Genomic DNA, 72,089 nt, shown 5'->3' with positions numbered 1-72,089 from the left:
CTTGTGCTTTTCAATGAGAACAAGGTGTAAAAGGAACATCAAACACAGCAAGATTTGTCGACTTTGACTTTGTGTTTGTTTGCTTGTTTGTTTTTGTGCTGTCTGTACACATGCAAGTTGGTGTGTTTGTAGACAGATACTGATATATTTTTGCTCTTTAAATCAGAATGATTTAAATAAAATATTTCTTCCAGAATTACAGGATGATAAAAAAGAAAATTCCAAGCTCCACAATTGAAAATGATATTTGCATATAGAGTTTTGTTTGTGCATAAATGCATCAATCCTTCTACATAAAATATTATGAATAAAACATTCTATTGTTCTAAAAAGGACAGACTAATAAGGTGAGTTATTTCAAATCCCTACAAAAATACATTTTTATTTCTTCTTTTTCTTCTGTAACGAATACCAAGCTAGTGCTTTAAGAGGGATTAAGTATTACTTTTCACTGTAGTTATAGTATACTCAAATATGCTTAATATTATAAAATACGGTCATAAAGGTATATAAATGAATACTACAGTCACGGTAATTGTCAGAACAAATGACTTTCTTTTTAGTAGATGAACTTCCCCTCTGCAATATTGTTATTTCAGTCAACTGAATTCCAATTAGCACAGCAGCGGGACAAATTAGCTGAAGGGTCTTTTTGTAGCAGAAGCTTCCACTAGATCTAAAGTGAGCTGTAGCTGTAGACTCCTTCATTTTGTAGGTAGAAGCTGGGTTAATTGCTTTTAATTAGCTTGCCTGATTACCCTAAGTAGAACCAATATTTGTCTACATCATTCTTGTACCAGGGACCTGAAAGATCTTAAAGTAAAAATTGTTTCACATTTTTCCCCTGTGCAATACATTTTTTCTCATATCTGGCTGTCAGTCACTATTGCCATCTATTTATTGGCCAAAAATAAGTGAGATACACCATTTTCTTTCTCTCAGGACATTTTTGTTGTTCAAGTAAGTGCCTCAGCCTCAGGGAAGTTATTTCCCATGACATAATTTCCTTGTTATCCTTTCTCAGAGAAGTTTCAAACCCACAATTTAATATTAACATAAAATTACCAATTTTTTCTCACTATAAATTGAATTAAATTTATATTAAATTTAATATTAAACATTAAATGAGTGTTTTCTTACCACTTTCATTATTTTACACCATGAATTTATGAATGTTATAAAAGAACTCTCATGACAGAGGAACAACACTAATGGAATGGAGCTCCAAGTTCCCCTTGTCAGGTTGTGAGCTATACTGAGGCAGATTCAAAAGATAAAAATGCTTATAGTTGTGAATCAATGCATTTATTACTGAAGTAGAAAATCATATATTTTTATTCATAAAGCTAGCATAGTTTTTGTATAAGTTTAACATCAACACAACATGATTACACTGTAAAAAATAAATAATACAAAAATCAAGTTAAATATAAGGTAGAATGTCTCTCCTATGGCATGTATACCACCTGATCATTCTTGACTCATGGCAGGCATTTAAATAAAAAAGCAAGGAAAAACGTTTACAAACAGCATAATGACAAATAAAATAAAAACCATGGGCAAGCTTTTTGAAATATGTTTTAAGATATGCAAAGTAAGTTTGTGCTCTAACCTGTTAGAGGAAAACATTTCTTTTAGTCTCAAATTAAATGACTGAAAAAGTAAATCTTCGCTAAAATTTATGAATCAATAAGTTTGTTCAAATATATATATAAGTATATTTTCTAAACATATTATATTATTCTAAAAGTACCTGTTTTTTATTTAGATTGATTTTAACGGGGCATTGTTGCTTAAAATGGGATGGCAATAATATTAACAATATATTCATATTATTCTAATGAATTGAATGTCAGATGTGATTTGCTTTTGCTTCATTGTGGTTAATATCTGAATTTAAAAAGTGGCTTACTAAGTAGTAAAACATAAATATGCTAGGTATTTGTTTTAGAACATATATCTCTGTTAATAATGGCATCATCCAAATTGCATTTTATTTTTGATTACATGTATTCATGTACATATGTGTACACAGGACTAAGAGACTACATTCAATGACAATTTTAGGTTCACATCAAATTGAATAAAAAGCAGAGGCTATTCACAGAGACTATTCACCCCCTATACATTCACAGTGTCCCTGTTAACAATATCTTCACCAAAATTTTACTTTTTATGGCCAATGAAACTACATTGACATATTAGTATCACCAATAGTCCATAAGTGTATGTATATGTATTTCAGATATTTTACTTTCTGTAGATAAAGCTAATGTATAATGTATCCACACTCTAGTATCACAAAGTGCAGTTTTTCTACTTTCATCTTTTTCCTTCCTAAGAGTTTAACCTCTATAGAATTTTTGTAGTTTTTTTTTCTTTTTTTCTGTTTTCATAAATTTTGCTAGATTCTATTTGTTAGAATCTTACTGTGTTCTCTTTAGGCCAGTATATTACTATGGTCAAATACCTGAGAAACATCTTAAAGAAAAAAGAGCTTTCATCTATATCATAGTTCTTGTCATTTGTTAGCCATGTGGTTCGGTACCTTATTCGGCAAGGCAGTCACATCTTGCTTCTTCTGTGGCTGGATCAGGACTGCAGAAAAAGCTTCCCTCTTCCCAGAATTCTCCTGTTCTCATTGACCCACCTCTACTTCCTGTCTGGTTGTCCCACTTACACTTCCTGCCTGTCTACTAGCCAATCAGCATTAATTTAAAATATAATTGACAGAATACAGGCCATTGTCCCACAACAGTGTTACCCTCTAAAACTTTGGATTTTGGTGTTGAACAATAGATTTATGCTCTAATTTTAGTAAAATGTTCTGTGACTCCTTCTAGTTTCATTTTATTTCCTCTCTTATGTGAATGTGTGGTATAACTTATTATTAAGGGTTAAAAAATTGTACTTGTTCCATTTCCTGGATCTTGCTTCTTTTTCAAATCTAAATTTACTCTGTTTCTGTTTTACTTTTCTGAGCCTTCTTTCTATTCTAGGCCATTATGCTACTTATTTTGCCAATGTCACTCTGTCTTAACATTGTATTTATATTAAATTTTGAAATCATGACTAGACTTTAACTTTGTTTTTCTCCTTCAATATTTCATTGATAATTCTATGTCTATTTTCTCAATAAACTTTGTATTATATTTGCTCACTTATGGCAAGTAATGTATAGGATTGTTTATGGGTATTATATTGAATCAATATTTCAAAATGATCATCTGCTTTACCAGCAGCCTTCCTCTCCTTTAGTATAGACTATTTCTATAATCATTAGTTTCTTGATTTCTTTCATCTGAGTTTCATATCTTTGCTCACAAAAACATGTGTATTTTATTCTGTTCATACAAAAATACTTCATTTGTGATGACTGTTATTATTTTAATCAGGTTTCTCATCTTAACATTATTTTATAAGAGTTGAAGTAATTAATTAATATCAAATAATTCCTATATTTATGATACCTGTGAAGCATTGACAAAAGATGACAAGATGTTGTTTTTTACTCTTTTATTCAGTCATTCATTCATTTTGCTTCTGGAGGGTCTGATACTCAACTGATAAATAAATACATCAAGACTCATTCTTACTTATAAATTCCCAGCTTTAGCTTGGCTTGTTACTAGCCACCTTTCATTAACTTAAATTATTTATTCCATTTATCTCTTGCCTTTGGGTTTTTAACTTTCTCTATTTCTGCATATTTTTCTTTGTGCTCCGTCACTTTCTGTGTAACTGGGTGGATGGTCCCAGATATCTTCTTCTCCTTTTCTTATTCTTTGATCACTCTTCTCCCAGTTTTCTCTTTCTCTTTTATTCTTGTTGCCTACCATCCCCACTTAACCTTTCTCTCACCTTGAAATTTACCATTCAGCTATTTATTAGACCATCAGGTATTTTGGGCAAGCAAAAAATCATAAATTCAGAAAGTTGAACAAATGCAACATAAAAGAATACACCATGCACCACCACACCCAACTACTCTACTTATTCTTTTAAGGACTTTCTCTGTCCTTTTTTTTTCTCCCAAGCCTACACATATTTTTTTTAAAAACACTGTAAACCATTTAGAAACTCTTTTTCTGAATCTGTCTTTACTGTATCTTTTTCTTTTTTTCCGAGCACACGAGTCTTTAATCTGCTAAACAGCATGGCTAGGACTAAAACTGTGGCTTTAGCAGCTGCATTGGCCCAATTCTTTATCCTTTTGAGGGTCTAGTTTCTTGGCAGAGGTACTGGCAGGAAACATATTCATTACCACACCTATGTGGAATTTCTGTATCCCAGACACCACTGAGAATTCTGATGCCAGCTGCTCATGAACACCATGTAAGTGTCTGGTGGCAAGGCCTCTTAAAAGAACTATGAGGATTTTGCCCCTAACGCTAATTCAAGAAGCCTCTCTTAAAGGAGCAGCTTACTCTTCTTGCTGCCAGGAAACACAGTCTACCTGAGAAAAGATGGTTACCAAGAAATTTCAATTGACTCTGTTGTGTCTGTCTATTAAGAATAGATTTATTTTAAAGCTTTCTCAGGCTTTATATTGAAATCATTGCCCCATGTTAGGGCACCATTTGTAGCTAAAAGTTTCTCTCTTGCCTGGTCCAGCAGTCATTCAGTCCCAATGAAACACAAGGAGGCTTATATTAATTAAAAACTGTTTGGCCTTTTAGTTCAAACTTATGTATGTTAAAACTTAAATTAACACATAATTTTTGTTTATATTTAGCCACATTGTTTGCTACCTTTTTTCAGTACAGCATTCTTATCTTGCTTCTTCTGCTTCTGGCTGGTGACTGACTCTCTTTTCTTCTTCCTATACTTCCTGCCTGACCAATGAGCATTTTTATTAAACCAATATGAGTGACAAATCCTTGAAGTGCACAAAAGCATTATCCCATAACCTTCCCCCTTTTCAAAACAAGACCCTAAATCTAATCTCCTTTGTGTATCTTTTTTCCTGACCATTGTCCATAACAACTGGTAACCAACACACTAAAAAAGGACAAATATCCATAACATTCATAATACATTTTTGGGGAATGTGAACATAGATTTCTAGGCTACTTCCTCTTGGTTGAGGGCACTGATAATCTTATGAGGACCCATAGAAAACTTAAGATTATGGTCAAGTCCTGACTAGAGTATTCTGTGAGGCTTGATCATTTCACCCATCAAAGGAGGTTCTGCTTTTGTTTCCACAGAAGATGAGAACCTATGATTCATTATAAGCTAATGTAGTTTGATGAAACAATACTCACTGAAAGGTTTTCATGAACCCTAAAAAAGCTTCATCCAACAAATAGCATGAAGTAGTTTGTTAGCATGAAGTAGTTTGTTGAAAGCTACACCCAAATTCCAAAAGTATTGTTTATAAATGTTTATTTTCATTTTAGAAATTTGATTATAAATTACTAATAGTCACAATCAAGTTCTAAAAGAAAATAAGGGGGGTATGACATAAAGATGAATATTTTGTATTGGTATGAATCTTAGTCTATTGATACAAATATAAGTTCAATTTTGTTGCACTGTGATATATATTTCTGTTCTTGTTTAAGGTATTGTATTTGTGTATTTTATTTAAATATGTAATGTATAGTTAAAAATACAGATCAATATGTAGTCATCATTAATAATCAAACTTTTAATTATGTAGTTAGGATTTTTAGATATACAGAGATATATTTCAGTTAAATAGATAATCTTCAATATTACAAAGACAAATAGAATATGGCCTTTAAAATTTTTTAAGAACTTAGACTTTTCTCAACAGTGAAATATGTCTGCTTCCAAAAGCACCAATTACTTCCAAGAAATGAATGGGCATTGAAGAAACTTATTCTGGAATTAGTCTTCAGTGTGACAAGGCTAGCTATTTGAGCAAGAAACTGGATTTTATGGAGTGTTTGATGGTATGCTGTTTAAACTGGACATGTAGGAGACTCAGAAAAATGACTGAACTTGCCTAAAGAAGGGGAGACAATCCTTCAGGGTTCCTTTTTGATAACAGAGTCTTCCAGATATTCTGGAGGATACAGAAGAAAGTGACTGACAAATTTCAAATATAGGTGAAACAGTCTTTCAAATTTTCTGCTTCATGGAAAAATCTGCTGGTTACTATGGGCTTGTAGGCTGAAGATGAATATCCCAACATTATGGAAGAACTTTGGGTGACTATCCAGGCAACAAGTTGTCTCTGTCAATTTTAGAGTTTTAGAAGTTGCTTACAATGTACTTTCTGTTTAATTAGATAATATTATATCCTTCTGGGTTCTTTGATGGAATTGAAGACAGATAATTATAATTATTTTTTCATTAGTTATGATAAAAGATAAATTAGATATTAAGCTTTTGATTCACAAAGAAATGATATAACTGTAATTCTTTCTTGATACCTGTTTTCTTATATGTAATTTTAATATGTTAAAGTTAAAATATTCTTTTTTATTTAGATAGGAAAAGGGAGATGATATGGGATTCTGCTCTGTATGTTGTGAATATGTTCTATTGCCTAGTTAATAAAGAAGCTGCTTTGGCCTATGGCAGGGCAGAATATAACAAGTGGGAATTCCAAGCAAAGACAGTAGACAAAAGAAAACAAAATCAGGGAGACACCATGTAGCAGCCAAAGAAGAAAGACACTGGAACTGTACCAGTAAGCCACAGCCTCACGGCAATACATAAATTAATAGAAATGTTTTTATTTAAAATGTAAGAGCTAGGTAGGAATATGCTTGAACCATTGGTCAAATAGTATTATAATTAATATAGTCTCTGTAGTTATTCTGGTCTGGGTGGCTAGAAATAAGCACGTAGTCTCCATTTACAGTAACACCATACACTTTGTTCAGAATGAAAAAAACTCTGTAAATTAGTGACAGACAAAACAGCACACGACATGAGGATATTACACTAGACTTTCCATGACAAATGTATGACAAGGACAAAGATAAATGGACAAATGAGCAAGAATTGGCTATTAGGTAATCTTTCTACTAAGGTAAACAACAGAATGAAGAGTATAGTACAAAACAGAAATCCTGTCTTATTGAAAACAATTGGATTTCACAAACAAATTAAAAACATCCTTTTCAAAAGTGTAATTAAAAGATAAGCAATTGGTTGTCATACACAGAAAACCACAAGTAATAAAACATGCAAAGTAGGAATTATGTATGGAACTAGGACAAATAAAGAAAAATTTCAAGTGTTTAAAGAATCTTTTTAAAAATTTTGAAATCCTTTATGGAGTTGGAGATTGTTAAAAATTAAGGGATGTCAGAACTCTCAAAGTTATTCATGAAATCTCTAAAGACCAATTATTATAAAATAATTGTTCAAGTTGTCAGATACTAAGTACCTAATAAAGATAATGTCCAGAAAATTACAGTTTATCTAATTTTAAATGAATAAAACATGTAAAGCCTATTCAAACTTTTCCAGATAATTTAAAAAAGTTCAGGCATATTTTTAGAAACCAGAACTATATTGGTTTTATTACACAGAAAACTCAGTATTTTGATAAAGGAGAATAATTTTTAAGAATTATAGAACCTTTGATCTTTAATGAAGTTCAGCAGATCTTTTATAAATCTAGTCAAAGATACTTCATTCATTCAGTAGATATAGAATACAAATACAATTGATGCAGGCCAAATACAAGTGAATGATTCAGAGCATTACCATAGCAAAAGAGCTTGCATAGTAGGTGTGCAGGTAGCTGTACTGAAATGTGTGAATAAATATGTGAGTCCATAACAAAGTAATATATGTAACAATTATATAAGTATGAGAAGATTTGTGGCAGTAGAGAAAAAAATAGCTCAAAAACATTTTAAAGACTAAAATTGCATCAGTAACAAAGGTAACTATATATACTTCTATAATATAATATAATAAAAATTAAAGAAAATCACTGCAACTCAAAATATGAGGATACAGTTTTCAAATATAGGTCTAAGAGTTGTTATATCCAAATGAAGATAAATAATGTAATGAAAATATGTTGTAAACTTTAGAGCACTGTGGAAGTGGTAACTGAGTGATTTCTAAGAGGAATTTAATCTCTAATTATATTTTACAATGTGCTTTCTTTCTCCACATGTTCCCTTCACAAACATTCATTGTTCTACACACTTAGGTTCACCCATACAGATGTTCAGCAGGAGAAAGTCATTCTGAATGTGCACACTCAGCAAATCAAAAATTTATGTTCAGGTGTTACAAGATTTTAAGCAAGTTCACAATCTTCTTCCCTTACTTGCTCCAACAATGTATGTATAACACTTAACTAATATCTGTGGGAATAAATATATTACAGGTTTTTCCATCTATGGAAAATTTCCATATATATAGTGAGATATCCTGGAATAAGACACATGCCTGCATATGCAATTATTTTGCTTATATACTTCACTTAGTCTGAAAATAAATTTATAGAACAAAGTTCTATTCATTGGAATACATATTTTGGTGTGAAATTTTCTGTGTAGTGATATCAGGAACAAAAATATTTACATTGTAGAATTTTCGACATTACATTTGGTCATTAAGGGTAATAATAAATAGCTGAACTACCAGTCCATTGATGGGTGCACTTTTATACTTTTTACTATTTTCTGTCTTAGAAATGCCTATAAGTCCATTAAAATGAACTCTGTTATTAAAACAAGAGAATTACAGACTTAGACACATCATTTACTCATTCTGAGACATATTTTTCTAACTCATTTGTGCCTCAGTTTCTTTATATATAAAGTGGGGAAAATTGGAAATCTGTGAGGAACAGATATAAACCAAAAACAGAAAGTAAAGCAAAGGATGTTACAGGAAAAATTTACATTGGATGTAGATTTGAGACTTCCAGGCCCATAATTGAGGGAGGTGAGTAGCAAGACCAGGGGGGAGAAAGAGCTCCCATCCTCATGAATAGGCAGGTTGGTAAACTTAGGTCTTCTTATCTGGATTCTGACCTAAAAGAGGAAGATCCAAGTTGACGTCCTTGAAACTTGAAACTTACATGATTTTTTTTTTAATTGAAGTTTTGGATATATTAACACACTATAGTCCTTATTGAAGAAAAGGCAGTAGACTCAGATTTTTTTTTTTTTTTTTGGTTTTTCGAGACAGGGTTTCTCTGTGGTTTTGGAGCCTGTCCTGGAACTAGCTCTTGTAGACCAGGCTGGTCTCGAACTCACAGAGATCCGCCTGCCTCTGCCTCCCAAGTGCTGCGATTAAAGGCGTGCACCACCACCGCCCGGCTAGACTCAGATTTTTGAGTCATGGTAAAGGCTTGGGAACCCATTGAATCTGAGTTAAAAGACATTAACATTTTTTCCAAAGGGCTGGATATACAGAGTGAACAAAACAGTATTTAGCACAATTGAGTAGTATTGTTGTCTATACCTAGAAGACAACCAAAGGAAATTCAAACTGTTGAGCTTATGACTGTGGTAATAGCAGCAGTGCCTTACCAAGGCTGGGTTAATGGCTTACCAGAGTCCATCAATTAATGTTTAAACTAAACCTTTGAAGTTTTTTAGTGCAACAGTAACATAAAGAAGGCAAGTAGTCTGAAACATTTCAAATCCTGCCTTATGAGTGCATTTCTTTCAGAATGAAGTCTGTCAGCATAGTAAACTATGTCTGCCTTTATTAGCAAGAGACCTACTAGCCCTAGAAAAGTGAGGACCAATTTTAATATGAAATGAACAGAACAGGCAGCTTCCATCTTGGCAGGAGGAATGCTTTTGCTTGTTGTTTTTAACATGAAGCTGAAGTTAGTTATCAATATCATCAAAGAACAAAGAAGAATAAATTACAGCAAGAAGTATAATCCAAGTATAATTGACATGTGTATCAATTCAAATGACAGACTTTATTCTACCCAGGCGGTTTCTCTAGGCTCTTGACATTTTGATGGCTTTACTGGGGGTGGGGGGGCAGAAGTCCCCAGGCAGGGTCAGTTGTCAGCTGCCAGGTCCAAAGGATCTGAGAGACTTCCATGTGGAGGAAGAACTTGGGGGATAGTCCTACCTTGTGTGCTCAAAATGGAGCAATCATCTCTCCGGAGTCCTGATTGACCACAATTTGTGCAGGGTCCTGAACTTGAACAAACTTGGGGCAATTTTTCCCACTGATTAGCATCACCACAATACAGGTAGAGTTGCTGATGCCTTATCTGTCTCCTTTGGAGTCCTTAGAGTTGTCATTGGAATCTGGCATTTCTGTCTCTCTGTATACCATGTGAAGAAGTATTTTCATTAAGTATTTTAAATGCCATATTCAACAGATCTTTGTAGAGTTTAAGGATAATTATATTTTATGTATACCTGATATAAACAAACCTTACTATGTATTAGTTACTTGCTTTAGGCTTAATCTTAAAAGTACATACAGGAGACAAAGCAAAGCTTGTCATTATAATAAATAAATTATATTTGAAAGTAGCTAAAGTCATAGTTCTGAGAATATTAAAGAATTAGATTTTCTTTGAGGTGAATGATCATTAGCTTGTTTGTCTTAACAGTTTACAAGTTACCAGTTCTTATAAAATTAGCATTTTACAGCTTCATCCCTGCCAAGTTTAAGCCTTAAATATTTGAGTTGAAGATACAATTGAAGATATTTAAGCATCAAAATAAAATCTTAAACTATAAATACAGTCCATTGATAAACTGGGAACATTATCACATAGTAAATACAGTTTACAGAGAGTTTGGGAACCTTACTTTCCCGATTCTCTTATAGTACACAGTTACAGAATATCAAAATGTCTTGTATGTCTCAGTTTATCCAAGTAGCTAAAGTTTAACAAAGTGAACAAAGACAAAGAGTTTAAAATATATATATATATATATATATATATATATATATATATATATATTACTGTGAACCTAGGTAGATCTTAGGAATCTATAAACTTCCTTGTAAATATAATAAATATTAGAGAGGTCACGAGGACACAGAGAATTTGCAGAACTTCTAGGAGGGAGCTGACAGTCAGGAAGGACAAGATCACTAGAGCCCAGATGGGCTAAATAAAGGATGCTGCAGGATTTAGCGGGCAGGTCCCGGTGGGTGGAGGTGAGGAAAGAATTATAAAGGGGTGGGGGCACAGAAAAGCTGCAGGGGCTGCATGCAGCTCCTAGGAGAGGCAAGAAATTCACAACCTACAAGTTCAGGAAGGTACTGGACAGATAAAGCAGGTAGCTCGGAGGTGGAAGAAGCAAGTAAAGGGCCAGAGGCTGAGGGTATGGAGAAGCTGTGAATATTCAGCAGGCAGCTCCTTAGCAAAGGTGAGGAATTTCCAGGAAGGAGCTGAAAGAGGCAACTAGAGAGCAGAGGGCGTATATGCCACAGTGACAACAATTTCAATCCGTGTAGATTGAGAGATGTTTCAGAGAGAAATGTTCCGAATCTCAGAGATACATCTTAAGTGATCAGAGCAGGTGGAGGTAAATACAGTGGAGGTAGACTGGGTGAAGCTGTGGGGAAAAGGAGAGCTCCAATAGAGAAGAGTGTCTCAGTAAGTAGAGTTGCCCCAAAGCTGTAGCAGGGAGATTCTCATGTGGCATGTGCCCTAGGGAGATAGCCACATGGTTGATACTGTGAAGGGTATAGCCACATATTGATTGCCATGAAGGGAACAGCAGGCTTCAAGAGTCAGAGAAAGTATACTTACTGAGTAGGTGTGAGAGACAGTTAGGTTAGTGCCTATGGAAACAAAGACGGCTGAAGAAGCAACTTCTAGTATTTTGACTCAAATATGGTGGGTAGCAGAAATCAAAAGAAATAAATGATCTGTATATACATTAAAAAGAGTCAAATAAGCGGCTGGCTTTGGAGACACGGAAAGAGGGGCGTTCATTTATACCAGTCCTATAATTTTGGTAACAGACGCATTATATAGCAAAATAAAATAGAAGGAGGAGGACTTGACTACTCCTGAAGTATGAAGAAGATTTTTATTATAGATATAAGGGAGAAAACAAGGAGAAAAAGAGTTCAGACTGAACATGGACGAGAGACGGAAGTGGATCATGAGAGGAGAGACAGGGAAGGATCGGAAGAGAGGAGCAGCATACCAAGAAAAGTGGCCTGAGTTGAGATTGGAAAAGAGAGCAATGTATTCAAAATGGTTGCGGTCCATAGTGATTCCCTTGGGAGAAGGATAGAAGAAACCCACCCCCTGGGAGGGAGAGGTTTGGGATGGGGGCACAAGGAGAAGTGTTGCAAGGAGCCTCAGGTACAGAGTTAGGCTGGGTAGAGCAGGCTGCATCTACTCTATGTTAATAGGCACCTCTGTCAGCCACTTGTCCTGGGTTTCTGAGACCTAACAATAAAATGCTTTATTTTTAATGCACTTACACATGTGGTAATTAGAAAAATAAATTATGAGATTTACCACCGACTTTTTTGAATGCAAGATGGGACTAATCGCAAAGGATATTCCTTTCAGTATTGTATTTCTCATGACTTTTCATTCAGAGTGAAAACTTTATTTAGTTCAGAGTTCAAAAGAAAAGCAATAATTAGATTTTCTAAAATAAATTTGCACCTCCCATGATGGTCATTTCAAGTTACTTCAAACTGAAAGGACACTCTTATAATTGAAGCAAATTAATAAATTTAAAAAGGTATGTGAACAAAACCTTGATAATTTCAAAATGCATTTTTTGTGAGTCAGTCAATCTGTTGATCTGTAACACTTTTTATTTAGTTAATTTTTGGATTTTTTCAAAAACTACTCTGTGATAGTCTGTGTGACTCCTTTGGTGAAAGAACAATAAAATAAATGTTTATATAATATGTGACATGCCACCAAATTGATCAGGATGACATCACTCCCTGAAGATTATTAGAAATTTAAGCTAAAAATTTAATATCTTAGTAAGTAGAGTTATGTTTGGAGCATTGTCTTATAAATATTTAAAGGTGACTAGTTCATGTTTTCTTTCCTGCTATTTCCTTTATAGCCATTCATATGCAATTTGTCTATTATCATTTGTTTTCAAGGAATTTTAATTAAAATTATTTTACTGAATACTTAATTTGTATTATATTATCATGATAAAAGGAAATATTTTAAAAATGCAATTATAAGAGTAGTATGTAAAAAATCTCTAGCATCTTGTTACTTCAACTGACGGTTTGAGGGGCAATTTAAATTGAAGCTTAATCCTAATTGAAAAGATAGAACATTGAGAATCAGTCTTTAATCAACCAACCCAAAACTGGTTTACGCCATTTTTTTCAAACTATTGTTCATCAGATCAAAGAGACTTGGTATATCTTTGATTAAAGAGAGATAACTAGTTTACCTTTTGAAGATCTTTTTTTAAAACTTGCATGTGAATAATTAAAGAAATCTCGATGACAAGTGTCAGTTCTTCATAAATAAAACCTCAAAATCAGCGCACATTAAAACTATGTAAGTATAGGAACATGGTGCTAAACTTTCTTAAATCCAACATTTCATACTTATTTTCATACTAAAATAAAATAAATTATTAAATTAGTTTGGCTTAAGAAGGTGTCAATTTCAGTAGATAAGCAAAAAATTATTTCCTTTTTACACATTTTTTCTTCTAATATTTGTTAGTTATTTTCTTTACCTTAACATATTACATCTCCAATCTTTAGAGAACTAGTGTAAAGAGCACAAGCTTTCACTTACGATCATACGCTGCTAGAGGGAAATATGTGCTCAACTCATAAGTTTAAGTACATGCAACATTACTACTGCATTTATTCAATTTCTTCTTTCCATACTGGTCTCTATGTTATCTGTGAATTAAAGAGTTTTTACGAGGTAGCAAATTGCTTGCCAAAAATAACAAACCTTCTGCTTATAGTTTACAAAATACCTCCTTTGACACATTCCTGCTTTGTTCTAGCTAGCATGCCAATGTGATTATTAATTAGTTATGTACTCTAGCTCTTGTTGATTAACTGTTGCAAATATATATCATTTGTGCTTAAAAACTGATTGCATTATTCTGCAACTTACTGCATCAATTTTAGAGTAGCATCTTTTTTTGTACAGGAAGCACACCATTTTATTTTACCCATGATAGTTCCTAGAACTGTTTCCTTTAAATTTGCAGTCTTTAAAACAATAGTCAATTCAAGCAAAGAGCACTTTAGTACATCTGTTTTTTGTCATCTATATTTTTTCATGAAAGCAACTTATAAGAGTTGTATTAATGAGATGATGGCCTAATTCTGAGATGATTCTACTTCCTCTAGTTTTAATTTCATCTATATTAAAATGTATTTCTTCCTTCAATTTTATCCCAAGACTTTGAATTTAAGGAATAAAAAACTGGAAAACTTGCAGAACATAAGAAGCTGGGTGTTATTCTGTTCAGCCTCATGAGGTTCGGGCATAAGGTCCAGTGTAACTTCCCAAGTCTAACTTGCGTTTGGAGAAAATGACTCAGCACAGCTCAACCTAGGCTGGCCTCTGCCCAGCCACCACTGATGTAGCAGGATATTATTGGCCTTTATTCCTTACTCCACCTCAGCCCATCCCAAGACTCCTACCCCCTATCTCAGCCCTATATAAGTTCCTGCCTGATGCAATAGAGATCCTGCTTCAACACTCCTGACTCAGTATGTGTGTGTGTGTGTTTTTTCCTGGTGACTGGGGTTGGGAATGGGATAAGTTCCTGCCTGACGCAATAAAAAGAGATTCTGCTTCAACAGACTCCTGACTCAGTGTATGCCGGGTGGGGTGGGGGGCATGTAGGTCATCAACACTCACCATCCTGCTCAGCCCCAGGGAGAGACCAGTAGAACCAGCTCTTCCTCAGCCTTATTTGCTGGAGAACCCAGCATTATTCAGCCATAAATGGACAACCTACATCACACAGTTCTCCCTCCAAGGCTCTGGTTCTCTGTGGAACAGGAAGTACAAAGACTGGAAAAGTCAGAAGTTCTGAGTGACCACAAGGAAACAGTATTTTCTGAGGACAAGAGGAGAATCTGCTAATATGAACTCAGAGATCGCGACAGTGTGTGCATGGTATACACAAGCTCAAGCCAAACCGATGGTTAAATTGGGTGGGACAAACACAAGGTCTCCCAGTAGGTGAGAAATTTTGGGCTACAGAGAGAAGCTGGGAGAGGAAGAAGCTGGGAGAGGGAGAAAGGGCGTTTTGTATGGCTAGGACACATGTGAGTTTGATAGTACTTCTATGGATTGGGTTCACACTTAAGACTATTGAGGCAAAATAAATTAGCCTCAATGTGATCTAAAAAATGAAATAAGTAAATAAATCTAATAGAATTCACAAGAGTGGGTGGGTAAGGAGGTGGGCATAGATCTATGAGGGGTTGGAGTAGGATGGTAAATATGGTCAAAATACAATGTGTGATATCCTCAAAGAAAAAGTATAATATGAATTTAACGTGAAAAATGCTTCAGTTTAATTATAGAGATTTATTTCCATTGTTCGGAAAATTAGGAAGTCCAAGATCAGCATACCAAATATAGTTTGTGGTAAGGAATAGTCATTCTTGAACTCTATCTCCGAGAAGTAAACAAAATTTATCCAGTGTCTTCAAACAGCATACAAAGGAAAAGCAAACAAATGTCTATGCAATATATTATAGTAATAATAATAATTATTATAATTATAATAATAATAACACAATTTCCTTTTTTTGTATTTGTATTTTTATTCTTTTTTAATTAAAATTTCCACCTGCTCCCCGTTTCCCATTTCCCTTGCCCTCCTCCCAAATATTGCCCCCTCCCCCCACCCCTCCATCCCCACTCCTCTTCTCCTCCCCCCACTCCATTCCCCCTCCCTCTCGATACTGAAGAGCAGTCCAAATTCTCTACCCTGCGGGAAGACCAAGGTCCTTCTATCTAGGTCCAGGAAGGTGTGTGTCCAAACAGGTTAAGCTCCCACAAAGCCAGTTCATGTATTAGGATCGAAACCTAGTGCCATTGTCCTTAATACTAGAAACTCAATGTTTAATATCAAACATAAAGACAAGAAAAATATATGAATTAAAAGTATGGGTTATATAACAACTGAACTATTTATTTTTTGTTTTTTTTTGTTTGTTTTTTTAGCTCCTATTTCTTTTTTTTTATTAATTAATTTATTTAATTATTAAAGATTTCTGCCTCTTCCCCGCCACCACCTTCCTTTCCCTCCCCCTCCGCCAATCAAGTCTTCCTTCCTCCTCAGCCCAAAGAGCAAGCAGGTTTCTCTGCCCTGTGGGAGGTCCAAGGACCACCCACCTCCATCCAGGTCTATTAAGGTGAGCATCCAAACTACCTGGGCTCCCACAAAGCCATTACGTGCAATAGGATCAAGAACCCATTGCCATTGTTCTTCAGTTCTCAGTAGTCCTCATTGTCCATTATGTTCAGCGAGACCGGATTTGTCCCATGCTTTTTCAGACCCCGGCCAGCTGCTCTTGGTGAGTTCCCGATAGAACATCCCCATTGCCTCAGTGTGTGGGTGCACCCCTCGCAGTCCTGAGTTCCTTGCTCGTGCTCACTCTCCTTCTGCTCCTCCTTTGGATCGTGAGACTTCAGTCCAGTGCTCCAATGTTGGTCTCTGTCTCTGTCTTCTTTCATCGCCTGATGAAGGTTAATATTCAGGGGGATGCTTAAATGTTTTTCTTTGGGTTCACCTTCTTATTTAGCTTCTCTAGAATCATGAATTATAGTCTCAATGTCCTTTATTTATGGCTAGAAACCAAATATGAGTGAGTACATCCCATGTTTTTGTGTATATACATGGAGTGAAAGAAAGGAGAAAGACGCTCAAACATATTGTTCTAAACAGATAGTAATAAGAAAATGAGTAGATAAATAATATGTCGTATTTACATTAAAATGGTATTGCTGGGGTGGCTCAGATGTTGAGAGTTCTAGATGCTCTTGTGGGGTATCAGAATTTTAGTCCTAACATTGGTATGACAGCTCACAACACTCTGTAACTTTACCTCCAGAGCAACCAGTTTCCTCTTTTGATCTCCACATGCACTAAGCATGCATAGTACAAATATTTGCATACAGGCAAAACACTCATTCCTATAAAATAAATAACTCTAAAAAGCATAATGTTATTTACTTGTTAAAAAGAAGAGAATGCCTGAAGCATACTCTATGGCTCTTACCTACAATCAAAGAAACTGGAAAGTTAAGGAAGAGGACTGATACATGAGTTCAAGGCCATCCTTGGCTATATAGTGATTCCTAGTGAATTTAAAACCCAGCCTGGGTTATACAGTAAATCTTTGCCTCACGAAACAAACAAAGAAGAATTGAGGGATAATGGGACAGAGGAGATGCAGAGAAAGAGAAAAAATATGAAGTAAGAAATTCTTGAAGTCCATAACTATATAGTTTTGCAGTGTCATGGGTGGAGCTTAAAGACAATGTGCTGAGTGAACAAAATTTCTGAAGGGGAGGGAGAATGGAAAACAAAACAATATGAAAGTGGATTTCAGGGAATAGTGAGAGAGGAAAATCTTAAAGGTGACTGTAGGAGAAAGGCAGCCATTCGGCCTGATTGGGCCATGACCACCCAGGTTTCTACCATGGGCATGAGCTATAGTAACTTCCCCTTGGGGCACCAACTTTGTTTTTTTTTTTTCTTTTTTCTTTTTATTGTTTATTTATTTATTAAAGATTTCTGCCTTCTCCCCGCCACCACCTCCCATTTCCCTCCCTCTCCCCCATAAAGTCCCCCTCCCTCATCATCCCTAAGAGTAATCCGGGTTCCCTGCCCTGTGGGAAGTCCAAGGACCACCCACCTCCATCCAGGTCTAGTAAGGTGAGCATCCAAACTGCCTAGGCTCCCACAAAGCCAGTACGTGCAGTAGGATCAAAAACCCATTGCCAATGTTCTTGAGTTCTCAGTAGTCCTCATTGGGAATGGGGGCACCAACTTTGAATCTGCTACTTTACTGACAGACTGCTGATGTGGAGGAGCACACCTGATTGAGCCAATGGTAAAAGGACAACTCATCTCTAGAGGCCTACAAGGGCCAATGGGACACCAGGAGGGAATATCTAGGAAGGACCAATTTCTGCTTCTGCTACTCACCTGATTTCAATAGTCTGCGAGGTTGTCTCCACACCTTCTCATCTTCTCACCCAGGGGGTGTTTGTGTAGGGTCTCCTGCAACACTGCAACAGCAGACCAGGAGAACAGGAAAAAGGTACAGTGTGGGGAAGAATTCACCTAAAATAAGAATGCATGGAAAAGCCATAGAGAACCCTACCATTAACTTAAAAATATGCTTTAGAAAATGATCTTTAATAGAAGTGATCTGAATAGGTGATGAACACTAATCCTATAAACATTAGGCTTGAAAACCAAGACTCATTGTCAACTGGCAGGATACCTCTCCATGAGATTTGGACAAGAGGCTTCCTAAACTGTTTAAGGTATTGTCATTGTTCTTGAATTTGCAGTAGAGTGTGCAGCCCTGTTGCTGAAGACGCTACACAGTATGCTTACTTAATCACAGAGCAACTAGATGAAACTGAATAGGAAGTTTCCTGCAGGCTTGGCTGCTTTCATCATTTGGGAAGATGCTGTACAGACATCTTGATATTGATAGCAAATATCATCAGTAATCAAACACAACTGTAGACTGAATGCTGCAATACTGAATCTGATGCCAAGGTATAACAGCTGTATGAATATTATGGGAATAATCAAACTTAATCCTTGTTTCTGTGGCCTGCTCCATAAGAGGAAGTTTTTGACTTGTACAGTAGAACTAATCAAAAGCCTTTGACTAGGAAGATCATAATTTCCGTAGTTAAAACTGATGTGACAAATAGACATGTAATTAAATTGCTTTTAAAGTTTTTATGTTGTTAAACAATTATTTCATCAGTGGAAAAAGGTAAATTTTGGAGTGTACAACTAGCCACATAATGAAAATAAGTGACTTCTAAGTGCTTGGCCCTAAGTGGGAAGTTTATTTTACTCCATTAAAATCCTAGAAAACAGATCAGTAGAGTAGCTAGAAGGACTATGGGAGGTGAAGATCAGGGCATAGTAGGACAGTGGATCTCTGTCACCTGAATAGGAAATGAGACCATGAATGTTGCAATCATGTTTATAGCAGCTATGACTGTCTTTAAGAAGCCTGAGCAAAGAGAGAGAGATAGGAAGAAAGAACGAGAAGGAAGGAAGGAAGGAAGGAAGGAAGGAAGGAAGGAAGGAAGGAAGGAAGGAAGGAAGGAAGGAAGGAAGGAAAGAAGGAAGGAAGGAAGGAAAGAAGGAAGGAACAAAAAGGACATATGTACACAAGATGTTAGGAAGAAGGGTCAGGCAGGAATAGAAGGAAAGTGAGGAAGCTGAATATGAGGCAAATAATAGCAAGAGCATTACCTACAAGGTTGATACTCTCAAAAATGAAAGAAATAAAAATATGTAAACACCTAATTAAGTAATTGTATGAAATTAATTAATGCATTTAGACAGGCAATCTTGTGGTTTCCAAGAGCTAAAGAAAGAGTAACTGTTTAAAGAATGGAGGTCCATACCTAGAAGATGAAAAATTTTTGGAGATGTATAGTAACAGAGGTTGCACAGAAATATGAATTAATCAATGCTAGATAACCCAAAATTAATAATAATAAAACGTTGAATTTTATTAGATATTTTATTATAATAAATAATTGAAATAATGTTATAAATTCAATACCATGTAATTTCTTAAGCCATTGGAAATTTGTGACTTTTCTAAGCATTTACTATTCCATGCTATTTCACCTTAAAGAATTTCATCACTGAAAGAACATTGTTTCAATGCTTCTAGCTTTAGAAGAGTGTTCTCCAAAATAAGTCACACTTTGTAGCTTCCTCCATACTCCTGTGTTATTTTTCAAATGGTGATAATTCATCATAATTTTTGCAATTTAAAATACAAAATATAAATCTAAGAGTTACCAATGTTCTTTTCAATTCATAAACCACACAGCCATCTTCAGAGAAGCTTCATCTTGCAGTAGATGATAATTAACTAGAAATTCACAAAAATTTCACAACTGGACAATGTTTAGTGACTGAAATATTTTTGAATATTCACTGTAATGGGAGCCTTCCAGGGGTGACCACTGAGACACAATTTATAACCAATTAAGTTTTTATTCCAACCACCTGGGACTGCAATCTGGTATGCAAGTCCTAAGTCTAACACCGACATTCAACAGCACAGGAGATTTTTTTGAAGGGAAAAACCAAGTTCTGGCATCTTTCTTGGCATCTGCAGGGGATGCTTTCTGTAAGCAAGCAGTTTACCAGAAACTTTAAGTAGTGAACTGGAGGGGGATGATTGCATAAGCAGACATTTTAACAGTAGCCTAGTTAAGTTAACTGGGGCACCTTAACCTTGAGTTTCTAAAATAGAACTGGGTAATTTTCCGCATGATTCTACATCATGTAGATCAAATTACAGTTAATCTGAAATGGCCTTAGCAGGAATACAAGATGGAGAATCTCTGCCCTGTTCACACTCGGTACTAAATTGGATGTCTCACCAAACCCCAGCCTTCAGGACTCAGGGAACTATGTTTTTTTGTTTGTTTGTTCTTTGTTTTTTTGTTTTGTTTTGTTTTTTCGAGACAGGGTTTCTCTGTGGTTTTGGAGCCTGTCCTGGAACTAGCTCTTGTAGACCAGGCTGGTCTCGAACTCACAGAGATCCGCCTGCCTCTGCCTCCCAAGTGCTGGGATTAAAGGCGTGCGCCACCACGGCCCGGCCTCAGGGAACTATGTGGATGAGGAAGTGGACGGATTGTTAACGTCAGGGGGAGTAGATGAATCTGAAGAAACAGTGTTGATGTATATAAGAATTCACAAAGACTGTGGCAGCATGCATAGAGCTTCTACAGGTTCAAGCCACAATGAGTCCCAAAACTGAGAAGGGGAAGTAGACAGAAGCGCCCATCCCTAACACAGAAGGTATCTCCAATAATTATCTGCTTGAAAAGAAGGAATTAGTTCTCCCCAATGGAGTCTTACTGGGTATTATAACCACACAGAAGGATGACCCTATGTTCCAGAGTAGACTGTCAATACAAATGAACACAATAGTATTTTGTGGACTTTTTGACTTATATTGTTTTGCTTGGGCGCTTTTTTGTCTTGTTGGCCTTTTGCTTGTATATTTTATTTTCTGATTTTGTGTTTTATGAATTTTATATGTTTTTCAAGTGTTTTTTCTGTTTTTCCTATTATTATATTTGTTGTTGTTGCTTGTTTGCTGTTTGCTATTAAAAGAGAAAGAAAAGTCATGGAGTTGGATGGGTAAGGCAGATCTGGGAGGATGAGGATAGGAAAATGAGATCAGAATATATTGAACAAAAAATTTTTTTTCCTGAAAAGCAAACTAATGAACAAGAGAGTTATCAATGTTTAAGGTCCTCAGACAGGCAAGTGTCTCATCAGTAACAGATTTGGTAAGTTACAGAACTTCAGTTGGAACCACTTTCTTAATGTCCTATTCAGAGATAAGAACTGTTTCAGGGATTAGACGTATTTTTCATGATCACACTTAAATGATTTATTTCAGTGAAAGTAAGGTTGTCTACAAAATAAAAGGGAAGTCAAGATTTGTCATTAAAACTATTTCAAATGTGAGTCACATTTATTACTTGTGTAATTTCTTGGAGGTAGAATAAAATGTAATTTAAAGTCAATCATATGTCTTACATTTTAACATTCTTCATTGCCTGCAATTTGCCTTTTCCCCAAATCCACATTGCTACTGACAAATCCCCATTCAGCTACCAGCTTCCTTAATGGTGGGCTGTTGATCCTGTATGCTATTCCCATAAGTTTAATTTGATGTTTTGGGGGTAATTAGGCATAAGAAAATCATGGCTGACTATACAGTAACTACAAATTAACTACAAAGCAAACATACAATGATTCTGAGGTATTTCTTGGAGCTATCCTCTTTCCATTGTTTAATCCACTCTTGCCTTGGTTATAAACTCCCAACACACGCACTTTTTATTTTGCATCCAACACTCGATTTATCACCAGCAAATGTTGCCTGAACTACCTCACCTTAAAGTAATTAGTGTTTTAACTGTACATGAAGCTTTCTATTTTTATAGAAACATAATGATTTAATATCAGAAAGCAAGCACTTACTATTTTCCTATTCTCAATCCTAAACATATAAGCATCAGATTAGTGTATTATTGAGTGCATTCTGTTTCAATGTTTTATTATTTAAATTGTTGAATTTCTGACTTGAATTTCATGAATAATTCTTTAATGAATTTTAACTTGAGGCTTGCAAAACTTACAAAAATTATTCTAAACAACCTTTTGTATCATTAATAACAAATTTGTGCCTTGTATAATTTCTTAATAGATTTGGCTCAGTTCAATACAAGATAGCAGCAGAAGAATATAAATAGGTCATGGTCTGGCTTTGTGGGAGCCTAGTCTGTTTGGATGCTCACCTTCCTAGTCCTGGATGGAGGGGGGAGGACCTTGGACTGCCCACAGGGCAGGGTACCTTGACTGCTCTTTGGACTGGAGAAGGAGGGGGAGAGGGGCTGGGGGGAGGGGAGGAAAATGGGAGGAGGTGGAAATTTTTAATAAAAAATCACATTCCCATCTGTCATACATTTATGAATTGGTATAATAAATTGTTTCCCCCCTTAAAAAATAAAAGCCTTGCTATGGATTATTCTGAAAGTGACAGTGACTCCACTTTGGGATACAGTGGTGATGAAGATTCCAGTGATGAAGTTCAAGGAACATCAGAGTCAGCGTATATAAAACTGTATTTGTAGATGTTCGGGGATCTCTTCCCAGCTCTGTAATTTCACCGGAAGTATCTCACCCCTCACAAAATGTTTTAAAAGAGACTACTATTAACTATTAAAAGCTTTGCTTTTAACTTTTTTAAAAAAAATATAAATAGGTGATAGATTGAAGGCATTATCAGAAGAAATAACTATTATATATTACTACATAATTATTATGTTGAACTATCCATCTTGTATAATTGCTTTCCTTTTTAGTTTTTATTATGCTTGGCTTATTTATTTATTTAGCTACTAATTTAACTTTAAGGCACAGGGGCTACAGAATATTTAGGTGAAGTCTGTGTCTAAGGATATCAATGATTATGACTTTATCCAAAAAATAATGCCAACTTTAGAATGCTTTGAAGTTATTTTTTTTTTCATTTTCAATCATACATGGTCTTGGGAATCGGATCTCAAATGAACTGGCCTTAATGCTGATTCAGCAAATGTCACTAGACTTAATTTTATATTTCTTTAGCAAAAGATAAACAAATGACATCCTAATTCACAATTTATCTGTAAGGTGAAACAATTCAGTTAACTGATGTTCAAGGTATAGTAAGGACATAAAAATTAACCAATTATTAGGGTGATTTAGTCCCATGTATGTAGAAATATAGTTTTATATAGTTATAGACTAGAGAACTATATAGTTCAGGGAATTTGGGAGATCACCCAGTTGTAAAAGAACCATTTAACCAAGCAAAAAGACCCGAGTTCAAATCTCAAGTATCTAAGAACAAAGGTAGATATGTTCCTGAGTCAATGGTAGGGAAGACAGTTTTTTTTAAAAAAAATATATTGGCTAGCTAATATATGGACATGCAGATAGGCACACACATGTCCGTTTATACACACACACATGACATTCACACACACACACATACACATATCGTTTTCAAACAAAGGAAAGGGAAGGAGAGAAAAGACATGATATAAACTAGGTTTTCAAGTCTGAAATAGCTGACATATTTTTTTTTCTAATCAAAGGACTTCTTTTCTCTCGAATATCCCTGGTTATTAAGCTGAAATTCTCTACTATGTTTATGTGGGGAAAAACCTGTAAATTTGCCTCTTCCCAGTTTCTAAAATGTCTTTCAAGGATAGTCAGTCTTTGGATAAATTTGCCCTTACTATTTTAAACTGATTTTCTTTCTCTCAATTTTTAACAGATCGACCATGCAAATTATATCGCTGGTACTTATAGCTTCAAATTTATTCACATCCTAAAATGCTAGCTGAGAATCAAAAATCTCTAATGATGGTGGCAGTGATAGACCATCAGGTGCTAACGATCATTTTACTTTTTTTTTTTAACCTGAAAATATTAGCAAGATCATGGAATTACCTGTAGACTTTTGTTCTTCCAAATTCTGCTTTTCCTTTCCTCCATCAGCTAAGGCCCATCTGTGGATTCAGACTTTGCCTAATCGATATGAGAAAAAAGCAGGTGTGAATCTGTAGACTGGAAACTCAGGGAAGGAAAGATTGATGTGCCGATTTGTTTTTGTATACCTGCCCAAAAGCTGAGGGATGAGTATAATCTAATGATCATAAATAATAAACACTCTCATCAGCTGTGAAGGGAGAGGCATTGGGGGCCGTCTCCATTCGAGGGAGGAGACCCAGCTGTTACCGCTTCCATTGCACAGAATTATAGCTAAGCCTTAACCAGTGCATCCATGAACCAGGAAGGAGGGGGTAGCTGTGCTTTCCAGAAACGATTCCTCACTCCATCAAATTAATTCAAGTGTTTTTTTCTTTTTCCTCCTAGAGATGTGTACGAACTTATATGACAGCTATTGTACAAGGGAAAAGAAACTTCTGAGAATTCATCAAAACCTCTCCCACTCTGTTTTAAAATATTCAATAATTCTAACATATTTTTTCTTTTTCCGAGTGCAAGGGGATGCTGAACTCAAGCTTCATTTTCTTTCCCAGAAACATAAATAACCAGTTATTAACAACCTCAGGCAGAATATTATTTAAATATTATATGAAGTGTTTGAATTACCTTGATTATTGGTTCTCAAATTGACTATCAAATATATAAATCCTTTTATAAATGATAGAATTTATAAATTATAAAATCCTGCGTTTAGTGTCTTAAAGCATCCTCAACAACAACTGTCCAGTATATTTCTTTGGTTTTCATTATAACAGATTCTTGAAGGAAGCAAGGCATGTATTATGACAACCAGTTAATATCAATCAGAGAGAAAAATCACACAGGTAGAGGGAGAAACACTGAATGTAGGTTAACTTCCGTGGGGGATCAGTCTTTCCTACCTTGTCTCACTTATTTTGCATATAGTTTTCTTAACAGACTCTTAGCCTTCCGTGAATCATGCTCTCATCTTTTTCCTCCTAAAAATAACAGTCTCAGGTTTTTCTTTACAGATAAAGATCTCGAGAAAAAGTTCTACCCTCTAATTCATATTTAACATTTACATATTCATGAACACTTCATTGAGAAGTGATAACCTGTTTCTGCTTTCAAATGAAATTTAATTTCCAGGCTGACTGTGAACAAACGCTTGAAGTGTGTTATAATTAACAATATGTTAATTTGGTCTAGAGCACTTGTTTATATTTTTTCAGTAAGATACAGAAAACAGTTACTGTTCAATAAGGTACATTAAAAATGCGTGTGCTATAACCTTTCTTGAACTAAGCACAGCATTTTAGGACACCAATAATCTCCTTAAACCACGGATTTTCCTCATTGCTGAAATGTTGGCGTTCGAACAAAAATAAGTGGTCAAATATATATACTTGGATCAAAAGGAAACTATAACTTTGAAAGTCATTCAACATCAAAAGGAAATTTGGGGCAGCTTTGCAATCTTTCTTTGAGGTTTAAGAAAATGATATTTATGAAAGTCATATGCCATTTACAACATAAAGAAATAGCCAGGGATTGAAGAGAAAAGAAATTTCCTGTCTTTGTTTCTAAATAAACCAAGCAAACAGCAGTACACTTTAGCAGTTCAAAGAATGAATGGGGGCCTTTTAACTTATTGAGCACAGAGTATTTTCTTACCTCGTGGTACTTTTATCTCAGGAAGCTTAAATTTCATACATTGATATTATATGTTGCTAAAGAATATTTTTATTTGGTGAATTTTATAAGTGGAATTCTTGTTTTTAAAAATAGAGTGTACTATTTTTCTTCGGGAATTAGTAAGAATTTGGTTTCAAATAAACTGAACAACATTTACTTATTTTAAATGTATTAATTGGATTATTCACACCCAGGTGAACTAAAATTCTGACTAAGTAGGTGTTTATATAGTGAAAAGTAATTCTTTCATACTGTTTGTCTCCCACGGGGTCTGAATATTTTTTACAATATAAGTGGTAATCACTAACTGTGTTTATTCCTACATTATGACTGGAGTCCAGGAGATAGTTTAGCTGGTACTGAACTTGTAAATCTATCATGAAGACTGGAGTTCTGATACCTAGTATGCTTGTCAAAAGCCAGCCTGGATGACACACCTGTAATCCCAGTGCTGGGAACTCAGAGACAGGAGGTTTTCTGTGATGTCCTGCTCAATTAGGTGAGTTCCAAAAGCAAGCTCCAGGTTCCTTGAGAGACACTGGCTCAAAAACTAAAGTTCAAAGCAATTCATGAAGTGACAAAGTATCAATCTCCCACACATAGAAGAAAAGGTATACTGAAACGCTACATGCTTTTATTATTTTGTCCCTGTCTTCTTTCCAGATGAACACATCATAAACTTTACTTGTCAGTCACTTTATCCCACAGTTTTCTATGAGTGGTGAGTTTCGTTTTATTGATAACTTACTCCTTTTTATTTTTGTGTATTTTTGTTCTTGTCTTCTTTATTTCATAGTTTGGCATTCGATTTATATATTGTTTCACTACAGGCATGTATTTGTTTAGGAACTTCTGCTAATTGGCTAAATAGTTCTCTGTAGACTTAGGCCTTGTTGGTTAAATTTATTTGTTGAGTATTATTGGTCAGTTATGACATAGGTATATGCAAATATATGCATACTTGAAAGTGTAAATGTGACAAAAGCATATAGGAAGGGGAGAAATTTTTAAGATAAATTATGTCTTCCACATAATTTATGATATATATTGATGATTTGTGATTATTATTTATACTGATATATATATATCAATGTCCATATATAAATATAACCTTTATTTCAAAGAACTATAAAAATTTATTTATATTTATTAAGAGTAAGATTGACTAAAAAACATTTTCTGTCTCTCAGTTATTTTTTTTATTCTTTTATCAGAGTGTTTCATTGTGATTATTAAAACAAAATATCTAGTTGAAAAGTTCTTTTTTAGTGTTGACAATGAGAAATATTAACAATAATTATCATTGTAAATATGAAAAGTACTGAGAATTAACAGGAATTCAATTATTATGAGATGAGTGAAATCAGATGAATAATTTTAAATCATCACTTAATCCATTGTTTTATAAATTAGTTAAACATTTTAGAAAGGATCTCACTATGTAAACCAGACTTCTATAGAACTCAATGTTCCAATTCTGGGATTTTATCATAATTTTATTTTATAATACATGACTGCTATTTGTGTATCTACATTTATCACTAAAAGTTTGGTTTATATTTAAATTAAGGTCTTTAAAAATATTATTCATGCACTTTCATCCTCTACATTAATAACTTTTGTCATTTTTAATTGGTCTAACATAAATTACCTTAATACCAAACTTAGCTAAATATATTACAGTCACCTTTTGTGATATTCATAATATTTTAGAATATTAGTGATGTCCCAGAATATAGTCAGTTTTTTGTTTCTTCTTAAGTGTGCTAAGGGCCAAATGAGAATACATGTATACACACACACACACACACAAATAATATTTCCTTGATTCACATTAAAGTATTTTGATGACTTTTAAGTCATTTACAAAGAATATGTCTACATAAACTGAGAATAAAATTGAAATTGATTTCATTAATTTTTTTTTGTCTATTGATTTTGTTTGGAATTTGAACAGGTTTTGGAAAAAATATTTTTACTATTCCTTTAAGATAATTATAACTTTCAGCTATAGTCAATTTTAGAGCAGTCATCATTAACCTAATAATTTATACAATTTACCAATTTCAATGAAGCTTTGTTTCAGGAAAAATGTTTCATCACCACAATGAAGAAGACTTCTTAAATCCTGGCCTACATTCCTTTTATCACTGTATGTCATCTTGCATACAAAGTTTCTTCAGCATTAAATTTAACAAAAAAGAAAGCTAAGAATTAAACTCATATATATATATATATATCACTTAAATGTTAAGTTTTGGTTACACACACATATATATGCATATATATATAATAACACAAACACACACATACACACACATATATATATATGCTATGATGTCTGTCAGTTATAGGTAACTGTTGTATGTATTAAATTGGTCTGCAGTGGAGAATAGTGGCATATTTCCTCTTACTGTTCATCCTTCATCTGAACCAGATATGATAAATAAATCAAACACATGTCACAGAAGCAAATGGATGACTGTATATGTTGCTACTGTCCTTTTTACTAAGTAAATTTCAGTTTTTGTCTAATATCAACAAACTCTTTTGGGTTGTGAAAAGTTTAAATGTAAAGTTGCAAAGCTCACATAGTCTTGACTTGAATCTAGACCAAGCTTTCAGCTTATTGTGATCAGGTAAAAAGACAAAAACAAAACCTCTTGTTTCTCAGTCCTTAATTGCCTATGGTTACTGTTTAAAGCAATCATTTGCCATCAGTTATCAGTTATATGCCAGCACTGTCTTTTCTGTACCTTATTTCCCAATAAGTTTTGTCTTCAAATTAATTAAATCATTTTAAAATTAGGTGATTTTATAAATCATGATCACTCCATGTAATCATCTCTCAATTGAACAATGAAATTTGTGAAAAAATGTCTTGGATAACAGAAGACCTTTTGAATTCAAATAAAAGCCAAGATTGTTAATACTTTTAGAGAAGGTTGTACCTGTATCTAACCTGTGCTCCATATTAAACACATAAAAACAGACATGGTGTGGGACCATGGTCTGTATTCTGTCAGTTATATTTTGAATAAACGCTGATTGACCAGTAGCCAGGCAGGAAGTATAGGCAGGACAACCAGAAGGGAAGTAGAAGCAGGTCAAGGAGAACAGGAGAATTCTGGGAAGAAAGAAGTTACTTCTGCAATCCATAACCCAGCCACAGAAAAAGCAAGATGTGACTGTCCTGCTGAATATGGTACCGAGCCATGTGGCTAACACAGATAAGAATAATGGGCTAATATAAGTTGCATGTGTTAATAAGAAGCCTGAGCTAATGGGCCAATCAGTTTATAACTGATGTAGACCTCTGTGTTATTTCTTTGGGACTTAACAATTGTGGAAATTGGGCGGGACAGAAACCCTGACAACACAGACTTGAAATGTCTGTGGCCTTGCTTCCCATTATGAAAACAATGGGCTAAACTTCTTAACTGTGATAAGCCATCATAATTAAATGTTTTCCTTTATAATAGTTATCATCATCCTGACATCTCTTTTAAGCAACAGAAACCCTAACTAAAATACCCTTAGATAAGAATTAACATATGGTACTCTCTCATTTTGACCCTGTGACCCCAATTTGTATATTTCCCACTTCCTTTCATTGACTTATAAATTTTTGATTTCATTTCTTACGAAAGGTTAACATTCATGTATGTATTTGACATAATTTATTATATAATCCTCAGTTGAGGGACATTGAACAGCATAGCTGTTGTGAATCAGACAGCAATAAACAGCTTTAATTTAAATTTAACATTAAATAAAATACTGCTTTCAGAAGACAAATCAGATACTATTCTTGCATATACTGAGGTCTGAGATGTTTGCTTCAAAATTTTGAGAATTGTGAATAAATCTAACAGATTTTCCCATGTTGATTTTTTATGTTGACATAACTTTTCACTCATCTGAAAACAATACCAAGAAGTACAATTGTTTGTTATTTCTCATTGTATTATCTCACTTTATTATTTCAAAGTCAACTTCAAGTATCCATGAAATAATTCATTGGGATTTTAATTAGGTTATGTTTGCCCTGGAATGATTATCATATGTACTATAAGAAAGCAGACTGAGATACTTTGAGGAATGTGACAGTAAGCAGTAGCCCTTTATGGCCTCTGCATCAGCTCCTGCTCCAAGGTTCCTGCTGTGTTTAAGTTCCTGCCCTGATTTCCCTTAGTGATAGACTATTATATGGAACCACAAGTTGAAATAAGCTTTTTCCTCATGTTGATTTTGATCGTGATGGCTTATGATAACAATAGAAACAACAGCTAAGACAATGTATTTTGCTAGGTAGATTTCCATTGTTGTATTACTTATGTTTGGCTTATGATACAATTATTTGAAAATAGTTTCACTTAGATGTTAATTTTGTTTGCAAATAACACTATCATAGCAATGCCTCCAGTATGTTCGCTGGTATGTTTTCCAAATTTCTAACCTTACGAGTTTTCTTAATATTTTTCCAAGAACTACTTGTTGAAGTCTTTCAATTCTAGTAATATTAGGTTCTGTTTTAGTAGCTTATTTAGTTTATTTTTAATTTTACTCACTTTTATTTTCTTGAATTTGCTTTCCTACATTTTATTAATCAAATTGCTTTAATTTTTTTGAATGTTGTACTGGTAGAATCTTTACTTCATTATGATATGTAAAACTATTAAAAGCTCAAATGATTGGAAACTTGGTGTTTTTATGAATTTGTGCTTTAATATGGGCTAATTGGCCAGTGGTAGGCTGAACATTTCTGTGGAATGGCAGTTATATTAATAACCTAATATACCCCAATGAATAGAAAATTACACTTAGCAATGAATTTCAAGCAAAACATTAAAACTAATGTAGCAATTAATACTTAATTCTGCTTGTTGATGTCATGTACGTTAATTAAGATAAGAACTTATTTTACTTTGGTAAAAATAATGCACAAAAATATACTTACTATGTTCTAAAACTAAATAATGAAGTTCAAATGTAGATTTGAAAACATATTCATCAGTTAGTATGCTTTGACAACATTTATTTATATTTATCATATAGCTTTCTATACACTAGTAGATCATTGTATTCAGAAGTATCTGAGATACGTGTCATTAATTAAATATGCAACAATAAATAATTTGAAAACCTTAATGTACTATTGGTTAGTGGAATTTCTTATAATTGGCGTTCTGAATTAGTAAAACAACATAATTTGTAATTTAAAATAGTACTCATATATGAAATTATTTTTAAATAATTTGAAAAAAATATAGATTATTATTTTTTAACCTGGCTCTCAGAGGTAAATGTAAATCTTTATTGCTGAAGATACACTTAGGACATTACTCAGATGATATGAACTGAATCAAACCTGAAAGCATTGTTCCTTTGGTCTAGCTTCTGTGGTCCCAGAAGATACTAACCATGCTGACAAAGTACGGAAGCCAATTTTACAACATATATGAACCACAGCAATGATTAGTATGACAAGATACCTATTAAATGTATCTCACAATAATTGAACTCACATGTTGGAAGTAATCAGTTACTGTCTAATTGAATTGAAGACTGACTCAACAGGAGGTAAATAATTTCCAGTAAAAATTTACTCAGCTTTCCAGGGCTAATGAAATTATGGACCTTAAAAAAGGGATCTACTTCTGCCATTTTGTTAGATCAGCATAATTCCTAATTACATTCTAAAAATTAACTTTAAAACCCACAAATAAGTATAGTGACAAGCCCTCATGAAAGAAACTTCAAAGGACATGGGATGCGCACTCCCAAAGTGATAAATCAAGATGACCGCTCCTGCATCTGTGGCTCGGGAAAACATACCTTAAGAGGAGTCAGAAAGAATAGAAGAACAGAGTATCAGGGATTCTGCTATAAAATAGCCTCTCCTAGAAATACCTGCATAGATGATATCTAGATGATGGCAAATCAATAGGTATACTAACATAAAAGGGTGAGATTTCACAGAGTACCACAACTGAGCAAATAACTATAGTTTAATGACTGTTAAGAGAGTTCGAATTTGCCTTTTCTAGGGATGAGTTTCCTAATTGGTTATTCAGTATAAAGTGGTCAGCACTGAAACCATATTAACAAAAATAACAAAAAAAAAAAACCTCAGCATATATGCTGTATGTATATATCTCTGTGCACACATACGTATGAGGGGACTTGACAAAAGAGGCTTTCAATTTTGACAGCAGGATGGGCAGACCTAGGTGGGACTGGAGAGAGAAGAAGGAAGGGAGTAAGTGATGTAATTCAATTTTACTTTAAAATGTAAAAAAGTGGAGAAGGAAATTCAATCACCATATAAGGTTATCTATTTTAACAATCAAAAATCAAAAATAAAATCTGTTTTATAAAAACAGCATACATTAACACATTCTCTTATAACCTTGAAATAAACATATTATTTTCTTCACAAATCAACTAAATCTTTTTATAACTCAAAGATTATCTTGTGTCTTATACTGGGAATATTTGTGTTCTTAATGATGATACCTAAAACAAAAAAAAAATAGTTACAACAATCACATCCTTATTTTATTAATAAAAGAGAACTTGGGACTCCAAGCTATATTTTTCTTGCTTTAAACTGAATTTTCTTCTTCACTTATCTACACATTTCATTTATGTAATTTTTTTGCCCTAAACCACCATGAATTTCATTTAAAAATCACATGAAAATAGAGAAAAATGATTCCCCAGCGTTGCAAAAATGATTGAATCAGAAAGTAAAGGGACTTACTGAATATATTCAACATCAGATAACTGAATAACTCTGGATACTTTAAAATAAAAGCAAAAAAAATCACTTATTATATTTGAAATAACTTACTTTTATTATTTCATGAAAGCTTAACGCATAGCCTATAAAAGCAACTATAAAATCAGAAAGACAGCTCCAGCAACCACACCTTAGAAGTGTCATGTGGGTCAAGTTTAAGTGTAAATGAGCGTCAGTTCTTATTTCATGAGTTCTACTTTCCTTCTTTGTATACGTCATTTGGTCCTAAGGATTTGCAGTTATTAATTTTGAATAACAAATTCCATAATAACTCACACCATTAACATACATTTTGTGGAGGCTCAACAACTAAGAGTACTTCCTGCTCTTCCAAATTTGACTCCTAAACCTGTATTTTTTGGTTCACAACTGAGTGTAACACCAGTGCTAGGAAAATCAACAGGCTCTTCGGCTTCATGGACTATTGCACACCTGTGTCATACACGCAAACAAACAAGAACGTAAATAGTAAAATTCTTAAAAGAATTTAAAAATACAATATGCTATACTTGATTAAAAGTCAAATACATATATACTATCTATGTAACATTTCATTACCTATACTCACGAAACTACAGCAAAAACAGGCCAACTATGATTTTAGTTTTTTAATTGTTTTTTGGAGCTATATATTTTTTCTCCACTCCTCTCCTTTCCACTTCCCTCCCCTTCAAGCCTTTTCTTTGATACCCATGCTCCCAATTTACTCATGAGATCTTGTCCTTTTCTACTTCCCATGTGGATTAGATCTTTGTTAGCTGAGTTCTCTGGGATTGTGAATTTTTTTCTTTGCTTTATGTCTAAAAGCCACATATGAATGTTATATTTGTCTTTCTGGGTCCTGGTTACTTCACTCAATAGGATGTTTCCTAGCTCTATCCATTTGCCTACAAATTTCAAGATGTCTTTTTTTTTTTTCCCTGCTGTGTAGTACTCACACAGTATTGTGTAAAGGTACCAATTTCCCTTTTTCATTTTTCAGTTGAAGGAAATTTGGGCTGTTTCCAGATTCTAGGTATGATAAATAATGCTGCTGTGAACATTGTTGAGCGCATGTCCATGTGATACAATTGAGCATTCTTTGGGTGTTGCTGGGTCTTGAGTATGGTTGTTTCATAATTTTCTGAGAAATCACCATACTGTTATCCAAAGGGGCTGTACCAGTTTACACTCCCACCAGCAATGCAGAAGTGTTCCCTTTATCCCACATCCTTGTCAGCATTAGTTAGTTGTCTTTGGTACTTTATATCTTGGCCATTCTTACAGGTGGAAGATGGAATCTCAGAGTTGTTTTGATTTGTATTTCTCTGATGGCTAAGGATATTGAGCACTTTCTTAAGTGTCTCTCAGACATTTTAGGTTCCTCTGTTGAGCGTTATCTGTTTTGGTCTATACCCGTTATCATAAGGGTGATAATATCTAAAAGACAGGTGGATTATATCAGAAAGTACATATAAATATCAAGCAAATAACACAAATTATAGCTATATATTTAAACACAGAATTTAAGTAAAATGCACAATGGTGAAAGGAAGGAAAGACAATTCTGCCATGTTATTGGAGAATTCTCTGCTTTAATTATAAGCATTGTTCCTTATTATATAAATATCATAAAAGATGCATGCTAGACCGTTCAGATATGCTGTCAAAGAACAATCAGTTCGGTAACTTTTTTTAGTATTTCCTTACATCTTCAGTAAACAAAAATGCACAGTAACACACTTCATATATATTTTTTTTTAAGTTTGAAGAGATTTATAGGAAGTTCACTACTCTGATCTATGTTCCAAAAACTTGACTTTGGGTATGATTGTATATAAAACATATCTTTAAAATATTACTGAAATTAGACTGAAATGTATCATTTACATGTGGTAAAAATATGCACATAGGTATTTTAATTTAGTTAATATAAAATTTGTCATCAAAAATTGTTAGCATTTAGTTAGAAAAATTTGAAGTATACTAACTTCATGCAAACTAACAAAATAAAAGTGATTTTTGCACATGTTCTTAAAATTATACAATACAACCTTGTTAGTGTAACTCATGTTTGAAAAATGGTAAAATTTTCAAAATCAATTTTGAACTCCTATTTGGAAGCACATATTTTATCGATTTTATTTTACATGTACAATACTTTTGGCATTCCAAAGTGTATATAAAAGCAAAAGATAAATTATTAAGTAAAATTTTAAAAATATAAATATGCTTTAGGGCATAAATAGTCGTTAGAATTTAACTCAAATATTGTGCATGTAAGTACTGCTATGGTTAGAAGACACCACATTTTGTGTGACATTTCTTGGAGAAATTTGAACAAATATCTATTCAACTCAAGTACAGAGCTAAGAACGAAAAAAAATGACCATACTTTAGTGTGTCTTGAATAGACAGAGGTTATTCATCATGTATGCTTCCTATATATAAGTACAGTAAACTCATTTGGTTATCAAACTTAACTTGGATTACTATGTCTTATTTTATTTTGTACTACTGAAATTATATTTATAAAGTTTCTTACTTCTTCTCTTCATACCCTCCATATACCTCTACACTCAAATTCATGGTTTCTTTTTTCATTATTTGTTTCTACTGGCAAATATATATTAAATCTATGTATATTTTCTTAAATATAACCTGGTTAGTCCATATATGCTATTCTTATGTAAATTTTCATGTCTAATCATTTGGAACTGGAGAGTCAGTTGGTGTGCTCTTTCCTGGAGATGACCACCTCTCCTGTTTCTAGTTTTACCAGTTGTCTGTAGTTATTTGTGTACAGTGAGGACTCATGAGTTTTTTCCTATCAAATTGTACATGTTCATTAGTGTCATCCTTTATATCTCATGTTTGGGAAATCATGTTGGTGAGATTTTACTGTTATAGATTCTGATGCTACTAGACTAACCACAATTGCATACAGAACTCTCTAGTTCTTTGTCTCTTACATTCTTTCTATCCCCTTTAAACAATGTTCCTGAAGTTTTGGGTGTGGAAGTTTTGTAGGTGGATCCTTGGTGCAGACCTTCACAATTCTGTATTCTGATTTGCTGTTGTTTTTTGTAATTGTCTTTGTTGCAGAGAGTTTCTTTGAGAGTCGATGACATTTGTCTGTTGATAAGACAAATGTTTACAAACGATTATGCTGGGTTAGTAAACATGAGATTCTCCTACAATATTTATTGTTATTTTGCCGTCACTGAATATTTAATTAGATTTATAATAAAAGCCTTCTTATTTCTCTTGTTGATCAGGTCATAAGTCAAAATAGAGAGCAGGTGGTTATCACTAAGTTATGCATGCCACTACTCCACCCAGGGGGTGATACCATGTTGGGTGTTGATCTGTTTTATATCCTAAGTTTCATAGCTGGGTAAGACTGTTGGTGGCTTTACTCCTTCAGAAAAATTACACATTTTCTCTGATACCATGAACTATAGTCATCTGAGATGGGACATTCATGTCAGTTCCATTTCAGGTATTTCTGGGCCTTGTTTCTGGGCCTTGTTTCTGAAATGCATGGTGTCTTCAGTAATAGGCAATTACCTCCATACCTCTTCGTAGTAACCAAAGGCTAAGGCTACCACAAAGTCAATAGGATATATGTTTTAAGAGTCTATTAGCTCTGGCAAACAACTACAAAGAGAGCATATCATGTATGTTGTTGGTGTTTTAATTAGATGGTTCTTGGCTCTTGTTTAGAATGTCCAGATTAAAAAAAAAATCCATTAAAACTGAATGTGTTGCATTAAGTACATTATACTTTACCATTTACCCAATATATATATGCAATATATTATATATAGTATCTAGAAGAACCTTTTTAAAATAGATATAAAAATCAAAGTCTTTCTGAATACTATTTATTTAACTGAATTGATTAAATTCAGTCATGAATGCCATGATAAATATTGCTCATACATAACTGCCTAAGAGTCAGTGCAAACTTAACATTATTTCAAAGACAAAAGAAGCACTAGATACAGTTTTGCTTATACTACAAACATTTGTTATCAATTTTACAGCAGACAAGAATCACAAAACAGCAGGCCTTTCTTATAATAGGCATTTATTTTTCAGAGAAACATTTGTAGCTCTCTCTAGCAACTGGATCAACGGCAGAAACATTCCTATAGAATACTCTACTGATTTTTTTTTTTTTTTATGAAATGTGTCTTCTCAGCTCAGAAGCAATTTCTTTCTTGATGTGTTCACTTTATAGTGTCTTTAAACTATTGGAATCCATTACAATTTTGATCTCACAGTAAAATATGAACCACAACCACTTCAACACTCTGAGGAGAGTATGAAGAAGATAGTTTATAAATGAGGATAGACTGTCAGAAACTTCAATAGAAGCACTGAACGTTATATTTTTAAAGGAGAGTATTTCAAATTATTTTGAAGTGTGTTTCCCACGCAGAAGAATTTTTTTTTCTCTGTAGACTCAATGTAGGTTGAAGAATCAGTTTAGCAATGATAAGAAACACAATGATAGGGAAAGATCTCTTGACTCAGCTGTGAGAGAATTATTGAAGGAATGAATATCAAGAGTGGGACACAAAAAATAAACTTCTGACATAGAACATATTTGAATTTTGCTACATAAGAGCACAATTTCTAAATCAGCAAGTTTTTAAGGAATATGGAATTCTTTACTGAAGTTTAAGTAAGACCATAAACCTAAATTTGCAAATAGGAAATAAACTGGATCCCTGAAAAGATGATTAGTCTGTAGCATGTAATGAAATTGATAGTTCCAAGAATGGGGGAGTTTGAAGAAAAGATTAGAGTAGGAGTTGGGAAGGATGCTACAGAATTAATAACTTGGTAGATGACTGAACATTTTATTAAGGTACAAGATTTGCACAATGGTCTTAGAGTATGATTTAAAAATTCCATCATATGTGGGCAAGATACTTCAGAATGTAAAGGAATTTGCCATGGAGCTTGATGGTCTGAGTTCAAACCCTGTAACCTATGAAGCAAAAGACAAACATCAGCTCTCTTAAAATGTCTCCTCGGCTGCATGTATGTTCCATGGTATGGATGTTATCACGTATATACACACCAGCACACTCATGTATAGCCACACAGACACAAAGTAAAACATTACTCTTCAACTTCTTTCGTAAAGTTAGAACTTCAGATTCAACAGCATTTTTTTTTCCTTTGGGGAAAGACAATTAAATTTTGGATGTAATTTAATTTTGCTTTCTGGATCTTCACAATGTGGAATAAATGTAGTAATGATTAAAGAGTCTGTGTAGAAAGTCTACAAAGGATCTTATTTTCAGTCATAAATTGACTGAGGTTTTTATCTACAGTTTTAGGTTTACAGAGGTATAGAAAAAGACTTGGAATAAGCAGATAGAGATTTTAACTTACTCAGACAGAAAGGCAAATACTATTTTGAACTTAAAATGGCTTATTTTTTATTCAAGTGCTTTGAAAAATTATATGTAGAGACCAAGCTAACAATGCGAGATAATAAAAGAAAATAGTAGAAATTTGAGGATGTACAAAATCATAAATATTAGAAAATTGTAATTATAGGAAGTCTATTAACTTGATAAAGAAAATGGAATAAATCCCAAATGATAATCTAGTTTAATTAGATCATTTTCCAATTAACAAAGAGAAAATGGAACACTATGACACATAACTGGGGCTAAAGTAAGTGATGTGACCACTCAAAGAAGACCAAATAGCCATTATTAAATGTTGATTAGATAACAAGATATTATCAATTTAAAATGCAAAAATCAATTGCGAATTAAATAATGTAATGAAGACTCATTTAAACAGTTTACTTTCTATGAGGATTTTAAGACTATAAATCTTTCATTATCTCTGAACTTCTAGCATATTTACAGCACATATGAAATTAATTTTTAATGCAAATTGATGCACTCCTCATGTGTTATCATTGTATAATTTATTTTAGTCCTTTACTGATGAAATAAATGGACCAATGAGTTTCATTACAATAAATGATATTATTTTTATCTAAGTGCCAAATTTTGATAACATTTAGAAGTCATCCCCCCCGAAAAAAAAAAAAAACTCTTCTAGGAAACTCCTAAAACTGATGAACACTTGTAGAGAAATGACACGATTTAAGAATAACTCAAAAAAAAAATCAGTAACCCATCTATATATAAATGAAAAAAGGACCGAGAAAGAAATGAGAGAAAACAACATTTTTCACAAACCTCAAATAATATAAAACATCTTTCAAAAATCAAGGAATGTCTTAAGTGATAAAAATGTCAAGTCTTTGAAGAAAGAAATTGAAGTAGATATCAGAAGATAGAAAGATTTCCCATGTATATGGATTGGTAGGATTAGCATTGTAAAAATGGTCATTCTACCAAAAGCAATCTACAAATTCAATGCAATTCCCATCAAAATTCCAACACAGTTTCTTCACAAACCTTGAAAGGACAATTCTCAACTTCATATGTAAAAACAAAAACCCAGGATGGCTGAAACATTCTTGTACTATAAAATAACTTCCAGAGGTGTCACCATTCCTGATTTCCAGCTCTACTACAGAAGTATAGTAATAAAAAAATTATATGTTTTAGCATTAAAAACAGAAAAACTATCAATGTAATCAAATTGAAGATACAGACATAAACCCAAACATATATGGACACCCAGTCTTTGATAAAAAAGCCAAAAATAGGTACGCACAAGACAGTATCTTCATTAAATGTGTAACTGGATATCTGTATGTAGAAAAATTTAAATAGATGCATATTTATAATCCCATGCAAAATTAATTCTAAGTGAATAAAAGACCTCAACTTAAAACCAGAAACACTGAACCTGATAGAAAAGAAAGTTGAGAATAGCTTTTAATACATTGTCACAGGAGACAGTTTCCTGAACAGAACACAATTAATAAATGAAACAGAAAAGCTTCTGTAAGGCAAAGGATACCACCAACCAGACAATGTGCCAGCCTACAGAATGAGAAAAGATTTTTATTGATCCACATCTGATAGAGGACTAATATACAAACAAAGAACTCAATAAACTAGATGTCAAAATACCAAATAGTCTAATTAAAAATGGCTTACAGTGTTTTTGATCTTGGCCATTCTTACAGGTGTGAGATGAAATCTCAGAGTTGTTTTGATTTGCCTTTCTCTGATGACTAAGGTGTTAAACATTTCCTTAAGTGTCTTTCAGCCATTTTAGATTCCTCTGTTGAGAGTTCTGTTTAGATCTGTATTCCATTTTTATTGGATTATTTGTTCTTTTGGTGTCCAATTTTTTGAGTTCTTTGTATATTTTGGAGATCAGACTCTGTCTGATATGGTGTTAGTAAAGATCTTTTCCCATTCTGTAGGCTGTCGTTTTGTTTTGTTGAAGATGGCCTTTGCTTTACAGAAGGTTTTCAGTTTGAGGAGGTCCAATTTATTAATTGTTTCTCTCAGTGTCTGTGCTACTGGGGTTATATTTAGGAAGTGGTCTTCTGTGCCACTGTGTTCAAGTGTACTTCCCACTTTTTCCTCTATAATGTTCAGTGTGGCTGGCTTTATTTTGAGGTCTTTGATCCACTTGGACTTGAGTTTTGTGCATGGTGATAGATATAGGTCTATTTTCATTCTTCTACATGTTGATATGCACTTATGCCAGCACCATTTGTTAAATATGCTTTCTGTTTTCCATTTGATAGTTTTTGTTTCCTTGTCAAAAATCGGGTGTTTGAAGGTGTGTGCATTGATATCCAGCTTTCAAATCTGTTCCATTGGTCCTCCTGTCTGTTTTTATGCCAATAACAGGTTGTTTTCAGTACTGTATCTCTGTAGTAGAGTTTGAAACTACAAACCACCTAGATGTCTCTCAACAGAATAATGGATAAATAAAATATGGCACGTTTACACAATGGAATATTAATAATCCATTTTACAAAAAGAAATGACATCATGAATGCAGGCAAATAGATCAGACTAGAAAAAAATATCCTTAGTAAGATAACCCAAGGGATAGAAAGACAAATACAGTAGGTATTCATTTATTAGTGGATATTAGTCATTAATAAATGCTAACCAAGCTTCAATCTGTAGACCTAGAGAAATTATATAAGTAGGAAGGGTCTAAGGGATATCATGGATCTCACTAAGATGGGAAATAGAGTAGATTTTGCAGGTATACAGGTGGCAGGTTGGGACTGGCGCAGCAGGGATCACATGGGGGAGATTGGATGGAGAATGTGAGTATGGGGAGAGATAGCTGGAGTTGAGAAGGAATTGTGAGGTTGTGTGGAAATGTAGTGTAGTAGGGAGCTGCGGGCCTCTTCCCACAGCCCGGCTCCCGCATGGTTAGCTTTATACCCAAAATAACGACACACAAACTCTATTCTTTTAAACACTGCTTGGCCCATTTCTGTTCATGTATGTAGCACCCCAAGGTGCGCTTACCGGGAAGATTCTAGCCTACGTCCATCCTGGGTCGTGTCTGCTCTGGAGAGGAAAGCATGGCGGCGTCTCAGCTCTCAGAGGAGCTGCCCTGAATCTGAGCTCACTTCCTCTTCCTCCCAGCATTCTATTCTGTTTACTCCACCCACCTAAAGGCTGGCCAATCAAATGGGCCAAGGCAGTTTCTTTATTAGCCAATGACCTTCCTCCATCAATGTAGTGAACTGGAAACTCCCTGCATTCTGTGAATGTAATCCTAATGTGGACTTCTAGGAATGTGGGATACAGAGGATCAACTGGCCATCTCTTTTAGCCACACAAGGCTTCCAGTGGAGCGACTGGGTTGTGTTCAATTAAGTTGCTGGCCAATATATCACTATAGCAATGTTTTACATTTTTTTCACAACTTTAAATATAATATTTGATCATAGTAGCGCATTATTCTCTTTTTATCCACTGTTCCTATAATATACCCAAATTTTCTACATTTTTATGTGTTTTTATTGTTATTATTATTATTATGTGTGTGTATGTGTGTGTACATGTCCATACGTTGATTAGACTCACTCTGTTTATTTAAGTTTACCTTTATAAACATGGGTGTTTGTTTTACTTTCTTTAGCAGGAGTGACATACCACCTAGGAACATGACACTCCTCTCCCTGTAACCATCTAGATATTGCTTATAACTCCTCTAGAAGGGATGGAGGGGATAACTCCTTAACCTTCCCCTCATCAGCACTGGAATGCCAACAGATCCAGTCCTATGTAGATCTTGTGCAGAGAATCACTGTTGCTATTTGTTCCAATGTGCACAATTCATGTCCTATGCCAGAGACAAAATTTCACAGCACCTCTTCACATACTCCAGGTCGTACATTATTTCCATCCCCTTTCCTGTGATGTCCTCTGAGATACAGAGGGATGATATAGTTGTGTGATTCAGAGCTGAGCATGGACTAACACTTGCTTACAGCACATTGAGTGCTAAAACTTTTAAATTAAATTTGAACCCTTTAGTCATGTTTCCCCTCAAATATTTTGAAACATAGATCATTTGAATAATTATTTAGACTAATAATAGTTATCTTGGATAAAATCCTTAAATCTTAGAAAGAATGGAGAAATAAAATTAAAGAGGGGGGAAGTGATATAATTCTATTTCAATTAAAAAACATCAAAAAATTAAATTGAATTTTAAAATTTCCTAAATTCTGTTTTCTCAATAATATCCTTTTATTTTTATTATGAGACCACAACATTGAAAGAGAATGTTAGACTCAAATACGGTATCTATTCATTTTGAAAGCCATATTAAACCATTATTATTGCTCATTCATTATCAAACTTAGTCTCAGTACATTTATCTGCCCTGCTATTTGTTACATAACCTTCACATCTAACCATATAAACTTGACTCAAACTTCACCATGTCTAAATATAGTCCTAGTACAAAAACTAGTAAAATAATAAGTTAGCTTACTAAGTAAATGCAGTTTATAATAAAAAAGGTAATTATAGTAAAAATTATCAATTAGACATTACTAATGGATTTGTATTGATTTGTCTTTCTCTACTGTTACTTCTTTCTCTGAACTTTATTGGATGTATTTGATGAAATGATCAGGAGACACCTTTGTTAAAATATCTGTATTTTTCAACCTACAGAGAATTTACTATACATTTCTATTCCAAGCATGTAGCAGAATAAATATCACAATCCCCAATTTAAAAATACATGGAATCATTCCATACCAGTGTCCAGCCTCTGCTTGGGTTCAGGTCCTGATGCAAAGAAGGGTCACTGGTTCAAGGTAAACTGACCACCAAGTGGGTTACACTCAAGTGGCCCCAAATAGCTCAGACCATCTTTATTTATGCTAAAAGGAGGGTTTTTTGTTTGTTTGTTTTTAAACGAGGATTAGTTGAACAGTCTTATTATTGGCTTCTATTTTTAACTTTAAAAACTACATCACAACTTAAGGAACAGATCATGATCATTATGAAAGCCCCCGTTGTTCCCCTTTATGCTTTCCCAAATAGATCTTCCCACCTGCTCCATAGACTTTTTCTAGACATAGAGTTCAGCATTTTTACAGGCTTAACTAAATATTTTACAAGAGACATCCTGCTCTAGTAGCCATTACATTGGCTGGGAGTTACCCGTGGCTACAAAGTTAAAGTAATACACATGGTTGCAATACTTTAAGGACAACAATATTCAAACCCAGACAATTCTTTCATGTCTGCAAGATATATTATACAGTTCCCTTTCCTGTAGTGGCATTTCATTTGTATTTCAATAAATAAAGCTAGCCTGAAGATCAGAAAAGTGAAACAGCCACATTGGCCAGCCTTACAGAACAGGCAGAAATGACACACACCATTAATCCCAGTAGCTACACTAGTTTGCCATAGAAACTAGGTGCTAGCTCTAGGTTTTTGTTAATTACGCTTTACTTTTTTAAAAGAGGGTTCCATGTCTCAATCTCCCTGTAAAAGACAAACTTTGATAAAGCACTCATTAAACCACAATTACCCCATCAATATAAGTTCCTATGTTTAATAAATATGGATCTATCATCCCACATTTTGCATGGCATTTTTCTGCATGGGATTGTACTAGATCCAATCATTGATTCTATATGCTCGGTGTCCAGGGACCTTACTGTCAACAGTTGGTACTGTGTGTATTCTTGAGGCTTTTTCCCTTATCCTGTCTTTGCATGCCCTACTCTCCTTTCCAGAAGTGTGGGATGTAATGTTTCAAGTGTTGTTTTTTGATTTGTACCTAATTACCTCTATTGAGTCAGAAAAGTAAAACCAAAGTCACCAAAAAAATCAGGAATATAATGATTGAGAAAAGAACCTAGAAACTACATGAATTTTGAAAATCCCTCCACTGTCCTGTGGGTTACTGGTCCTTGACAAGGTAGAATCCGTTTCCACGGGAGCCCTGACCCACAGGTAGTCATATGCTGATCTAATTTGCATGACTCCCAAAATCTCCAAGTCTCAAATTTTATGTCACTCAAGGCCCATGCAGAAAACCAAAAGATAAACCCCCTTCATCTATTTTGGAAGGTATACGTTCTGTATTTCTTGCATAGAGACATTGAATTCTTAGCTTTCTTTTACTTCTTTTAAACTTTAAAATACCTAGCTAAAACCAAGAAGTTGTGGTATATTTCATAAAATAAGTAAAATACTTTATTTAACCCAATATATGAGGTCATTATAGTATACAGATATATCCTTTAGGAAAAGTTTAAAAATCCAGGATTCACTTTCTTAGAGCTGCTCATGAAACAAGAGAAGTTTATGTTTACATTTCACACATTGGCGTATGTTTACATTTGAGCCTCATGCTTTTTATTGAATAAATAGAAAATGACTATTAGTAATGTCACCTTTTTTGAACTTCTTGCCTTCAATCAAGAAAATGGAATAAAATTTTTACTTTCATTAACTGAGTAGCATGTGCAATAAATTGTGTCACAATAAACTGTATGCGAAGGAAGATTTGCTGGCTCACTGCAAGGGAGAATTGGATTCATAGGCTCCTCGTGAAAATCCCATTGGTTCCAACCCAGTGCACAAGCTTCTTGTCTCAACTTCAGACTCTAATTGAGCCTCTAGGTATTTGCCCACCACTGTTAATAAAGTTCTTTGAGAGCTTCCATTGTATCTACATATTACTAGTTAGGTAACACTGATGAATAGGATGTGGTCTCAGTTGTCAAAGAATCTGTGCTTTCTGCAAAAAAAAAAAAAAAAAGTGCAAGAGGATAAATCAATAGAGAACATAGAAAAAAAGTGGAGTCTACCAGTAGAGACCTAGAAAGGGCAGAATTAGTCACAGATGGCAGACTGAAACAGACTGAGAGAGGCAAAGTGAGGCTAGAGCTGTCTTTGTTGATATATTTTTTAATGTCTTATCTCTCATCATGGTAACCATCTGTATTGTGGTTCTCAATTTTTGCCCTCCATAATTAAGAAATATGATTCAATAAAAGCTGGTTCCATAAATAATCTTTGAAAATATATAACCAAATTATTCTAGATGATTCAGTTGTGGAAATCGTTACAGAGTGATAGAGCCACAAATGTTTAAGAATAGTAGAACATAATGTCCAGGTGGACAATGCATCCCATGACATTTTCAGAATATACGGTTACACCAAAAAAAGTCAATTAATATAGACTCCCTGTAGTCCAAGGTTAGAAGGCTTCAATCCTACAAGGAAGAAATAATTTCTTTTTTTGCCTTAATTTTATGCGAATGATCTCAATTCTAATGGCTTCCTAGGAATGTAGATTTTTCTTGTTGCTGTATTCTAATCTAGAATATTTTAACTATCTTTAGTGCTTACTTATACATAATAAAAAAATCACATTTTTTGTTACACGTATTTTAAGTCAGTTTCATATTAAGACTGACTCAACAGCATGTTGTAAAATTTTGCCAGCATTCTTTTTTATTTATTTATTTATTTATTAAAGATTTCTGCCTTCTCCCCGCCACCACCTCCCATTTCCCTCCCCCTCCCCCATCAAGTGCCCCTCCCTCATCATCCCAAAGAGTAATACGGGTGACCTTGTATCTTTTTAGGGAAAATGTCCTATTGACAAAGGACACATTTATGCTTTGAAATCTCAAACAATAATACAACAAATTAAGAAATGTAGGAAAACTGTAATGCAAGGTGTTTTATAATTTTCCATCTAGGATTGTTTTGAGAAGAACACTTACAGACTATTTTCATTACCTGATGGGTCTACGCTTACAAATTGCTACTCACTAAAGTTCATATACAATTTTCAGATTAATACTTACAGTACTTTCATAGTCATCTGTAGTCATGCCAACCTGGACCATTATTGCTAATATGACCAAGTACTGTAAACTAGATTGCTTATTAAACAGCAAACTTTTTCTAATTCTAAATGCCAGAAATCCCAATATAAAGGTTTCTGGAAACTGACTGCTGAACAGGGCTTTCTTCCTGGTTCTCAGACAAGGAGTGTCTACTTACAACAAATGGCAAGAATCAAGTAATCTTTCTTGTGACATGTTCACAATGGTGCTAATTTAAGTCATGTGAGAGATCATAATTATCAGGTTATAGTCACCTATGGAGGCTTTCAGTTCCAATACAAGCTACTTAGAGATTATGATTCCAACTGTAGATTTCTCAGGTGGACAAACATCTGGATTACAGACCTTAGATATGAGTGAAAATCTGACTTATACAATGAAACTATTCCCACTGAAATTAAATTGGGATACACCTTCTTTTCTTCATACTGTATTGTTAAAAAGCATATGCTTTGTCTTAAGTATTTGTTGTCCTGAGTTTCTCTTTGTTAATAGTTTTAATATTTCAAATGGTCCCCGATGTGTGGTTGAATTGCTATCAAGGATTTATCATTTTAAAAAGAACTGATGCACCTTATAGAAGTATATGAAATTTAGCTTTATTTTTGTAAGAGTTACAGGCTTTTTCTCATGGTTAAATGTTATTATGATAAAACAGTTTAAGTAAGTTACTCAAAAAGGAACAGATAAGAAACAAACATTGCCTTAGGTATTGATGAAAATGTGACCAAATGCTTAGAGAAATCTGAAACTGCCAATCTCTCAAGAGAAAAAGTTTAATATACATTAATTCATGTTCATTTCAATTTGATAGAAACCAATTGCCTTATAAATAATAAGCATACAGGCATTTGTAAACATGCACACATATACACCGATACGTATTTTACAACAATGCACAAATACTTTTTAAGCTTTCTTATGTAAGATTAATGAAAATGGAAAATTAAACGTCATGTGTTCTACCGACTATGTGCCGAAATTTGAAAAGTATAAAAAAATTACAAACTTGTTTATAAAATAGAAATACAGAAGAAAATGATCAGAAATTTCAGTTTACTTTCAACAAGCAAATAGCTAGAAATCTGCACTATTCCAGGAACAAAGATATAGTGAACGATTTTCAAACTTGGATGAGTTTATTACAGAATGCTGCTAAAAATAAAATGTAAATTCACAAATTCAGACTCAAATATTATAATCAAAGTAAAGTTTGAGATAGCTTCAAGTTAAATGATTTTTCTCCAATTTCTTAATTGACATCTTTTTCATAATAATTTTAAAACTCTAGTTTGGTTTTGCTTTATTATTTCTGGGTTGAAATCCTCTTTAAACCTCTTCTCATTCTGTATTCTGTTTCTTAAACTCTTCAATTCTTAATTCCAATCTTTAAGTTATTTTCTCTATTTTTCCTGTTCAAAAATCAAATTCTGCAGCTGTTTATAAATCCTCTGCAGGTGCCACTGATAGATAATTATTCCCTGTGGGTTTCTAGTCCAATCCCACCAGCCCCATTTATTGCATACAATTACATCCATTCTACTTTTAAAATGTTTTTTGTTTTGTTGTGGTTCTGGTAGACTTACAAGAAACACCATTATATCAATTTTCAGCTAACATCTGTGGATAAAAAGTATTACAATACAAAAGAAATGTCTTTAGGGTACAGCTCAACATTATGTTTCTTTCTTCACTGTCTAAATAGCACTGCACTCAGCTCATTGTTTTAAAATTTTGGAGGAGAAAACAAAAGCAAGAAAGTTTATTTTGCTATAATACAATGAGAAATAGTGGTTTGCTGTCAAGGACATAGGGTAGATAAGACAGGAAATATAGAATAGTAATTTCCGTGTACAAATTGGTTACCAGTAAAAGACCAGTAAAATGAAGCCTTAGCTAATTTTTTTTTTACTTTTATTTTCCTTCTCCTATCCTCTTATATATAAAAACAAAGAATAAATAAATTTCTTCATGTATTTATCCTCTTTTTGTGAATTTATTTATTTAACTGTTCTTACATTCCAACTCTCATTTCCCTTCCCTCCTCTCCTCCTAGTCATTTCCCCTATATCTTCTTCCCTTCCCAATCTACTCCTGCTCCTCCATTTCTCTCAGAAAAGGACAGACTTCCCATGGATATGAAACAACCATGGCAAATCAAGTTGCCAAGAGACTGGGCACATCCACTTCTATTGAGGCTACATGAGGCAATGCCAAAGGAGGAATGGGTCGCAAAAGCAGGCAACAAAGTCAGAGAAAGACCCTATTTATCTTCGTAACCCCCTAGGTATAAGATTTTTAAGTGTGTTGCCTGCAATGATGGTTAATGACAACTACCAACATGGCAAAATGTTCCAATTGTCACTACCAGATATCATGCTAAGTTTCTAAAGAAAAATGAGCAACTATTTAAACCCTACAAGCTTCATGAAAGCCTTCATAGTACAGTTCGTGTGAGTGTGTATGTGTGTTCATTTTCTACCACACTATGAATCTCTGTATTTGAAATTTCATCCTAGAGGAAGACTCTGAAATTATAAGGGTACTATCTATAATACAGAGAGTTGTGTAACTGTGTCAAAAGACATTTTTAGAATAAAATAGATAAGTAGCACTGCAAAGAGGATTTACTGAATAGTAGAATGGAAAAATGAGTGATATTAATAGGAAAAGTATTAAAATAGCCCAAATTGAAGCCAGAATAAAGGGAGATAAAGATAGGGCAGTCTGTTATGGTATTGTGAAAAATAATATTGCTAGAATTTTATGATCTACAATGAAGCCTAGCAGTGGTAGCTCATACCTTTAATCCCAGCACTGGGAGGCAGAGGCAGGCAGTTTGAGGCAGCCTGGTATTCAGAGCAAGTTCCAGGACAGGCTCTAAAGCTACACAGAGAAACCCTATCTGAAGGGGAAAAAAAAGAAAAGAATCTTAAGAATCTAAAGTAAAAGGTCAGATGTCATCTTCTCTTATTAAAATGCATATGCTTTATTTGATTCCATTGGTCCATATGTCTGTCTGTGAAACTTTTTTTATTACTATGACCTTATATTAGAGTTTGAAGTCAAGGATAATGATGCATCTAGAAGTTCATTTGCTGTACAGGATTGTTTTTTGTTTTCCCATATGAAATTCAATATTATTCCTTCAAGGTCTATGAAAATTTGTGTTGGTATTTAAATGAGGATTGCATTGAATCTGTAGATTGCTTTTGGTAAGATTGCCATTTTATTGTGTTGATCCTATCTATACAAGAATATGGGAGTTCTTTCCATTTTCTGATTCTTCTTCAATTTCTTTCCTGTGGCTATATATAACCCCCACAACTATGAACACCTGATTTTTTTACAAAGAAACCAAAATGTTATAATGGAAAAAGGAAAGCATCTTCAACAAATGGTCTGGCATAATGCTTTGGAAACTCCTTCAGCCAATAGTCTTTAAGATACTGGCCCACTTGGGAGAGGGCTAACGGGGAGAGGAGAGGCAGGAAGGAGAGCAGAGAAAAATGTAGAGTTCAATAAAAATCAACAAAAAATAGATACTGGTCCATTGGGCTAGTCTCATATACTAAATGCAGATGAAAAGAGTGCATGGATTACTTGGGTGTTGGATTCAGTTCCAGTTCCCAGCATACACAGTGGACTGCAGATTGCTACTATTTCTGTGAGTTTTTCCCCAAAGAAGTAAATCTTTGTTAAACTTCATTCCAGGCTACTGTGGATCTCAACATGTAGAAGATTATTAACAGGATGTCAACATGTAGAAGACTGCAAATACATCCATATCTATCACCATGCACAAAATTCAAGTCCAAGTGGATCAAAGACCTCAATTTAAATCCAGTTACATTGAACCTGATAAAAGAGAAAGCAGGAAGTAGCATTGAATGCACTGGCACAGGAAACCACTTCCTAAATATAATATAAGCCGTGCAGACACTGAAAGCAACAAACAATAATGGGACCTCCTAAAACTGATGTTTCACAAGGCAAAGGACATGGTCAATAAGACAAAACGATAACCTACAGAGCAGGAAAAGATCTTCACCAACCCCAAATACGACAGAGGGTCAATCTGCAAAATATATTGAGAACTCAAGAAAATGGTCATCAAAATACAAAATAATACAATTTAACAATGGGGTACAGAGCTAAACAGAGAATTATCAACTGAAGAACCTCAAATGGCCAAAAGACATTTAAGTAATTGCTCAACATCTTAAATTATCAGGGAAATGCAAATCAAAACGATTCTGAGATACCTTCCTATACCTATCAAAAAAGCTAAAATCAAAAACACCAATGGCAGCTTATCTTGGAAGGGATGCAGAAGAAAGGGAACACTCCTCCACTGCTGGTGGAAGTGCAAACTTGTACAACCACTTTAGAAATCACTATGGTGGCTTCTCAGACTATTGGAAATCAACCTACCTTAATACCCAGTGATACCACTCTTGTGCATGTACCCAAAGGATGTTCTATCATACCACAAGGACACTGCTGAACAACGGTCATAGCAGCATTATTTGTAATAGCAAGAACTTGGAAACAATTTAGATAGACATCAACTGAAGAATGTATAAAGAAAATATGGGACATTTACACAATGGAATATTATCCAGCTATAAAAAATGACATCACAAAATTTGAAAAATATATGGATGGATCTAGAAAAACCATTCTGAGTAAGATAATCCAGACTCAGAAGGACAAATATGGTACTCACACATAAGTGGATACTATTTGTAAAGCAACGGATAACCAGACCACAATTCACAGCTCCAGAGAAGCCAGTTAACAAGAAGGACTCTAAGAGTGATGCATGGATGGTCCTTGGAAGGGGAATTAGATGATATATCCTGGTAAATTGCGAAGGGATGGGAATAGGGAGGGGATTGTGTGTGAGATCATGAAGGAATGGGATGGTTGAGTTGGGGAAGAGACAGAATGGGAGAGCAATGAAGGAGATACCTTGATAGAGCTATTATGGAGTTAGGGAGAAACCTGGTGCTAGAGAAATGCCCAGGAATCCACAAGGATGATCCCAGCTAAGATTTCTAACAATAGTGGAGAAGGTGTCTGAACTGGCCTTCCCCTGTAATCAGATCGGTGAATACTGTAACTGTCATCATAGTCCCTTAATCCAGTAACTGACTGATGGAGATGCAGAGAGCTACAACCAAGAACCAGACCGAGCTCCAGGAATCTAGTCGAATAGAGTGAGGAGGGAATATATGAGCAAGGGAATTTAAAATAATGAAGGTGAAATCTACAGAGACATCTGAAACAAGCTCATGGGAACTCATGAACTCTAGACCAACAGCTGGGGACCCTCTGTGTGTGGGAGACAGTTGTGTAACTTGGTCTATCTGAAGGGGCCCTGACAGTAGGATCAGTATTTATCCTTGGTGCTTGAACTAGCTTGTTGGAGCCCATTCCCTATGGTGGGATGCCATGCTCAGCCTTAATGCAGGGGGAGACACTTGGTCCTTTCTTATCTTGATGGGTCAGGCTTTGTTGGCTCCCCATGGGAGGAGGGCTTACACTCTGGGAAGAGTGAATGGGAGTTGGGGGGAGGTAAGGGGTGTAGGAGGAGGGGTAGGTGGGAGAATTGTGGTTCTTCAAGTTACTTTGATGATGGTATTTCATCACTGAAATGACTAACAAAAAAAAATACAGCAGCTATGCTATACAGCCGGAAAAATGTAGGAGAAGTAGGGAGCATGTTATGAGCAGTCTTAATAAGGAACAACTCTGAGTAGGAAACAGAGAAGTTAGCAGTACACTTCTTGAATTTCCGGGGTGACAGAGTTACATATTAGTGGTAGTTTTCTACTTGTGGGAAAAATATTCAGTTGTCCACTTGAAATTCTGATAGACGTGGAAACAATAGCTTATTGACATAATTCATGCTTATACTGATAAGCATATCAGTAAGAGAAAAGAGATACCCACAAACAGATGTAAAAGAAAATCCATGTCTATGTCCAGACTCAAGGAAAAAAGAAAATTCCGTGGAGTATTTAAAAGACTCAGTGGCTCCCACCCCTCCTCTGAGAGCAAAGCTTCCATGGTAAATACAGGTCTCAGAGTTCACACTGCAATGATTTCTCTTTCAGGAAATATGATAGTTGTCTGAAGAACAAGCAAATATCTACCCAAGAATAACTGAGTGGATAACTGTTGTCTGGAAACAATGTAAAATTAAGCAAAAGATTTGTTAATCTTAAGAGCTAATTAATAAGAACTGTGGGAAATACTGAAAAACAACCAGTATTAAAGTAATCTCCACATTACTAACTAATACATTTTTATTTTGCACGTTTGACTAATCTAGTCCAAGAAACATGCCTACACAAGGTAGTGGTTCAAATGAGAATGGCCTTCAGAGGCTCATATATTTGAATATTTAGTCCCCAGGAGGTGAACTATTTGGGAATGAAGAGGAGTTATGGTCTTCTTGGAGCAAGTGTGACAATGAATACATTTTGAGGTTTCAAAAAACTCCTGAAATTCCCAGTTAGCTCTGTGAGCGTCTTTGTTTCTCAGGACAGTCTGATGGCACTACTGCCATGCTCCCTGCAATGGTGCTCATGATTTTAACTGTTTAAAACGGTAAGCAGAAAATTAAATCTTCCTTGGTGTCTTCTCATAGCAATAAAAAAGCAACTAAGTCACATGGCCAAAGAGCTAAAGCATGTTAACTTTGTATACATTAACACTTTCTGTCCTAATTATCACAAGTATCGCCTCAAGTGGAATTGACAGTTTCACTTAGCATCCCATTATTATTTTATAAATATTTTATGTGAACTATTTGGTTGGTTTTTAATTTTTTTATGATTTTACTTCAATTAATATCGTTTTTGATTTTCTCTGATTTCCTCTCTAGTTTTTTAATCATTATATTCTTCTTCCTCTATTTTAGTAACACCTTGCAAAATATTGTGGTATGAAAGGATACTTTACAATTAAACATTTTTGAACTTTTGTTCTTTTTGTATTTTTCAAGTTTGTACTCTCTCAATAAAGACAATTTACTAGTAATTGGTTGTATCTTACAAAATTAAATATTGTCATGGAGTCATAATGATTTTGTATTTCATGACATTTAGAAACTGTAATTAGCTTCTGTGGATAATTTCAAGGGAGCACTGCCACCACGTAGAAACTATGAAAATATTTGTCAGCATCCATGAGGTGATTTAAAGATTCCATGCTAATTAAGTCTGTAAAATTCACACCTACTATTTAGTACTTGATAGCTATTTTAATAAATAAATTAGTGAGAGAAAGCAAAATGGGCTAGATATTGAAAAAGCTGACATTAAATTAGCCCTCTCTGGTAAAATACGTTATTTATTTCTTAAGGAAAAACATGTCAACCATTGCTATATATTCATCTCTTGATGAACATAGAATGGAAAGCTATTTATGAGGAAAATCAGTAGTGTTTATAATTTAATACCAATATTAAAATTTAATAAAATATAAAAATCTCTAAGAAATTATATAATTTGAAATTATTTTTTTGCACAAATACTTTGCTTTCAGTTTGAATGTAGATATTCCTAAATTATCATTAGTAGAGTAAATCACAAGAAAATTCTGGATAAGTCATTATTTAGGTTTGTAACATTAAAACTCAAATAAATTGTAGCTGAGATATAAGTAAGACATGTGACTGTCTGCTATCATTAATTGGGGAAAATAAGAAACGTTCCATTGGTTGGATTAGTAATAATTCACAACTATCTCAGATGATTAATGTTTAAGTGGAATTAATTTGACAAAACCAATTTAAAAATAATATAGCAAGTTTGCCTTTTCCTAATAATTCTTTACAGACAAGCTATGTGGCTGTATTTCTGTTCTCTGCCTTAAGGCCATGCCTATAGTCCATGAATGACAAAAAACAGAGCTCCAGAACCTAACCAGATCAATCATAGCTCCATGATAACCTCATCCAGTGCAGGGTTGTTCTAGAGGTGGAAATAGATCACTTGGTAAGCATATAGCTGTTGTGGAATATTCATTTATACCATGTGAAGATGTGAAATTGTGATTATTTTAATAAAAAGCCAATGGTCAATAGCTAGTCTGGAGGTACAGCAGGGACTTCTGGACAGAGAGAAAGGGAGGAAGAAAAAGAAAGGAGTTAAAAGCCAGATGCTAAATAAGCAGGGTGGACAAAATAAATAGAGATGAGACAATGAATGTGTGGAAGAAAGTAGATTTTAAAAAATATCGTTTGTAGACAGAGACTGCTCATTTGTTTCTGGCCCCCACAGACGCTAAATAATCACACAGAAACTGTATTAATTAAAACACTGTTTGGTCTATTGACCTAGGACTTTTACTAACTCTTACATCTTAAATTAACCCATTTCTATTATTTTATATTTTACCACAACTCTAATGGTTTATCAGTAAAATTCTGAACTGTCTGTCTCCTTTGGTGGCTATTTGGCAACTCTGTGACTCGGCCTTTTTTCTGTGCCATCGCTGCTTGGAATTCCTGCCTTGATATATTCTGCACTACCAGAGGCCCAAAGCAGATTCTTTATTAATCAATGGTAATAAAACATATTCACAGCATACAGAAGGGAATTCCACATCAATGGGTAAATTTTAATTATAAGAGCTGGTGGGACAAGTTTAAGCTAAGGCTAAGGTTTCGTAATTAATAATAGGTCTCCATGTCATTTTTTTGTGAGCTGGTAGACCAAATCAAAATCTTTCTAGCCCCTTCTGATAGTTGGAACAGAGCAAATAATGGAAAGCAATATTAGAAATTCATAAATTTAGCTAAAGGAAACAACATAAATATCAAATTAAACAACATACAAGCTTCTTTTCTGTATAGAGAAATTCATGATGTTATAGAAAAAGTGTGAGTGAACTCTCAAGACAAATGGATTATGAAATTCTGGGACTGATATTTGGAATTGGCTTTTGCTTTCTTTGTTTTTAATTTACTGCATTGCCAAAGGTTGAACTTGAGGACTATATACACTCCTCAAGGAGATTGATCTACTCACCCAACTGGTGACAGCATAAAGATCTTGAGGCCTTCTTACTTCTCTTTTTCAGCTCTACTGAGGAACAATTGAAAAAAACATAAACTGTACATTTAAGGTATAGATTGGGAAGATTTAATATTTAATAAACATACATGCTACATAATATCTACAAGTAAATCTGATTAATACTTCTCTTACCTCACCCAGGTACCATTTTGCATGTGGCTGTACTGATCATACTTAAGATTTACTGTTTTAACAAATCTCAGGAATATACTCTTCTACTATATTAGCCACACTCATCATGTGGCAGCGATGACCATTTAGTTTAGTGATCTTATAAGTGAATGTTTGAACAAACTCATCTACTTATTGATTCTGGGCTCAGCATTTCATTTCTTTAAGGGGGTATTCAGTTATGGCATGTTAAAGGAAGAGCAATGATCTCAGCATGCATGAACTAAAATATAATAAGTGTAAGAACAGTAGGAAAGGAATTCAAAGTCAGCTATGTGACTTCATTGCTGTAGAATTTTCTTCATTCTTTCTTTGGACAGTAATTATTATCTTCCTTTCAGAATCATATTTTTGCTCTTGAGAGCATCTTGATTACTGACTCACAGTATGGACTGCAGAACAGAATGTATGAGTCTAATAATACCTGAATTATTTGGAATTGCTATTATTTCTATCATAAACTAGAGCTGCATAGAGCAAAGGACTCACTTTTATTCAAAACAAAATATCTTTATGGGCAATGAATACTATAGTTATATCAATAGATAAGGTCATAATATGTTCTAGAAGAGATTAGTCTATAATAAATAAACATTGCATGCTATTATACCTGTGAAGTAGAACTCAAATCTGTATTAGCTCATTTTTATCACACTTATAGTGAAATAAAATTGTACAATATTAATTTTAAAAAACTTACAAATTAGCTTTAGTAAGTACAGTCCATCTGAAGGAACTTTTGGTTATGAGAGAATAAATATAGTCAGTCATTTAAAGAAAATTATTTTGATGAAGTTATCAGGCAAGATATTCCAAACATTTAAATAGTCATACTAAAAGTATGAGTCAAAGTGAAAGTGACTCAGTGAAGTTTGCTCAGAAATACAAGAAAAAATGCACAGCTACCATTTTGGTAAAATTTTTATTTAGCATGTTAAGAATTTCACAAAATATTTGGTATCAGAATGAAAATATTGGTGAAAGTGAGGTACTTAAATACAGGAGTCTCTACCTAGGAAAAGCTAAGGTTCATGAGCTGCCTTTGTGAAATCCCTTGTCCCTTAATGATAAATGGGGCTTTCAGAGTCTGATAACAACCAAAATGTGTAGAAAACCTATGACAGTATGATTAGATTGCATCATTTTTTCCATTTTTATTGCTTTTATTGAGTTCTACATTTTTCTCTGCTCCCCTTGCTGCCTCTCCCCTCCCCCCCTTCAACCTTCCACCAAGGTCCCCATGTTCCCAATTTACTCAGGAGATCTTGTCTTTTTTTTTACTTCCCATGTAGATTAGATCTATTTGTGTCTTAGTGTCCTCATGTTGTCTAAATTCTCTGGAATTTGGATTTGTGGGCTGGTTTCTTTGCTTTATATTTAAAAACCACTTATGAGTGAATACATGTGATACTTGTCTTTCTGTGTCTGGGTCACCTCACTCAAAATGATGTTTCCTAGTTCCATCCATTTGCCTGCAAAATTAAAGATATTGTTACTTTTTTCTGCTGTGCAGTACTCCATTGTGTAAATTTACCACATTTTCCTTATCCATTCTTTGGTCGAGGGGCATTTAGGTTGTTTCCAGGTTCTGGCTATGACAAACAAAGCTGCTATGAACATGGTTGAGCACATGTCTTTGTGGCACAATTGAGCATCCTTTGGATGTATACCCAAAAGTGGTATTACTGTGTCTTGAGAAAGGCTGATTCCTAATTTTCTGAGAAATCGCCACATTGACATCCAAAGGGCCTGTGCCAGCTTGTATTTCCACCCTCAATGCAGAAGTGTTACCTTTACCCCACACCCTCTCCAGCTAAAATTGTTATCAGTGTTTTTGATCTTGGCCATTCTTACAGGTGTAAGATGGAATCTCAGAGTTGTTTTGATTTGCATCTCTCTGATGATTAAGGATGTTGACCATTTCCTTAAGTGTCTTTCAGTCATTTTAGATTTCTCTGTTGAGAGTTCTCTGTTTGGTTTGCACTCCATTTTTTTATTGAATTATTTGGGTTTTTTTGATGACCAATTTCTTGAGTTCTTTTGGTATTTTGGAGATCAGACCTCTCTGTGATGTGGGGTTAGTAAAAATCCTACAAGAACAATGAATTTTTTTCCTATTTTTTATTGATTTTTATTGAGCTCTACATTTTTCTTTGCTCCCCTCCCTGCCTCTCCCCTCTATTTCAACCCTCCCCCAAGGTCACCATGCTTCCAATTTACTCAGGAGATATTGTCTTTTTCTACTACCCAAGTAGATTAGATCAATGTATGTCTCTCTTAGGGTCCTCATTGTTTTCTAAATTCTTTGGGATTGTGATTTGTGGTCTTTTTTTTTTTGCTTTATGTTTAAACACCACTCATGTGTTAGTACATGTGGTACTTGTCTTTCTGTGTCTGGGTTACCTTATTCAAAAATGTTTTCGAGCTCCATCCATTTTCCTGCAAAATTCAAGATGTCATTATTTTTTTTCTGCTGTGTAATACTCCATAGTACACACACACACACACACACACACATTAAACTCTCAGGATCAAAAATCTGAAGAAAAACTCTTCAATTTACTTACTACTACTTGTCTTAAAAAAATGACAAGTGGGCCTTAGAGACATGGTTTGCGGTCAATAATACCCTTGTTATTCTAGCAGAGGACCTGGGTTAACAACATAAACCCATGTAAAAAGATGATTGCAAGCAAGGTTTATTTTGTAATCTCAGTGCTGGTAGGGACAGCTGGATCCCTGAAGGTTGTTCACAAGGAAGACTAGATGAACATAGTTCTCAGTCCAGTCCAAATCTCATGTACAAGTGCATGCCAATAAACATGTACAAATAGACACACTTCAGATCATAAATAGCATAATAATTCTGTAAGGTTTACATTTCTGAATAAGTGAAAGACTATTGTACTTTTAGTAATTTATACATTTACTTAGGACCTATGCCTATTTAAGAAATGCTTAGCATCTTAAAATTCAATATTTACTTTAGAATAATGGTTTAAGTCAAGATTGTTGAGGATTATTATAAAATAGGCATCACACACCTCAGGCCATGCTATTGTTGGTTCAGTCCTAAGTGTAGTCATGGCATTGGTGAGGAATATTAACTGAGATTTTGAACAGAATCAGTTTAACATGAGAAATTTTGTATCTAACTGAAATATCTGATTTGCTTTTTAAGAGAATCAGCATTTTATAATAGTAAGTTCTGGATGTGATATGTTTCTTCAGTACTCCTATGAGTGACATAGGACAGGATGATGGACACTGTCTTCAACAGAAGCTCATCACGGGTCCTCGAATCACCATTCATATAGACATATTTTGGTTTATCTTTAATAAAGAAACATAACATTAAAACCTATGCAATGAAGACATTTCTGAAGAAGTGGTTAGAGAAGTTTAAACTAGTTGTACAGATATTTTCATAAACAACCCAATAAAATGGTTGCAGCTGCACTGATCTGAGATAAGACAGATGATGGAGGCACTGTGCTTCCATGGTTTTTCATGAAAATCAGTATTCTATTTTTTATGAAGAACAATGACTTCATGTTTAACATTTTTGTTAAATTATATGGGCCAGGATCACAGGACTTCTCAAAATAGCAGCACAGGACTTTTACAAAAGAGGCTGAGAACAAGGATTCATCTTCTCTACAAACAGAGCTCTACAGGGAAGAAAGGCAGAATTTTTAAAATCTGTTTTTGATCACTTTGAAAAGTATCCAACTGAAACCACAGTTTGCAGATATTGCAAACAGATATTTCCGTCATTCATAAGCTTCATTGTGAGTTCCATAAAACATTCCTCTAACATCGGATTTCATTTCCCCTACCACCAAGTTCTATAGATCACTTGAATTTTTACTGTTAAAATTTCTGTAAAGGTCTGTCATTTGCATAAAGAAGCTTCTTGATGAGGGATGAGAGCTAGGCCTAGCTGTGGGTATAAGAATAAAATATTAGAATATAATTGGAAATTATACTGGTTTCAGCAAGTGGCAGTAGAATGTTCTCCTCTATGCTCCATGACTTCACAAACTTGAAAGAGCTTTCAATGACTCTACCACAAATATGACAATGCACAAATCTATTATAGAAATAGATATTTTCATGTGAAATTTATACATATATATATATATATATCCTTCTATGCTTTAAGTATCCCTAGATTGTTTATGACTAAGTGTAATTGCTAGTGAAACAGTTAGTTGTACTATATATTTAAACAAAAAGGATGAGAGCAAATAAGTCTATATAGTTTCAGCAAAGACGCAGTTTTTGAAAGAATATTATTTGTTGGTGGTGAGCCAGATCTATAAATTCATCATCAGGGATGTGTTAGCAATATTATTTTTATTATTGTGACAGATACTTGAGGGGAACAACTTAAAAGAGAAACGTGATCTTTTTCATTCCACATTTCCCAGTAAACAGTTCAGTATTCACTGTACCAATTGGTTTGAGGTGAAGCAGTATATCTTATTATTAAGAATGTGTAGTTAATGGTAGTCTGGAAGAAGAGAGATGAAGATAACAGAAAGGGCATATTCCTCAAAATAAAATACATTTATAAGACAAACATGCCCAAAAGGCCTAGCTACCAGCAGGTTTCACCATCCATAGTTCTACCACCTTCTGATAGTCTATTCTAATTGTAAGCCATTAATACCTCAAGCAATTCCTTTGTTTAGAGTCCTTGTGATCCAATTGTCTAAGGAAACAGACTGATAGACATATCCATGGAGGTGCTCTTCACTAGTTTTCTAGCTGTCTCTCAGTCTAATCTAGCTGACAATCAAGATGAACAATTCCAAGAACAATTCAAAATGACTGTTACATGAATACATCATGTATATGCTATAAATGATGTAAATGCGCTCTATATGGTCATGAACACATCTAGACATACATGCATATACAAATATTTCTAAATGATCTATGAGAGATAATTCAAGGTTTTTCAAATTATTTTTTAAAATTCATACTGATGGAGTAGTAAATATTTTATTAAAAATACAGTGATAACCCTTTCACACAAATAATTTATGATAAAACATATAGTAAATATTTAATATCAGTTCTGTGCTTTGTTTTAATCATTTGAAAATTTGGGAAGCAATTTTTTGTCTTACATACATCTTTTCTTCAGAAATAAAAAATTCCTTATCATTATAGTATGAAAGAAAGGAAGAAAGGAAGAGCCAAACTAGGTTATTACTCTTTTAGCACAGATTCTTCTAAAACTTACATTCTTTGAATTTATCTATCAAAACACTCAGGTCAAAAATGAGTGTTTGTAACTCAATGGTACCACCAACATCCAGAGTACTTATTTTAGAGTTTCTGATTCTACCTCTTCCAAAAAAAAAAAAATTAGCAAATTCTGAACTATTTGGTTGTTCACGAAGGTTATAATGTTGAAACATTTTCTTGATTTATATGATTTGTTATGTACTTTTCATAACAAAACAAGATGACATGAGTTTTTATAACGAAATTGTAGTGTTCCGCTGTCAGGAAATAATAACTTTCCAGTGGATAAAAGCAGGGCTATTCACAGGAAATAAGAGTTTAGAGTTGAATCCGGTCCTTATCATTTGCTAACACAGTGACCATGGAAACATCCAATACTTTTTTCTCACTTGTTAAGTGAGAGTTAGGGTATTTCATACATAATACTGTTAAAGAAAATATTATGACCCATGCAAAATGTTAGACTTTTTCCCAATACCTCATTTTGCTGTTTTCTCTCCTGATTATCAGGGGTAAATTTTCAATCATACTGTACCACATTATTCCTCAATTGTCTACAATTTTACTAAGTTTGTACTGACAATATTTTTACTGGGGATAAAAATGGAAATAAAAAATGGAAATATTGCTGAAAGACTGATGATTGTGCTTTACTCATAATTCTCATAGCTAAGAAGTTTACTAAATAAGTCTACTAAAATAGATAAAAATAAACATTTCAATAGTTGAACAGTAAAGCAAGGAATGCTCTTTGGGTTAAGTAAATTATAGGAAGATAATATGTTCTCCAAACCTACACCTTCATTCAGAGATAGATCAATAGGTCTCTCTAGGGAATCTGAAGTATATGCCAAGTAAAGAGCCCATACTTATACAACCTGCACACTTTAGAAATTTAAAGATGCAGCCCCTCCTAGGGGCTCTCACCTAGGGAATAACAGATTAGCATTACACCACAGATCTCTCCTAATTAATGAACATGCTGCCCAGAAGTGATGGTCTTCTCTTTTAATCCCTCAAAATCAGACTGAAATAATCAAATTTTAAACTTGGTTTCTTCTGAATATTTAAGCACAATAGTCCCAAACTAGATGAACAAAATGACTGATTTGTGTTATGTAAACATTAAAAGTAAACACAATACACACTGGGACTCATCTTTCTGAATGATATTATTACATCTAGGCTATATTTCCTAACATATTCTGGAAAACATATTAAATTTTTGTAGACATTATAATTAAAAAATATTAGCACCATTCTATTTTTCTATAATACATATATCCACAGGTTTGACATTTGCAGAAACAATTATCTTTCACCTTATTAATACATAACTATGTAAGACAGGCAATAAAAGACACCTTAATCTCCAATTTGAAATCCAAATTAACAGTGTGATATATTTTGTGACTTACTTTAAAAATTTACTGGAAAGCTATAAAGCATACATATGATTTAATAGTCATTTATCATTATTTCTGATATGAAAAAGGAACTTCAATCAGAAATCCCTTCACTTTAAATTAAGAACATAAAGCTTGCTAAAAATGTATTCCGTTATCACATAAACTATCAAATGCAATGTTTGAAGAATACTTATAGTTTTGGCATGCTTGAGACTTGATAAAACTTGAACTTATCTCACATAGATATGCTAAATAATATTAATGCATTCGCCAATAGGGTATTGCTATATGAGATTTGAAGGTACTTTTTGGCAAAGTGTCAGGAAACAGAGGTGTGAGTGCTTAACAGTAACCTTGTACTTAATAGCAATATTGTATAGAAATTATCTCCAGAGGAAAAAGAACAACAAATGAATTCACGAGTGCCTGGTATTTATTTCAGATGCATTTTTCTCTTTGTGAGAAGGAGAATAAAGTAAAATTCATTTAATATAAAACTCTACCAGTCTAATAAAAATCACACATTAATATTTTCCAGACTGTGCACAATATGCCTTCTTCTCCTTCTAATAAAAACATGAATGAACTGTTTGAATCCTTGAGAACCAATCTTTGCATTCTGGCTATAAACAGAATAAGCACATCTTCAGTGAAAGACGGCAGCTAAAATGATGGAGATCTGCTTCAGAAATAAAGAACCCTTCCTGAACTCTGAAGTTTCAAAGTCCATCTGTCAACTGAACTAAGTAAAAAAAATATAACTTGAAAGACATTTGCATAGATTAAATTCAGTTACAGGGTCTTCTTACAACAATTTAATCTAGAAAGTATTAATGTCTACCTAAATGTCTGCTATCATTTATAGTCTTTAGAGGCAAATGAGATGCTAGGCAGGTAAAGGCATTTCTACACAAGCCTAGCTACCCAAGTTTGATCCACAGGACCCACATGTGAAGTTGTGAACAGACTCTGACTTCCACATGTGTTTGGTGGCCCATGCATGACCCTCTCACACAATTAAATTAAAAAATATAAAACAATTTATTTTTAAAAGTCTTTACACTTCAACTAATAAGTACAATAAAATGATTTCAACTTGTGTCAATTGTCTCCAAATTCAACTTTCCTAAAATAAGCAAATATTTTGTTTAATTTAAGATGTTTCTAATGCATTTATTACACATGAAGTCGTGGTTTCTGTGCAATGTTTTATTTTGTATCAATGTTCTGTTGAATATACTCAAATAATAAAAATTAAATTCACATGCATGCAGACATACGCCTTATTAACAATTCTTTGATTAATTGGAATTTAATAATAGTCTTAGATAAGTGTTCATGTTTGATATTTCAGATCTCAGAACCAAAATGTAACAAGTCCTACATATATTTTTAGTGTGAGCACAATCTATGGTTGTTAGGAGAGTTGTCAGTCTCTTCCTAATATATTCAAGTCCTCAGACTAAGAGGAAAACCCAGAGAAGAAGCTGATTATACAGAAGTTTGAGTGATCGACAAAGGGAACTGATTAACGTTGCTTTGTCAGATAAGAGTTAGAAAATAAGCCATTAATTCTATGACATTTTTTATTCTACTTGATTTCATAAGTTGGACTTCCTTCCAAGATAATTAACTACTAACCATTTTGCAGGCAATTCATGCACGGAAGCAGTAAAGGATGAATTGCACTTATGAAGTAATTGATGCAGGGTATAGTGGGCATTTTAAGCAACATTGGTGGGCATCCTAACACGGGAAGAGACAGTATGCACTGCTATTTGACAGGTCATTAGTTAAGTTCAGACTCCAGCATCAGATAAGAGAAACTCGAGGCTAAAACGAACTCATGCTCAGCAGGGTGAAGCAAAGAGCTTCAGAGAAAACGCTAAGTGTTCCTGCACTGGCTTCCTCAAAATACCCCTCGTGTTAGCTCGGATGAGTTCCCAAGTTACTTTGTTTTCTTTGACAGTAAAGACAGAGCTCAAAAACCAAATCAGCTTCCAAAGAAATTAAATTATTAAATACTTGTCAGTTTCATCTGCTTGGTCTAAAGTTTCCAAAGTGGCGAATGGCACATATAATATTTTTTCTTTTGAAAGATATATACTGAATTGATAACTAACATAAAAAGTACTATCAGAAACCACAAGAAACATTCAGATATTACAACTTTTCATTGGAGAATAAAGAGCGCAACAGTAAGGAATATTAACCATTAATTTACTTTCCTAGATGTTTTCCACTCTAGTTGATAGTGTAAATCTGGGAGAGTAGAAAATGAGGTGGGCTGAAGTGTCATGCAATAGCCAACTTTATTCCCAGCATCAGGCAATATATACTCTGATGGTTAAGAAGAATCACATGACTAGGGTGTCAAATCACAAGGATAAGGCACTTGTAGCACAACAAGTTTTCCTGTAGAGGCATATGAATAGCAACAGCTGAAGTCAACTCAGTCATATTCACTACAGCTGGGAGGAGCACAAAAATGCATTCCAAGAACAAATTCTGTGTTTTCGGGAAGCTGAGGTCACAAGACTCTTTTGATGTTTTCATGAAGTTTTCTCACAAGCACTGAATTCTCACGCAACTCTATTCTTGAACTGTGTTCTGATACCTATTGTCAGAGAGATATGAAGTACAAAATCATTTCTGTCATTAAGATTGAAATCTATCAATCACCTATTATGTCATAAGGAAAAGAAAATAATTTAAATATCTGTCATTTCCTTATAGATTTAAACTGTTCCTGTCAAAAAGACTATTTCATGTCTTGGATAACTATTCAGTAATAATTAGAGATTGTTCTGAATTCCAGCATTTCCTCAAACTGGGATGTATATGAAACTTGAAGTTCACTTTAATAATATGTCTGTTATTATATAGTACATGTCATCATTCATATGCAATGATTATATGGGAAAGAATAATATAGATCATCATGTATGTTATAAATTTTAAAAATTATAATGTGTTAAGAAACATTTCAAGGTCTGTAGATGTTCTTATTAAATATTATTATTGTTCAGTTTATACTTCATTTTTTCAACTGAAGGGTGTGCTTCCAAAAGATAATGAAAAAAAATTGCATTCGATCTGCATGGCATTATAACCTTCCATCTAGGCCTCTATCAAGAAAATAAAGAATGAATAGTTAGTTATTTTCAGAATTGGATAACCAATCTACGTACATGTGTATGTGTCTGTGTGTTAACATGTATGTGTGTATGTGTGTGTGTGTGTGTATGTTGTGAATGTGGCAAATTTTTAAGTGGAGTTCAAAAGTTACTATCAGTCAATGCTTTCCTCAGTCAATTTCCTACTTGCTTTTTGAAACAGCATCTTTGGTTGAGCATGGAGCTCACCAGTTCAGCTAGGCAGGTAGTTAGATAGCTTTAGGGATACTCCAGTCTTCTGTGCATCAATCACACAGGGCTGACATTACAAGCACGTGCACTCAGACCCGTCTTTCTATTTGGATGCTATAGATGAGATTCAATCTCAAGTTCTCATATTTGTGTAACCAGCATTTTAAGTGAGCCATCTTATTAGACCATTGTGATGTCTTTGACACAAAAGAGAATATCTTGTTTGTTAAGCAAGTTAATTATCTTTTTTCCCATTTCTATCACCAGGGATTTTGTATCACCCAAGTTTCTATAAGATAGATTTTTTTTTATTGTTCTGAAGATCAGCCTTCCAAAAAATTATTTCAGGCATGAAATTTGATGCTTAACATAGAATTATTCATTGACTGGTAAAAAACATTCCATGTTAAATCAATATATGTTAAATGTCTTGCATATATTTTACGACATAGAAGGATGATGTGGGAGTCCCCACTGTGTGCTGTGATTACCATTAATGAATAAAGAAACTGCCTTGGACTGTTGATAGGGCAGAACTTAGGTAGGTGGGGAGGAGTGGACTGAATGCTGGGAGAAAGAAGGGCAGAGTCAGAGACACGCCATGGAGTCTCCAACACCAGAGATAAACATGCTAAAACTTTGCTGGTAGGCCATGACCTCATGGTGATACACAGATTAATGGAGATGGGTTAAATTAAGATGTAGTAGTTAGCCAATAAGAAGTTAGAGCTAATGGACCAAGCAGTGATTTAATTAATACAATTTCTATGTGATTATTTCAGGGGTAAGCTAGCCAGGTGGCCAGGAAGAATAAGCGGCCTCCTCCTTCCTACACAAAGAGTAGCATTACAAACTGAAAATGAATTTTAGTGTTTTCATTAATTAATATGCTTATCTCTTTAAAGGTTTCTTTTACTGAAAAAAATACCTTAAAACAAAATCAAAGTATTTGTGATTTTTATGTGTATTGTCTAGGGAATTTGTATGTTATACAGCCTACATTTATTGTATCTATAATGAAAAGTTTCCAATTTATCATTGTATGAAAATACATTATTTCTGTACTTCTAGTACTTGGCTTCAAACAGAGTTATCAATAATGAAAATAGTTATTTAAATTTTTGCAACACCTCTTTGAAAAAGAGATAACTAACTATTAGGCATAACATATATTCTAAAATCTATGTTTTCTTACTAAATCCATCATTTCCTAATTTCTTCGCCCATCAAAGCTCTTCTTGTAACAGACCCATCTTTAAAAAAAAAACTAGCTCTTTCTTCATTCTACAGTGTAATATTAGAATAAACACAGCTTTAATTTAATGACATGCTACAACTGAGCAGAATAGCATGTTTACATAATAGTAAAAGTACTTACAAGAATTATTTTTCACATATGTGTTATAACTGCCCATTCCATACCCTTCTTCTCTCTCTTTTTCTTTCTCTTATAGTAGCATCTTGGTCCAGGAAAGCCTCACTGCTAACATGAATTGCTGTAATCTTAGTCTAAAGTATCTTAATTAGTGCCTTCACCCCTGTATAAAGTATTCTAAGGAATGCAGTATGAAACTAGTCTCAGACAGCAGGGTAGCAGTTGAAGACACTTGCCACAGACCAAATTTAATCTCCCAAAGAACAAAATGGAGAAAAGCACAAACTCTCACAAAATGCCCTCTGATCTCCACATGCTCAGGTGCTGACATGAACATTGTAGGCACGCACACATTAGCAAGTATATAAATAGAAATTGTAAAAAGAAACATTTAAAACAGAATCAGTTGATTATGATATCTTACATCTTCTTGGCTGATTTCATAAAATTTTACATTTCATTCAATGATGTACTGTGTTCTTAAGATTTCTGATAATGCCTCTCCAAAACATCCTGCTCTCATTTCCTTCCGATTTTCTTTTACTTGCTGGACAGTCTAACATAAAAAGAATTCGGAAGTGTGTAATATGTTCCCTATCATTGAATTTTTTATAATGTAACGTATTTTCAACATTTTGTCCTAATTAAAAAACTGAACATATTAAAGATATGGGTTTCACTGATTTATAGAGAGACTCATTTCTTTCAGACTATGTCTTACCATTACATTTGCTATAAATTACCTGTAAGCATTTATAATAGTAAATCAATTATATCAGCTTATTTAATTAATCTCAGTTCTATCTTTACAATCAGAATAGATGCTCCTTGGAAGAAATTTTGTATGGTTTCATTCATTGTTGCTTTTAGAACTAAAAGACTGTTACCTCCTGGCAGATAATCAATAAAAAATAGAAAATGAATAGGTCATAGCCCATTCCATTTAAAGACTTCATATTCCAATTTTTTGAGGCAAAATAAAGTTGACCATTTGGTTTTTAATTTCCTATCAAACTGTTATCTAACTGAGAAAAAATTTCCATCTTACTCACTGAATATTTTTATTTCCCATAAGCCATAAAGTTTAAGTCACTAAGTACAAAATATAAAGATGAATACACTTTAATGAAACAAAAATCATGTACATGATATGAGTATACAGACAGACTATAATAAAATATACACCTTATCCTTTCTACACAAAATTAAATAGAGAATAGTCAAAGAAAAACCTTGAGTCTTGATATGTACAACAAATGAAACACATTTTTCTTGGGTATTCTACTACTTGAAATTTGATAACTTAACAATAAATTAGAAAAGGGACATTGGGAATACTTCCTCATACAGGAATCTTACTCCACCCAGGTGGTCATCCAATTTTTGCTGAAATATTTTAGTAATGCAGAAATCCCAATGTCAAAAATCAAACCATCCTATTATCTGACAGTTATAATTATCCGAAATCCATTTCTTTTTCTCCCATGCTGGCTCTTACTTTTCATTATTTTTTTCTTAGGTCATGCTATTCTTAAAATTAAACAGGAAATATTACGGATATTTTGCTATATTTAAGACTTTATTTGCAATGTTTTTAAGTTATGCTACATTCCTCTAATTTTTCACTTGATATTTCAGCTTATAACTTTGGAGGTATCTGGAAATACCCCATACACACCCCTTTTAATAGACTAGACTATGTTAACACCTGTACACTATTGACTTTTCAGTATACATTAGAAAGCACTGTACTAATACATATTGTGAGTAACCTCCTTTTCGGGGTGATTTTTACTGCAATCCAGCCATGGCAGGTTCGTATATTTCAGGGTAGGGCCATGAGGTTCAGAAAAGTTAAGTAGGAGAAATGGAGATTAAGAAAGAAGCATATAGACACAGGAGAGCACCAGGGGGGCAACTTGCAAATACTCAGTGCTGAATTCTAAGTTCTCAGTTTGCCCCTGTTTAATTTTCAGATGGATTTATACCCCAATACAAAAGTGGGAAAGAAGGCAAAAGTCTGAGCTAATATGACACAAATAATAAACAGAACAGTTACTTGATTCAGCACTTGAGACATCAAGCCATTATTTTCTGAGCAAAACATTTGATGTTTGGGTCAATGAACACACCCTACACCAAGTATCTTGGAGAAAGCCACTCCCTAAGTCAAACATTTTATTTTAAAAGAAGGAGCATAGGACTATATTTGAATCCTCTGACCTTTGGTCAAGGTGGAGTGGATCTGCTTCTATGTTCCATCTTAATGTTCAAAACACTATGTAACCACACCATAGGTCAGGATATCTTGTTTTGTAGCCACATCTGTTGTCAATAATCTTGAAAAAGCAAAATAAGCTCAAACTCTCTGACCTTCAGAGAAGGTGAAATTGGCTCACATTTTTGGGTTCTGACAACTTATACTAATGTAAACTAGCAATTGAAATAACCAACAATCTGATCAAATAGCTAGTAAACAACTGTATAAACACTGAAAATTAAGTCGTATGTTATATACCTCTCCAAAAGATAAATCAATTTATTTTGAATTTAGAATATATGACAGCACATTCCAATACCTATTTGTAAGTTTTACTTACTGCAAAAGATGGTACAGTTTTTGGAAAATGCTATGTTTCCAGATTACATTATTAAACATAAGATAATCTGAGACAAAAATAAAATATACAAAGGACTCAGCAAGTCATTATACCTAATACTGCTGTTATTCATAATCATTGTCTTTTGAGTAAATATACTACAAACCCTCTTGCACACATGTAGAACAGCTATAAAAGTTATGCAGGACAGAGACTTTCAATGTGAATGAAGTAAGTACAGAGAGACATTTCATTGTACAGGCTGTTAAATTAAACCAACAAAAGGTATCTTGACTTCAAAATTTGGGTCTAAAGATATGTCACTTTGGAAAAGAGATTCTGCTTTTGTTTCTGCAGAAGTTGAGAACCTGTGAATTCCTTCCAAACTAGTGTGTTTTGATGGACTAACCCCCCCAAAGGTCTCTGTGAACCCCAAAAAGGAAAATATTTTGCCTAACAAAAAGCATGAAGCAGTTTGGAGAGAACTATGCCCAAATCCTTAAATGATTGTTTATGAACGCTTGCTTATATTTAATTATATATTTATTTATATGCTATAGATATGAATACTTTGTATTGGTAAGGATCTTGATTTATTGATACAAATTTAAAGTCAATTTTGTTATATGTACATTTCTGCTCTTGATTAAGGTATTGTGTTTGTGAGATTCTTTTAAAACTGTAATGTATAATTAAGAAATATAGTTTAATAGTCACATTAATAATAGTTAATATAATGGCATTTAATATTAGATATTTAATGTAGTCATACTAGTTAGGTTTTCTAGATATATAGAGACATATTTTAGTTAGATAGATAACTTTCAATCCTATCAAATACCCATGGAATATGGCATTTAAAATGTTTTAAGAACTTAAGATTTTTCATGACAATGTGATACATCTGCTCCTAGCAGCACCAATCTACTTCAAGTGGATGATGGGTATCGAAGAGGCTCCTCATTTAGTTTGTTACAGATTTGGGCAAGAAACTACTCTTGCCTGGACTGCTTGTTGTACTGTATGAACTGGACATGAAGGACACACAGACAAATGACTGCGGAACTTGCCTAACGTTGAGACAGTCCTGCAGTGTTCCTGCTTCATGAGTCTGCAAGACATTAAGCAAGACACAGAAGAAAGTGACTGACAAACTGCCAATATAGGTGTAACTGTCGTTGAAATTTTCTGCTTCATGTAAAAGTCTGCAGGATACTATGGGTCTCTAGCTGAAGATGAGTGTCCCAATGTTACAGAAGAACTTTGGTTGATTTTCCAGGCAATAAGATGTCTCTGTACATTCTAGAGTTTTGAAAGTTGATATAAAGCACTTTCTGTCAACTTAGGTAATATTATATTCTTCTGGAGCTTTTGACAGAATTGAAGAATAGATATAGTTTTCCTTAGTTATGATATAAGATAAAATAGACATAAATATTGCAACTGTAATTCTTTCTTTTTTTTTCTATTAAACCAGAAACAAACTTTATTCCAGAAAAAGAGAAAAATATCTTTGGGGCACAAAAAGCTTATCAGCTGAGACCACAGCCAGAGATGGACTTGTGTGGCTGTGGCAATGGGCTATTTTCAAATCCCCTTTCTATAGCAAGAAGTAAGCATTAGGCATGAATAAAAGAATTTTTACTACCTTGAGGTAAAACTCAGATACGAATTGCCTTTTTGACAAGTTTCAATAACAGGGTTTTCTAGTTAAACTAGTGTTTGTATTTAACCTATTGTTTATTTTATTTTATTTATTCTTTTTTAATTAAAATTTCCACCTGCTCCCCGTTTCCCATTTCCCTCCCCCTCCTCCTACATATTGCCCCCTCCCCCAACTCCCCTCCCCCTATCCCCACTCCTCTTCTCCTCCCCCCACTCCATTCCCCCTCCCTCTTGATACTGAAGAGCAGTCCAAATTCCCTGCCCTGAGGGAAGACCAAGGTCCTCCCACTTCTATCTAGGTCCAGGAAGGTGAGCATTCAAACAGGCTAAGCTCCCACAAAGCCAGTTCATGTATTAGGATCGAAACCTAGTGCCATTGTCTAGGACATTGAGCATATAATTTGTGATTCTAGAGAAGCTAAATAAGAAAGTGAACCCAAAGAAAAATGTATAGTCATCCGCCTGGATAGGGGAAGTAGACAAGATTGCCGGGCAAAACCTGGGAACTTGTGGATGAGGTGGCATGGGGCTAAGGGGAAATGGGGTGAGAAAGTGAGAAGGGGAGGATGGGAGGAGCTTGGGAGAATGGGATGGTTGGGATATAGGAAGGGTGGATACAGGAACAGCGAAGTATATATCCTAACTAAGGGAGCCATCTTAGGGTTGGCAAGAGACTTGACTCTAGAGGGACTCGCAGGTGTCCAGGGAGATGTCCTCAGCTGGTACCTTGGGCAACTGAGGAGAGGGAACCTGAAATGACCCTATCCTATACTGATGAATATCTTGCATATCACCTTAGAACCTTCATCTGTAATTCTTTCTTAATAGCTGTTTTGTTGTATGTACGTTTGCTTTGTTATGGTTAAAACCTTCCTTTTTATTTAGACAGAAAAGGGGAGGTTATGTGGGATTTCATCCTCTATACTATGAATACCATTGGTTAATAAAGAATCTGTCTTGGGCCTATTGCAGTACAGAATAGGGCAAGGCAGGATTTACAAGCAGATAGAGGAGGAGAGACTAGGCAGAGTCAAAGAGAAGCCATACAGCAGCCACAGAAGACAGATGCCAGATGCCAGAGACAAACTTAACAGTAGGCAATAACCACATGGTGATACACAGCTTAATAAAAAATGGGT

This window comes from Chionomys nivalis, chromosome 20 (assembly GCF_950005125.1).
Source record: "Chionomys nivalis chromosome 20, mChiNiv1.1, whole genome shotgun sequence".
In the NCBI taxonomy this organism is placed as follows: Eukaryota; Metazoa; Chordata; class Mammalia; order Rodentia; family Cricetidae; genus Chionomys; species Chionomys nivalis.
This window is presented reverse-complemented; position numbering follows the sequence as displayed.